Source organism: Labrus bergylta, chromosome 5, assembly GCF_963930695.1.
Source record: "Labrus bergylta chromosome 5, fLabBer1.1, whole genome shotgun sequence".
NCBI lineage: Eukaryota > Metazoa > Chordata > Actinopteri > Labriformes > Labridae > Labrus > Labrus bergylta.
This window is the reverse complement of record NC_089199.1, coordinates 24,552,854-24,624,942: the sequence shown is the minus strand read 5'-3', so window position 1 is coordinate 24,624,942 and position 72,089 is coordinate 24,552,854. Positions and strand designations below refer to the sequence as shown.

At 42.7% G+C, this 72,089-nt stretch overlaps 2 protein-coding genes across 10 annotated transcripts in view; one reads left to right on the top strand and one right to left on the bottom strand.

Annotated features, from left to right (window-relative positions):
* The first annotated feature begins 24,677 nt into the window (after positions 1 to 24,677).
* LOC109998342 (sodium- and chloride-dependent taurine transporter) lies at positions 24,678 to 61,525 on the top strand. The gene is made up of 15 exons (XM_020653137.3): positions 24,678 to 24,897; positions 36,421 to 36,650; positions 37,197 to 37,331; positions 42,455 to 42,543; positions 43,193 to 43,338; positions 44,146 to 44,278; positions 45,994 to 46,128; positions 46,885 to 46,988; positions 47,084 to 47,208; positions 50,204 to 50,316; positions 51,484 to 51,621; positions 53,312 to 53,414; positions 54,232 to 54,332; positions 54,432 to 54,602; positions 55,112 to 61,525. The coding sequence occupies exons 2-15, from the start codon at positions 36,422 to 36,424 to the stop codon at positions 55,268 to 55,270; spliced, it is 1,881 nt and encodes a 626-aa protein (XP_020508793.2). The 5' UTR covers positions 24,678 to 24,897; position 36,421; the 3' UTR covers positions 55,271 to 61,525.
* An 8,848-nt stretch (positions 61,526 to 70,373) lies between these two features.
* The window catches only part of grip2b (glutamate receptor interacting protein 2b), a 158,341-nt gene continuing 156,625 nt past the window's right edge, over positions 70,374 to 72,089 (bottom strand). For all 9 annotated transcript variants that reach the window (XM_065955250.1, XM_065955251.1, XM_065955252.1 and 6 more), the window contains exon 25: positions 70,374 to 72,089. This exon is cut by the window's right edge and continues 4,209 nt beyond it. The gene's annotated coding sequence lies outside the window, so the exon portion shown is untranslated.

Sequence of the window (72,089 nt, the reverse complement as noted above, 5' to 3'; positions counted from 1 at the left end):
ACCCTGAAGAATTTCCCTCTCTCCTTCCTCCCTTCTTTCCTTTCCTTCCTGTCTCCTCCCTCATCATCGATCGCCCTCCACGTCTTTACATTTTCACTTTCTTTTCTCCTCCCATTGCCCTCCGTTGCGATTCCTTTTTTGTATTGAAACAATGAGCAATAACAAAATGTGATTCTGTGTCAGCTGCATTTTGGGAAAAACATCACATGATGCGGGAGTGGTCATTGCAAAATAATGTGATGTTTGACGTGGTGTTCATCCTTTTTGTTTTTCAGTAAGTCAGCGATTATGTAAATGTCCTCCTGAATCACTGAGTATGAACGTTTGATCCGGATGAGCACGAGCCTGCACAGATCGAAAAATAAGAATCAAATAAAGCCGTCACAGATGATCATAAAACTCTGAAATAATAGTCCCTTTTATCTGAGTCCAACCAGTAAGACACGACATTGCTTTTTGTACCATTATCACACAAAATAATCAGCAATATGCTTTGATTTGAAAACAATTGGATCTTTTTGATGCATTTTTGGAGAGGCAACAGAGGAGCAGAATGACCTGCAGGAAATGTTGGATTCCAACCTTGGCCGCCCATTTTTGAAGACTTTAACCGTCTCTATGTGGGGCGCGAGCGCTAACGTCAAGGCTACTGGCGCCCCTTAACAAGTGGATCTTAGCACAGATATAAACGGCGTGCTTGTATCATAAAGAAGTGCCCGTAATGACCTGGTTTTCCTTCTTGAGTTTCTCCTTTATTCCAACATGTTGAAATACAGCCAAGTTGGTACAGTAGCTGGACATAAGTAGCTGTTTGTAAGGTTAGGATGTGTGAAAGAATATCCGTGTGTGTGTGTGCTATGTGGGTGTGTGTGTGTGTTTTTGTGTGTGTGTTTTTGTGGGTGTGTGGTCTGCAAAACAATAAAGGCAGAGATTAAACACTGTCTCTTATATCCTATTGCTAATACAAGGTATGCACTTAGGCTATAAGTCAAATAACACACTATGATAAGCAATCATATTGACAACAGAATAAGTAAATGTACACACATATTGTTAGCTAAACATATAGCATAACAGTTACTAATAATTAGCCATGTGACAGCCAGCAACCTAATCGCTAAGCTAATCGTTAGCGCACTAATTGCTAACACGCTAATATCACTTCTACTTCTGAACATAAAACATCAACTAAATCATATACTTCCAGTATTTACTAGGTTCTCATGGACGCACACAATAAAGCACTCAACACAACTGGTGATTCAGGCAGAGCAGTTAACAAGGAACAGTTAACGCTCACACTCTAACTGCTTAACTGAACGACATGAAGTGAGTAGAGCTGCACATCGTTGAAGGGGCGGGGCGATGACGTCATCACCCAGAGAGCCTTTCGAACAGCCTTCTTTCCAATTATTAGGGACCAATATATTCTAGTGATGCGCGTGATTAGTCAACTTAACAATTAACTGTCTTACTCCTTGCAAGTCAGCAGCAGAGTTACAACAGAAAAAACTATTCGGTTGAACTAATAACAAATATCTTTATCAAGGCCAAAAATATTGTTTACATGTTGTGTCTAAGCTGTAATGCAGCCACCCACCACTAGGCGGGGCTGTAGCTTTCCTCGTTTTCCTCCCCAGCACGGTGGCAGGACGGCATCCCAACCGGAGCCGTTTGTAACCAGCACAGGTACGTCAGGATGTTGTTAACCTGCAGGGAGGACAGAATGCTGGCAGTGCTAGCTCTGCTAACGTTAGCCACACTCAGCTAACCAATTTGACATGGATTATGGATCCTGTAAAGGTTCCTTGGGATTGTTGGTGAGGATGACCTGCTGCTATGGAGACCCCCTGTTCCTGGGTTAAATAAATTGTGAGCTTTTGTCTTTCCTACAGGCTTTAATTTGGCGTTTAATCGACTCTGCAAATAGTCATTAGGACCATCTCTAAATAGCTTTGAAATTTGGTCAACTTGATAATGTTGTTTTGCTTTTCAGGGTTTGCAAATGTGAGGTTCATTAACCTGTACGGAGATCTGAGTTCTTGATTTTCCATCCATTACCTATCCAGCTTTTTACCGTTTGGGGTCGCAGGGGGCTGGAGCCAATCCCAGCTGTCTATTGGGCGGGAGGCGGGGTTACACCCTGGACTGTTCACCAGCCAATCACAGCGCTGACATATAGAGACAGACAACCAGCCACACTCACATTCACACCTACGGGTAATGTAGAGTAGAATTATTCAATGTGAGATGCATAATGCATATCAGAAGTGCTGGTGGACAAGAAACAGTCATGATGTATGAAAGAGTGAAATGCAGAAGTGCCTCGACTGACTCCGCTCCATCGAGGGTCCACAGAGCTGAGACTGCAGGACGATGCTGAGCCATATATTGGATTTTTTCCCCCCCTTTGGTTGGGACCAAACATGTGTGAATGCACCGTCACATTCCTGCAGTATAACAAACCTTCTGTTATGTAAAATACATCACATTTGAATAATTTATGTTGTAACAACAAACATCACCGTGCAAGACGACTCAAATATAAAACATTTATCCTTACTGATAGCTGCTGAGTGGAGCGTTAATAGAGCATCCCGCCCCCCCAGAGCCCCAGATCATGGCCCGGACCCCAGGTAGGGAACCATTGGGTTATTGAGTGTGTGTGTTTGTGTGTGTGGCATGTCTCAATAACAGAGTTTAGTAATTTCCCCTCAAAGTAAAACGGGACATGCAGCAACTTCTTCCTTTTTCATGCACTGAAGTCCAACTAGAAACCTGAGAAGTGAGAATGGAGTTGGAGTTGTGAGAAGAGAATAGCAGAAGACCAAAACAAGCTAAAACGCTAGCAGATGATATTACTCTGTGTACACAAGTACTTATGGCAGGGTATGAAAATGACAGGTCGAATGGATGGAAGGATTTGTTTTTTCCCACACTGAGGATCACAGACACAAAGCAGAGCGCTCTAATGAGAGCAGGGCGATCATCATCATTGTCATCTACATCTGCATCTCGTTCAGCGTGTCAGCGGTAACCAGGCAGTCGGCCCAGAGACCAGGTCTGTCAGGAGGAGGATGCTCAGGCCCCCGGGCCCTGAAGATGCCTTGTTGCCATGCCAACCATCTGTTAACTCACATCCTTCAGCTCGCCATCACACTCATCCTCTCTGGAAAAAAAAAAAATCACATCTGATCCGATGGAGACTCCCGATGGCCTGTCGTGACGTTAGCTGAATTCAGTTTCTCGTCTTTGTGTTATTGGACGACATGCAAACTCTGTCCGACGGTAATTTTGAACCAGGAACCTTCTCGCTGTGAGGCAACAGCACTAACCACCGCGCTAAACACCTCTATTTCAGCCCTGCTCAGAACAGGCTGTTTCTTTGTCTGTACCTTTAAATATGTAAATGAGCTGTGTCTGACCACGCCCCCTCTCTGGAAGGGCTTGGGTGTCTCGGACTTTCTTGCTCCATGTCCTATTGTTTACGGTGAGAAGGCAGACTCAGAGGGCAGAAAAAACATGTAGCTGTGGGAGTGTCACCCACCTGGGGGAGGGGTTACTGCCCTTTGTGATATCATGAAGATAAAATCTCCAAACAGCCTGTTTGAGCACACATTTTCTGAAAAGTGGAGCAGGCAGGAGACGGAGAGGATCGACTTTTCTCATCTTTGGGGGGTTTGTAGACCAGCTGGAGTATTTTGCACACCATGTGACACTAACAAAACATTTCTACTTAACGCTGTAAGGGTTAAGGTCTCCTCTTACCAAACGCACACTGATGCAGTTCCGGATAAAAGCATCCATCAAATAGCTCTGAGAGTGATATAAATGGTTCTGTGAAAGAGAGTGAGGAGAAAAAGCTTCCAGGAACTCAGACAACATTACCAGTTAAGTCCCTCCATCAATACCATGACGTCGCTCTCTGGTTCAATACAGCAACAACAGAATCCCTCTCACTTTTTACCATCCATCAAGGTCAGCGTGGTTCTCTATACGTGCGTTCGTTTGGTTAATGAGATTAAACACGACGGCGTTATAATGCGGTTGATTTGTAGTTCAAAGCGCCAAACAAACATTGAACCTTGATGCCTTTAGAGCCCCGCATCAGCTGCCTGCTTCACTTAGACGGGCAAAGGGCGTTAATGTAAGCTGAGGTTTAAAGACAAAACTGGTAAAAAGGTCGAGAGGCAGAGACGGACGGGTTTAATTAGAAATGAAGCCGAGGCCCAAAGAAGAGAATAAAAGAATGACAAGACAAAACACATAGTTGTTTGTTTTTGTAGTTCTCCTGTGATCTTGTAGTTCTCCTGTGATCTTGTAGTTCTCCTGTGATCTTGTAGTTCTCCTCTGATCTTGTGGTTCTTCTATGATCTTATAGTTAATGTCAGTGTGAACAGCCTCATTTGTGTGTGTGTGAGAGAGAGAGAGAGAGAGAGAGAGAGAGAGAGAGAGAGCAAAAGAGAGAGAGAGAGCGAGACAGAGAGAGACAGAGAGAGAGAGAGACAGAGAGAGAGAGTGAGTATGTGTTAGGAATCGTCTGTAGAAGTTAGAGAATGTGTTTATCCCTCAAACGAAGCCAAGAGCAGATTTGACGTCACTTTCTGTAAGGAGGAAAGAATACGTGACTTAAAGCGTTTAATGAGCGAATAGCAGAACAGCAACTCAGTCAGCCAGATAATGCTTTGTTAAGCCGGCTCAATCCCCCCGTCAAGATGCACGACAATAATGAGGCCTTTTGTGAAGTAACGAGGAAACACAAGACTGGAGGAGAGGACACTTCAGAGGATATGATGTGAAATATAAATAATCTGTGGACGATAAAAAAACCTCATCTCTGATTTTTAGAGTTTATGAGAGTAAACAATCTAAATAAAGTGTAAAAAAAACGATTTCTCACAATAACAAGACTGTTCTGATTGGACAGCTTGTTAAATTATCTGATTGTCTAATAGGCAGCAGCAGAGTCATGGAATATGTAGCTAAGGTGTAACCACGTGTCTAACCATGTGTTACCATGACAACCAAGTTTTAATCATTCAAACTATCTCAGGCCTCGCAGGCGGTTGTGTATGCGATGTCACACCTGTGCGGTTGCCGTGGCGACCTTCCTCCCTGCGGGTTTTGAAACATGTCCATGAACATGGGCTTAAACCTTTCGGAAAATGACGGTGTGGAAACCTCAAAGTTTCTCTCAAGCCACTCAAACACTGAAGTACTGAGAGAGGACATGTCGGACCACTTCCTCATTTTCAAGACTTTTTTTATACACTCGCACAGTTACTCTCCCACTGTGTTGACAAGCAGAGACGCCTGATTGGATGAGGTCACTGCTGCTTCATACAACATTCCCACCATACAAACCCAGGTCAGACTTTGGCTTGGTGGGACAACTTTATAAAGTAAATAGTCGTTGCAGAGAAAAGCCGATAAAAAGTTCACATGTCATAGACATAGATGTTGACTTGGCCTCAAGATGTCTCGATTATTCCTAAACAGATTTGGAAAAAGGGGGAACTGCATCCATCTCTACAAATATCTTCTTGAGAAAAACTTAATAACAACTTGATAACAATAAAAGTTAAAAGGGAGAGAGAGAGAGAGGGAGGGAGAGAGAGAGGGAGGAAGAGAGAGTGAGGGAGAGAGAGAGAGAGGGAGAGAGACAGAGAGAGAGGGAAAGAGAGAGAGGGAGAGAGAGTGAGGGAGAGAGAGAAAGAGGGAGAGAGAGAGGGAGAGAGAGTGGGAGAGAGAGGGAAAGAGAGAGAGAGAGGAAGAGAGAAAGAGAGAGAGAGGTGAAGAGAGAGGGAGAGGGAGGAAGATAGAGAGAGAGAGAAGGCTAGAGAGAGAGAGAAGGCTAGAGAGAGAGAGGGGAGGAGAGAGAGGGAGGGAGAGATAGAGAGAGAGCGTCACACGACACACACCCGACGGTAATGTGACGGTAAAATGTCAAAGAAAATGAGAGAGGAGAAAAAAACAACTCTTTTCCACGATGCTCTGCAAAAACAGCCTCTGCCATGGCAACCAGGTCGACTCTCTGTCACACACTCGGCAGCGATGATTATTACCATGGCAACATTATCAAAAGCTGCATGGCAACAATCAGAAGCTTTCCAAACAGATCGGAACAGTAATGTCTTTCCTGTCCTCCTTTTTTTTTATTACATTTATATGTCCATGCAAAGAGAATGAAAAGGCCATGTGTTGGATCTTTTTCTCTTATTGTTTCTTTATTGTTAAGGGGGGAGGGGCTTAATATCGGCAGCCTGTTATGTAATATTAAAGCTGGATCGTTTCACTTGTTTGCATGGGAAAGTGAACAGCAGCACAGAAACAGAAGATCCTCCAAAACGAAACTTCAGCGATTATGTATCTCCAGGATCAAGGGTCATATCAATATCAATGCGTTAAACATGCAACTTGTTTTTATCTCGATCATAAAACACAGAACAGCTTCCTTATCGTGATGGGTCATCCTGCCCCGGTTTTGTTTGATCACCATAAAAGAGAGGAAGCGGTGCCAGCTGCTCTTCACTCCAGACTTTGAGTTACAGTTCAGTGTCCTGGTTTCCACTCCACATGGCTGTGAAGGTTTGTTTATGAGACCTTTGTTTAGGAAGCCCGGCCGTATCTACAAACTGTGTCATCACATACATGAGGGTTGCCCCCCCCCCCCCCCCCCCCCTGCATTTAAAGAGACACACACACCAAAACGGAGCGTTCTGAGAGAGCTGGTTGATACAGGGTCACAAACCTCCTCTGGTGCTTGATTCATGTTTTGACCAAAGCACAGCACAGATGTTTCATTCTGGATTTTTTAGAATCCCTGTCCGTCTGTGAACTTTCTGATCAGTCGGGAAGTTTTGAAATTATGACAGTCGCCCAGATTTGCTAAATTAGCATGACTCAGGGCGCACTCACACTTGGCCCATGTCCCATAACATGCTGAAGCATGATTGCCACCGATTGTGTACGTAGCACTCACATTAGTCAAACGACCTGGACTTTGAGGGGGGAAGTGTGTGAGGCCACCCTTAAACCTGGAGCCTAACAATAAGACACAACAAGAACATTTGGGCTTCCCACCCTCAGTTTGACATCATGGCAACATGGCCGCCGTCGATTACAATCAGGAGCAGGACTCTCTTCTTTGTTAGAGTAACAGTTTAAACCAATCTGTATACATCCTGTTTATAGTTCGAGAGACACAACATGCATCACACTGTGGAGTGGGCCTTTAAATAATCCTGATGTTATGATCAGAGGAAGCTTTCTGACCGCTCAGAGCTGAAGCCATGCATGAATGGAGATGCAGAAACAGGCTGACTAATGAGATTGTGTGCTAAGTTGTGGGGTGAGAGATGGGTTTAACTCCGGGGGGATAAAAGCTCCAACCTTTAAACAATGGGTGGGAGTTGTACTGAGCCGAGTGCAGCTACTGTTTCGACTGGAGACTTTCTATATTTGTATTAATCTATGATTTTAAAAGGCATCGAAAGGAAGCGACAAACAACAGCAGGGTCGGATCGAACGTTGCATCATTTGTCATTAAAGACGTCTTCACCTGTCTCGATCAATCGTGTCATCATTACAATCTCTACTTTGATTCCTCTCTCTGTCAGACTCTGTCATATAGAAATTATATTAAGGTGTCTACACTCAACATTTGTCTAATTGAAAAGCACTTTTCCCACTCAGAAATGACCCCCTTCCCCTTGTGCATGTACTGCTGGTGTTTACGAGGAAGCAGTGCATTTATTTCAGTTAAATCCCCCTTCCTGGCCGGCCGGGGCGGTCAGATGACAGGCGCTAATCTCCGGACTGCTTGCCTGACTGACTGCCTGCCTGCTTACTAATATGGGATTAAAACCGAGCACGCCTCCATCACGTAGCGGCTCTCAAGCTAAGAAGTGGGGTGAAGAGGAGAAGATGACCCCAACGACCCGAGGCCGGCAGAGGATGAGCTCTGTTACCTCTCTTATGTCTTTCTTTCTCTCTTTTCTCTGCAGGATACGTGCATGTTGTCCCCCTCCAATCACTATTTCAAGCACTTTTAGATTACCAAAAGGTGGAAAAAATTTTGAACCCCCTCCTGCAGGTCATGTCTTTTCTCACTGCAGTGATCATGTCCTAACATTTCCCAAGAAGTTTTTTACCCGCACAACCATTCCTTTGCAATGAAAACTCTGCTGCTTGCTTACAAAACAGCGACAAAAACGTCTCCTCCTTACTTTAACTCTCTCATCCAGGTCTACACTCCCTCCCGCCCACTACGCTCGTCCAATGAAAGGCGTCTGATCCAACCTTCACAACAGGGTCCTAAGACGCTGACTAGACTCTTTTCTGTTGCCCCCCGGTGGTGGAATGAACTTCCAAACTCCATTCGATCTGCAGAGTCCCTCTGCACCTTTAAGAAAAAGCTAAAGACCCAGCTCTTTCATGAATACCTACTAACTTAATGATGATGGTCTCCATATCATTGATGATGATGATGGTAATGACGATGGTTTTTGTTTGATAACGACGACTTATAAGATGGTTTCTATACTGATTAGAGCTCTCAAGAACTGCCGTCAATGTTGTGCTTTGCCTCTGGTCACTTCCTGTCAGCACCTGTGTGTCCAATCGGACTCAAAGCTGATCGTTTGCTCTTACTGACATTGTTCCCTTTTTTCTAGATCCTTGCTTGTGTTGTACTTACTCTCTGATGTACGTCGCTTCGGATAAAAGCGTCTGCTAAGTGAATTGTAGACAGAGCCATCCCTCCATCCCGGCTCCCCGACTCTCTGTTTTGACTGGAAGTATTTGATATTTAGAAAACGAAATGTACGTGACAGCTTTGGTCTGTCTTCCTCTTTCTAACTCTGTCACTCTCTGAATCTTCAGTCTGTCGTCATAGGCCTCTTTCCATGTGTAAACAAAACAGGATAAAGTTGGGTTGAAACATCCAAACCCACAGAGTGCATAGAAACACGTCTAAAGAAAGACAATCAGATGAGAGGGTTTGACATGAAACATGGCCTTGCTTTTATTCTCTTTCTCTCTCTGCCCCTGTCAGGAAGTTAACCATATAGATGTTTGTCACTTTTCCTGTCATGTGACCTCCGCTCCAATGAAACTACTAGCAGCCGTGCAAACACAACATCCTTCAAAATGTAAGAGAACAGCTCTGCAGAGAGATGTTGCTGTTGGCTGCAGAATCCTAAGGGCACTAAATGGAAGAGTGAATTTTGGCATTTCATTCTTTGTATTAATATCTGTACATCACAAGCGTTCAAAGATGACTGTTTCGGGGCAGGCCCAGTTGTCTTGTACTGTTCTGACGCACGATCAGTGGAAGCACATTGATTTCATTTGATTGGAAGATATACTTCGAACTTCAATTTCACACATTTCCCACCCGCCAACTGATGAGATTCACAGGTTCATGCAGAGGTGGCTGACGGGTTGATGACTGTATCATTATCCTCCAGACATGATGATGTAAATGCAAAATGAAAATGTGACTTATCTGATTGTTGCTAATGCTTGTGATCTGCCACACACCAACGGTATCTTTTCAGCATAACACAATTTATTTAAAGGAGCATTATGTAACTCTGACACGTAGGGCCAGATTTACTAAGCTCCCAATTAAAGAGTACTAAATTGCGTGTTCACTCCAGAAGTTTGCACGTTTGGTTGCTGGGCGTTTTGCGGGTGAGCTACTAAGAAAATTTGCGTGAATGACAACAGGCGCAAACCTTGTGGAGGCGGTACTATTTAAGTTACGTTTTTGCATGTTCTACTGGGTTACATCACAGAGAGTTTGGACAAAAAGCAGGATGACTGCAAGCGCAAAATATGTGTTAGTGGGAGAGGCAAATAAACGCACAATACATTCTAGTTACAGGAGATAAATCTGAATATTACGAGAAATTTTGGTTGTAAGAAAATATTAAATTTGCCATTAAACAGGGCCTCTCTTTTCTTCCCTTAATCTTAAGAATGAAATGTCATACATTGCGCAGAAGGTGTGAGCTGTGTCCTCTGTGGTGGGGGCGCTCTACACTCGGGTCATTGTTGCACACCAGACAGCTGGCCAGCGATATGTCTGATCGGACATAAATGCCGTGGAAAGAGGTATCGAAGACGGGGGTACAAACAGTGGTGAGGTCCCCCAATCCAAGCATCCTACAGAGTAGCAGCAGCGGGCTTTAGAGGGAGGAGATGCGCGCACTATGGAGAGGAGCGCACCAGAGGGGACGAGCTGGGGGAGAGACGCGCAACCCGAGAAAAAGGAAATCCCCAGTTTAAAATATAATGTTGGCGAAAAGAGGGAAATAGGAAGACATAAATGTTAATGTTGAAATTCTATAGAATGCAGAGGCTGTGAATGTTCAGTTTTCTTTGGATATATGGCAACAATAGCCTGTAGTTTAATCAAGGTGTTCCTCTTCCTTAACGATTAGAATATTGAATCAAATTAAAGAATAAATGCATGCCATTTATTTTTCTGTCATTTGAGACATGTAAACACTTGTGGGGAAAAACGTGATCTTTATTCCTTCTTTTGTTGTTCCTATGTCTCCTCCTACAATAACAGCAGCCTGTTGTGCGTAACGCTGGTCTCCTGGATTAGCACGTTCCTTTCAAAGGTGTTAAATACAGACACCTTCACAATCACCGCAATTTTTTTCAGGCTTGGTAAATCGCAATGCGTGTACTAACTTATCTTGTTTGCATTTTCTCTTCCCAGTATTTTGCACGTTAGGGCAAAATACCCATATTGCATATTCATTAAGGCAAACGGACTAAATGGTCAATGTGTGTTGATTTGCTCATTTGAAAGACGCAATCTTCATTGCGCGCCGTTAGTAGATCAGATAGCACTTTTTTTGCTGGTGGTATCAAGTTTGCACATGTTTTAAGACACACAAACTTTTAGTAAATCTGGCCCTTAGTGTTTAAAATGGGTACTGCAGTCTAAATTCTAAATCTTGTAGAGAGCTGTTTCCCCCCGCCCCCTCCTCTCTAGAGTCGATGCTTACGCAGGTTGCCATGTGGTGGACTCTGAAGCTTCAGTGTTTAGCCAGCTTTGCATCGGTCTGTAAACCTTTCTGCGTTCTAACCTCTCCATTTTTCTAAAGCATCTCCAATATTGATCCTAGTTTGAGCACGTTTCTGCTCGTGGAGCTTATTAGAAACATGCAGAGGCTTTTTAGGTCGGGTACAATCACTTCTATCTGAACCAGTTCTCTTGCCCGCTTCCATCGCTGCAACACCTGCTGGTTTGACCTGATAACTGCTCTCATATCTGGCAAACCGAAACGGCTGTGTGGGGGTGCCTTAAAACTGCCTACCTTCTCTGGTCCAAACAAATCCAGATCATTCAGGAGCAGAATCTAAAGTTAGAAGGAGGACATACTGGCTGCTGCATTGTTGTCAGAGAAGCCAGCACTTCAACATAGCATGTTTCCTTAATGTCTGATCATATATTAAGGTCACTTTATCATTTCACTCACTACACATCTCACTGATTGGACCTTTAATGCCTATTTTTAACAGCCCAAATTAACATCCCACTGTATATCGCAGTTGGTGTAAAATGCTAATGCACCTTGTGAGCTGAAGTACAGCTATATCTTTATATACAAGCTCCATCCAACTCCATCCTTAATGGAGGAGTTGTAAGGGGTATCCTTCCCTGTAATACAAATTTGGTCACTTGTGATTCCAGAAAACAAAGATGGTGACTGCCAATGGGTTCAATCAGCCAGAAAAAAACCAATGGGTGATGTTGCTGTGTTGTTCCTCCCACATCTTACTGTATTCAGTCTGTGGCAACAAAGCTAAACCTATAAAAGGAAAGACAGTACAGGTTGCATAATACTTTTCATTTATTTTCATTTATTTTCTTTTTTTTTTTTTATTTCGAACATGTTCGAACAGTAGTTGTTATTGAGAGGAACTTGTCATATATGACAAGTTCCTTATCTTCCACATAGACTTTGCTCCAGTCCTGGCTTGTGAGATCCTTTTTAAATAAGTCCATTGCCCGTTCGTTTTTTTTTTTCTTATTCTTTTGTAAGTCTTAATCTCTCTTTTGGTCTCTGTGTAACTCTGTGTGGTTGTGAACACTGGCAGGTGGTAACTTATGTCACTTATAATTATTCCACTGTTTACCTTCTCATCTATTATATTTGTAAAAATGTTATCGATTAATGTGGCACTGTGTATTGTTATTCGAGTTGGTCTTGTGATTGTGGGGTATAAGCTTATACTGTACATTGAATTTATGAAATCAGTAGAGCTTTTATGCTGCTGTGGGTTTAAAAAGTCTATATTAAAGTCTCCACAAACAAAAAGCTGTTTCTTATTATTCACTTTTTCATACATTCCCACCAACCGATCTCTAAATACATCGACACATGACCCAAGAGTTCTGTATACACAGCTTATTATTATGTTTTGGGATTTTTGTTTGTATTTCCACTGTGACACATTCCATGATTTTATCAACTGCTAAAGACATACTTTCAATATTTTTACTTCTATAGTTTTTTATCAATGTAGAGAGCTACTCCTCCACCCTTTTTTTGTTTCCTATTTATGCAATATGTTTCATATCCTTCTAACTCCATCATGTCAGTTTGCTCCTGATTGAGCCAGGTCTCAGAGATAGCTATTGCAGTGAACTGCTTGTTTAATTGTTTTAACATTTCTGAAAAGTTTGAGATCAGGCTCCTGCTGTTAAAGTGTATAATTGATATTATCCCTGCTGTTTGTAAGTTTTTGTTGCACTGATCTTCAGTATAGTATGCACAGTGCTTCTGTGTGTTGATGTGAAAATTGTTGTCAGGGTCAACTTCATTTTCAATATCATAATCTTTATGATCAGTGAATTCAAAGGTTTTTAGTCCAAGCGTTTCAAATTCTGGCATCAGATCTTGTTGATCAAAACCTCCAGTTAGAGGGAAATTACAGCTGTTTTGTTTAGTCATTTGATTTGTAAGTCAGGTTTTTCCGTTTTTTTGTTACCTTTACTGATCTCCCATGGGATGATTCCTCTGGTACCTCTCCAACTCTGTGATGTCCTTGATGACCAATACTTTGGCCTCCTCTGGTGATCCATTCAGTTTTATGAATGGATCATAAAACATCTTGCAGTTGTATGACCATGTTGATCAGCGTTTTTCTTTGTCAGGTTATCATTTAGATACACATTTGTTCCTCTCAGCTTTTTCCCCTGTTTAAGAAATGCTATCTTCTGTTTCCTGCTCACAAAGCGAACTATGATGGCTGATTTCATGCTTTTGTTTTATTGGGGGCAGAGGATGACATGCCTCAATATCAAAAGTCAAAGTCAAAGTCAACTTTATTGTCAATTTCAAAATATGCCAGACATACAGTGGAATCGAAATTGCGTTTGTCTCCGTCCCGCGGTGCAATACAACCAAAATAAGGTAAAATAAAATGAGGTAAAAATAAGATAAATAATATTTACAGTAATAAATTCTAAATTGTGCAAAAGGTACAAAATGGTAAATAAAATAAATAAAATAAAATAAAATTTAAAGAAAAAGTAAACTTGTGCAATATGTGCAATGTGCAGTAAACTGAGTGTACTTTTACTTGACAGCAAGTAATAAAATTTGGATTGGAAAAAGCTCAGGATTAGGCAGATTTCTGACAGATTCTGCTGCTCACTTCTTCTGCTGCTGTATGTGTCCTGCTGCTGCATGTGTACATAAAACCAATATGTAGCTGGAATAATCTCTTCAGGGTTAAACTAAATGACCCCTGTGTTGTCAGGAATAATCCCTCATTGTGACTGGTTTAAACTGTTGCAGATGTTAACAAATGTTGTAATTTTTAACCTGCCACTTCAGATTACAACTTTACGACTGTCAGACTGTTCGTTCTTTCCCTGTATGACCTTATTTAACATGGGGGGGAGGGGGGGGCGTGGTCCAAGATCCAAACACTTACTGATAGAAGTAAATGTCTGAGGCATGATAAAAAATAATAATAAACCCTGCCCACTCTATAAACTTTAAGAGACTGTTGACTAGCATGTTCCTTGGCCCCAGAAACACTGTGTTTTCTTTGGATTTTGATAGCGTGCTTCTTAATGTTCATAATTTGTTTGTTTACGCTCCGCAATGCGCTGAATTACATTTATTAGCCCTGCTGATAATCTGTCACAGGAAGCACAGGGTGAGGACTGACTTTGACCGACTTTGTTTGGTTAATTGATTGATTGCTTGAGTCAGGGCTTGGATATGAAGCGACAATGTGCACATGTATAAATAAAACAACTTAATACTAGCAACTCACGGCTAACAAAGTCAACAGACTAATTGCTGAAACTTTCAAAATAAAAGGAGTTATAAGGAGAAGTTGTCATCCTTCTTCCTAAATCCCTCATCAAATCTCCCTCTCCATCGATGGCTCCACGTGCTCCCTTCCCCCCACCTCTGTAACCTTGGTGTCACCTTCGATCAAACCCTCTCCTTTGACCACCTTATCAAACACATCACCAAAACAGTCTTTTTCCATCTCAGAAACATCGTCGGCCTCCATCCATCCGCATTCATAATTCCCATCATGGACTACGCCAGCAGTCTCTCCAGAACTCTGCTGCTCGCCTTCTCACACACTCCCGCAACCCGCAATCCGTGACCACATCAAACCTGTCCTACATGAACTACACTGGCTCCCCATCCCCCAGCAACTCCTTATTATCTCCTACAAAGCCCTCCATAACCTGCCCCCCCCCCCCCCACCCCTCACCTATCTAAGTTCCTGACACCCACACTCTCAGGTCTGCTGACTCAAACCTCCTGCCACCGCCCCCTTCAGGACTAACCACTGATCCTTGGGAGTCAGGGCCTTCTACCATTGCCGCTCCCACCCTGTGGAACTCACTCCCAAAAAGACCATCAGAGACCCCCAACAAACAAACAACAAAGAAATAAAGTCAGGGAAGGAGGATGAGATTGTTAGTGGTTGTAGTCGATATTGAAGAGGTGAGTCTTTAGGGATTTTTTGAAGGTGGAGGGTTAGGGGGGCCCCGCCTTCTGTGACATTATTTCTTTGTTGTTTTGTTGTTCTTTGTTAAGCGCCTTTGAGAATTCAGAAAAGTGCTATAAAAGTCTAACATATAATTATTATTATTTTTAGTGGATCCAGTCATCTTTTGGGGTCGCATAATGAATCCTTTTCAAGTGGGGAATCTGCACAACAATTAGACAGCTTGTCAGTTGTAGTAAACTGTACTTTTTTTTGACAATCATTATTTCTGATTTAAAAAATGGAACCGATGCCAGAAGTACAGGTCATCTTAAAACAGGTGACCTTTAGATTAGATCAGGGGTTCTCAACTGATGGGCTGGGACCCAAAACTGGGTCGCGGAGCCCTTTTCAGTGGTCCCTAAAACATGGTCAAAAAGCCCATGAGGGTCTTTTTAACATGTTTGTTTTGCTCCATTTTGTACCGTATGTGGTCAAAACTGCACCACCTGCAAATATCAGAAATGGGGGCGTGATTTATCCTGGAGGAGTTGGTGGTGGGTGCTGAGGCTGGATCAGTTGAGAAACACTGAGAGCATCAGTTATGGTCAATTGGAACATGTTAGCTGTCGTAGCATCAGAAACTCGTCAATTAATGGATCGTTTAATATAATTAGTGGCCAATTTGTGGTTCAAAGAATACAACAAATGGGGCGCTGGTGGCGCAGTGGTTAGTGCGCGCGCCCCATGTATGGAGGCTGTAGTCCTCAACACGGGTGGCCCAGGCTCGAGTTCGGCCTGTGGCTCCTTTCCCGCATGTCATTCCCCACTTTCTCTCTCCCTGATTTTCCGACTCTGTCCACTGTCCTATCTCTCTATTAAAGGCACAAAAGCCCAAAAACAAATCTTTAAAAAAAAAAAAAAAAAGAATACAACAAAAACCTCAAACCGTCCAGCACACATCAGATCTATATGGTCGATTACAGCTTCATGTGTCCATCACGTTGCCTGAACTTGAAATTGTTTTGCATGAAAGCAAGGGGTAAACAAAGCACACCCAGATCTGTTTGCATCCAAGCCGGTGATTGGACAATACACCTCTGTAATTTGCAAGCTGTAACATGCTTGGAAAAACCCCAGCTGTTCATGTGCAACCAGTATAAAACTAACAAACATACCCAGCTATACACTAAAATAAAAATTAGCCATTTATGAGAACACAGATAATTTACTCAACTGTTTCTGCCTATTTCCCATATTATTTATAGACACATAAGGACTTTGATTCTTAAAAAGTTTTACATATAAAGATTACCAAATTAAGCATTTTAACACAACTTGTACACTACAAACAAAATTCCATTATCTTTACTGGCAGAGCTGATCCCAGCTGTCATTGGGCTAGAGTTGGGGTTACACTATGTGGTGTTAAAACAAAACTTCAAAACTTCAAAAATACTGATCTATCCCTTCAAGGTTTGAAGTCTGTTAAGGTGATTCAAGTCTATCAACTGCATGTTCTAGTTGCAGCTATAAATCCAGGGTGACTATAAACAAGTTGCTGTTATAAAGTGTTGAAATCCCCTACTTCTCTGTGCCAACAGGATCAGATTTTACACTCTACATATGGGTTTGTCCTGCAAGTCAAATACGCCAATAAAAGCAGGTTTACAGCTGTGTTTACAGTTGAGGACATGAGTTAAACTAGGTCGGAGATTGTAGTTGAGAGTTACAGCAATAAAACACAGAATGTATCAGTGGAAAAGTTCCAAAAGGTAGTCACTAATATATCGTGGGCACAGTACAAGGTCTTTCTTGTACTGTGCCCACTTCCCATGGTTCTACCAAAACATCCCTCACACTGAATGTCTTTGTCTTCCATTATGACAAGATGTGTGTCGTGCTAAACTAGCTCCATGAGTTTAATGCTAAGTTAGGTTTTTAAATTCCCACTAGAGACCAGGTCAGCAGTCATGCTAAGGTAAACAAAGGTGTCATCAGCATAAAGATGTACAGAAGCTTTCATATTAGAGGACCAAGATCCGTCACATTCCCACCGAAAACAAGGGGTCCCAAAACTAAACCCTGAAGCACACCAGCTAAATCATAAATCCCCTTTCAACTAGAGGTCTGCCGATATTTCTGCCATAGTTTTTTTGCAATTCATTTATCAGACGCTTTTGTGTTCATAAAGAGCTGGGTCTTTAGCTTTTTCTTAAAGGTGCAAAGGGACTCTGCAGATGGAATGGAGTATTTAAGTTTGTTCCACCACCAGGCGGCAACAGAGGAGAAGAGTCTAGTTAGCGTCTTAGGACCCTGTAGTGAAGGTTGGATCAGACGCCTTTCATTTGCAGACCGTAGTGGTCAGAAGGGAGTGTAGACCCGACATGATTGGAGGGGGAGACAGATAAAAATGGCAGGCCTGCTGTTGCCATGGTGAGTTCAGATGCTGTCTGTTTGTTTATGCAGGTAAAATCGGAGGGAAAAAGACTGAAATTCTGCCAAAACTACAAAATGAGATATACGACCCAAAAATCTGCCTGAAATCGTACAGTGTACGTCAGGGTAGCCATCTCAAAAAAACGTTGACATAGTGCCACCACTGCTTGAATTGTCATGGGTGTTCAAGAGTGCATAGCATTGGCTCAGTGCTGAACATATTAAACAAACAAGCTTGCTTTTGCCTCGCCTAATCAACATTTTGACATTTGTGGATATCCTTCATGTCCTCTAAATGGCATGTTTATCAAGTTGCCTTTCTGTCCTGTAAATATGCTGATAGAGCAAACAAAACCACTTCAGCAGGACTGTGTCTTTGAGTCCAGGAGGAGAGGTCAGCTGAATCACGGCACACACAAATCCTTCAGTGCGACTTTATAATCATCCAGAGCAGACCACTTCATTTGATAGGAAAGTGAGCAGGATGTTTGGCTCCTCGCAGGATGTTCCAGCAGCTGCACAGAGTCATTTGGGTGATGCAAAGTTGCCCATAGGAATGAATAAGTTTGTGTTTGTGACATTTATTTGATTGGATCAGTGTGTGAAGGCTGTGTGGATTTGTTTCTTTGGTCTTATGTGTCCAATTGTTTGCAATTGTGTGTGTGCACATGTGCATGTGTGTGTTTGTGTATTTGTAGATCTAAGCAAATCTGGTCTTTAGTACTTATATAATGCCAAATGCTGCACATCAACCTGCCAGTCTCTCTTTATCCCTGTGTATGAGTGTGCATGTGTGAGTGTGCATTCTGTGCACAGAACATCATGTACATGTTTGTTTGCATGAATGATTTGTCATTTCTGTGCAGGTTTGTGCGGTAATAACTGGGGGAAAAAAGCAAAGTTACTTTAATCAAATGCAAATACAGAGTTAACACAAGTGAAGCCTAATTGTGGCAACAATAAAAGAACAGCTACCATCCAGATTTAACAGTTTCAAACATGGTTAGAAGGTCCTGCGTCAGACTTTAAAGAGCCAAAGTTGATATCTGGGGCCATGATGAACTTGAACAAGGTTTCCCTGCATGGTGAAAGTTCTGCCTGTACCCTCTATTTAATTCACTTTATTTGGTAAGTGATCAATTATTAAACTGGTACAATGGACATCGCTCAACCTTCCTGCCAGACTCTCTCTTTCTCATTCCAATAGATACAAATTCAAAGATACTGAAACAAACATGTAGAATGATTCCAGGAACACTCTTTGTTAAATTAAGAGAAATGCACCATGCAAACAATGAATGCTATACTAATTTAGAATATTTGTTCAGTTTCAAAGACTATTTCTGTCTACCTGAGTTAGTAATAAAGGGTGCAAAATGCAAGCAGTTGGTGCAAATGTTTTCCATGTCTGCAGCCTAGATGGATGGATGGATGGATAGATAGAAGGTTGGTTGGATGGATGGATGGATAGATGAATGGATGATGGATGGATGGATGATGGATGGATGGATAGATTAATGGATGGATGGATGGATGGATAGATGAATGGTTGGATGGATGGATGGATAGATAGCATGACTGGTCTTTAACCTTCCTAAAAGAGCACATGTCACTCCGTTGTTCATCTCCTTACACTGGCTCCCAGTTACTGCTCGCATCAAATTTAAAACTCTGCTGCTCGCTTACAAAACAGCGACAAAAACGTCTCCTCCTTACTGTAACTCTCTCATCCAGGTCTACACTCCCTCCCGCCCACTACGCTCTGCCAATGAAAGGCGTCTTATCCAACCTTCATAACAGGGTCCTAAGTCTCTGACTAGACTCTCCTCTGTTGCCCCCCGGTGGTGGAATGAACTTCCAAACTCCATTCGATCTGCAGAGTCCCTCTGCACCTTTAAGAAAAAGCTAAAGACCCAGCTCTTTCATGAATACCTACTAACTTAATGATGATGGTTTCGATATCATTGATGATGACGATGGTTGTGGTGATGGTTTTTGTTTGATAACGACGACTTATAAGATGGTTTCTATACTGATTAGAGCTCTCAAGAACTGCCGTCAATGTTGTGCTTTGCCTCTGTGCAATGCCTGTCAGCACCTGTGTGTCCAATCGGACTCAAAGCTGATCGTTTGCTCTTACTGACATTGTTCCCTTTTTTCTAGATCCTTGCTTGTGTTGTACTTACCGGTACTCTCTGATGTACGTCGCTTTGGATAAAAGCGTCTGCTAAGTGAATTGTGGAATTGTAGTAGATTAATGGATGGATGGATGGATGGATGGATAGATTGATGGATGGAGGGAAAGATGGATGGATAGAAATTCAAAGACTCAAGTAGCAGCTCACAAAAACACACAACCTAAAACATTTGCTACAACTAACAACACCCCCTGCCCCCCCGTAAATATGTATATATATATATATATATATCAACCCAAAGAAAGATTTAAAGAAACCAGTCAAATTAAAAATGAGACCTATACCAAGAAAACATACATAACCAGTGCAGGAATAAGAATAGAAACATCTGTACAATTTAAAACACAGTTAAAATGAGACCTGTACTGATCAGAGTAAACTACAGTGTTTATGTTGCAGGTACAGAAGTGTCTGAAAAGAGGTCGTGCATTTTCTGCAAGAATGCAGATGGAAAATGAAAACCGCTTTTAGTCCGAGAGTCACTGTGTGTGCATGCTTTCCTCCTGCTATAACAGAGAGGTGTTGAACAATTGTACGGCCAGAGGGACCAAAGAGTTCTTAAGTCTGTCCGTGGAGCAGGATCGTGACAGCACTCTGAACACACTCCTCTGCCTGGAGAAGGTGCTGTGCAGAGGGTGGTGGGTGTTGTCTAGGATGGGGAGCGCTTTGTCCAGAGTCCTTCACTCTGCCGCCGTCGTCGGAGAGTCCAGCTCTGCGCCCACCACCGAGCTAGCCTTCCTCACCAGTCAGTCCAGCCGCGCTGCTTCCCTTTTCTTGCTGCTTCTTCCCCAGCAACACAACTTAGAAGAGGACACTGGACACCTCTGACTGGTAAAACATCTGCAGTAGCTACTAGAGGCTATTTCAGCATGGAATCCCTTATTCTCACCTTTGCTTGTGCTGCAAACAATCTGCAGAAATAGGAAATGATTAAAGATGTAAACTTTATGAGTCTCACTTTGAGACATTCAGAGGAACAGCTTGTAGAGACATAATAAAAAGATCAATAAAGCCTGGTTAGTGTGGTGAAAATGTTCCTTTATGCGAATAGTGCAAGCAGAAGGCTCAAAGGTCAGCAGAGAGGAAACAGGTAAAATTAAGAGGACGACAATCTGACAAACACAGACAGAGAAGCATCAGATGGGAAGAGAGGAGGCATGCATGCAGTGAGCAGATACGACCGAAGCTCTGGTTACTATTTAACCAACGTAAAGGGATATGTAAAGCAGCTGCTGGAGTACCAGATGTAATATTTAATAGGAGAATATTCAGCAAATGGGAAGTTGTCACTGTGAAACCACTAAGTTCATCCCAAACATTTGATCTGAAGAATGAATGGAAAACAACAAACCAACTATTTCATTTTCACCTTCAGGGTCCCAAAAATATCTTCAAAGAACATCAGTTAATCAACTTCATTAGTTTTAAAAAAAACCCAACATCTAACAGAGAGTGAGGTCAATGAGTTCATTACCATGTAGTGGAATATCACTGGCCCCGCCCACTGACGACATCGGCCAATCACAGAGCGTGATGCAGGAAGTTGCAGAAACGAAAGAACTCACCACGAGATTTCCTTTAACATGATTTGAAAAGTTTTTATTTTGGCACATAGCAGTTCTGGAGAGACCGTCCTCCTTATCTCAACGGAGCGGCTGCTCTCCCCGAGAACATGGTGGTTAACCTTGGCAGCACATGGACGCTGCATGTTTGCTCTGAGCAGATTAAAACTGAAGTGTGGGTTCAAAAATGAAAAAAAAAATTGAATTGAGACAGTTGGACAAAGGGATGAATCAAACTTCACAGAAACTTAAACTCTGATGTTAACTGGAAGTGGAAGAAATGGTTGAGAGCGGTAAAAAACATTTTATTTTGTTTGCGTTCAGTCTCACAGTTGCACCTCAGACTCCTGAGCTGCTCTTCGTCTGAACAATGTCAGGTCTGTTCACATGAAATTAAGGTTTTTTGTCATGAGTCTGCTTTTATTCCTCTGCCCACAAGCAAGATTCTTTGGGTGAGGATAGAGCTGCACCGACCCGACAGCAGATCTTCCCTCCTTTTTCCTTTTGCTTTTCAGGAGGTTTCTTCTGGTTCATGGATCCCTCGAGAACTACATATCCTCTGGACTGACAAAAAAACAAAAACCCAAGAGCTATGTCTGAGATTGTGACATTTCAACTGGGGATTACAAAGACTGAACAAAAACAGGAAATTAAGGAGATTAAATTAAGAATGTGCGACTTTTTGATCCAGTAGATCTGCAATCACCAGTGTCCTGCATTGTTGTGTTAGCATGCTAATGTTAGCGCTCTTTAGTTAGCTCGTAGCTTCACATTGCATGTAAACTGACACAGAATGAGCGTGCTCTAAAAACTCTTACTAACATCCAAATAATCAGTGAGTATGTTCTTCTTCTCTCTAGTTCTTGACTAAAACAGCTTTTATACACAAGGGGAGGAGCCGGCCGTCACGTCCATGTAAACACGGCTCTGACAACAACACAGCCAGCGGGACTCGAGCTTCTCACTCATTGTAGACAGTCATGACTCAGAGAGACATTTACACAGGACAGACTGGATTTATGATTTATTTATGTGGAACATGTTGCACATTCTGCCTTTAATAGAAATGTAAAAGGAGATGCAGAAACATAACACAGAACATTTTCACTTCAGCATGTTCCCTTCATGTCTGATGATATAATAACTTTATATAATAACCTTTTTTTTTTAACATATGCCTTTTTGATCTGTTCCGATTGATTTGGGTGCATCGGCTTCTTTTTACTCATTGCCTTCTGAAAGTCGAAGGTCACTGTAGTTCATTAAATAAAGTCTGTGTACACAGCAGTCAGAGAGTGTTTAAAAAACACTGAAGGGGTGACTTTCATTCAAGGGCACGAGATAAGTCGTGGCTCTGAAGAGTTTATTTAGGACAAAGGTTCACACAAACACACTCGGATGTGAATGGAAAAGAACGTTTTTGATCAATAAAATGAGACACTTTTGATCCTAGCGCTTCAAAAAGTGCCTTGAAGTGACCAAACAAAGACTAAGGAGACGCAACATGACACAAAGTAGATCAGCAAAGCAACATGGATGTATGTGCTACTCACTGTTTGGGTATTAACTTTTATCTGCCTCCCCGTTATTTGAATGTTCTATCAGATATGCAAACACTTCTTATTGCTCTCCTCTTTTAAACATTACCCTAAGTAGTAAAAACAATGATCGGCCTTTTCTCACGGTTATATTTCCTGCTCAACGCCCTCTTTATATGCAGCAAACACAGAGAAGACTTGGCAAGGAAGGCCTTGTGGGCCATTCGCAATATCCCAGGTAAAAAAATGTAAATATTACATTTTGAAGCCTGAGTGACGTCCCCCGTCTGTTCATGCAGGGGGTGCTGGAGTCCCATCGACGGCGGTCCCCATGCTGGAAATGCTGTCTCATCCTATCAATCATCAATCAATCGCCTGTCAATCATGTCAGCTACACGCCTTATTGTGAATAACGCTTCATCAAATCAAAACTGATGAGTCATCAAAACTTTCACCCCCTGTACAGTGTGTGCCGATGGAGACATGAGCTGATCAGAACTGTTCGTTCTTTTTGAACCAGGCTGTAAACATGTTAATCTCTGCTGTAAAAACAGGCTATTTAGAATGGGTGTGTGTGTGACTTCTTGTGCTTCTGCAGCCAGCAAGACCAGCAAGTTTGGAATTTCCGACTCTCAAGAACTAATGGTAACACTATGCAGGCTAGCACAAGGGACTGGCATCTGTCGCTCAGTGGTACAGTCGGTCGTCTCTCAACTGTAAGGTTAGAGGTTTGACTCCCAGCTCCTGCAGCAACATGCCAGATGTGACCTTACTGGGCCCAGACCCAGGTGATGGTTTGAAGTTTTACGGTATACTGTTTCTTTGTCTCGATTAAGTTGGCTTCACTCTGCATTTCAGAAGGCTGAATTTAAGCTGCTAAAGGCTTCATATTTCTACGAGGCATGAAAGCAATCTGCAGTCATGTTGTCTGTTAAATCTAAATATTCTCCTCAATACATTTTTTTAAGAGTAAAATATAGTTAACACGTGTTTATGTTATTCAATGACAGTATTCAAAAATCATCCTGAAACCAAGTGGAAACTTGAGATGCTGCTGTTACCACACGTGCAGAATCAGCTGCACAGACTCCTCACACTGTAGTCCTTTATTCCCACCGCCTCGTGCACTTTAGCGCCTGCTCGTTGACACGCACGAGAGAGAGGCGCCCGTGGTGTGCGTGTGTGTGTGTGTGTGTGTGTGTGTGTGTGTGTGTGTGAAGGGGAGAGCGAGAGGTGGGTGGTGGTGGTGGTAACTTGCCGGGAGCGCGCCTGAGAATCGGCGAAGATACCAACCAACCAACCAACTCGTGAAATGGGGTGGGGGGAACTGCCACTTTAATGCTCCTTAACGCTGCGTTCAAGGGCAGCTCGTAAATCCCCCAATTTGTTGGTCAGGAGAGTGAAAACGTTCACTTTGTCGTTAAGTGTTCATGTTTGGTATTTAAATAAAAAAAGTAGTCTTTTTTGTGGCAGAGGACAGGAAGGAGAAGATTCAGATTAGGGTTTTATGTTTGGAGGTTTACCCTGACATGTTGATTTTGGAGATTTTAATCATGAATCTTCTTTAAAGAAAATGTTTTTGCTAGCTTTATGCAATTTTCTGCAAATCCTTTCAGAGAAGTCAAGACTAGTTTTTTTGCCTTTTGAACAGTTTGAGAAACAGCACTTACTCCATGCGATATCTGCTTTTTTTTTTTTTTTTTTTTTTAAAGGCCTGAATACCCTTTAAACATGAACAGGCAGTATCTGAATGCAAAGCAAATAAGACCAGCAGTGTGTATGTTGGAGATTAATGTTGACAGATGCGCTGATTCCCCAATTTGCATCCCCTTCGTTCCAACTCTCGCGCAGAGAGGCGCTCTGTGTAAAAAAAAAAAAACTCCGAGCTTTTCTGCAGGCCCTGAACGCATCCAGACACACAGCTCTCCTGTTGCTCAGAGGGGAGGCAGGCCGGTGATTTTCCGCTGCCGCTGATGTCTCCCCGTTTTAAGAGACAAAGGTCAGAACGAGAAGCTTATAGGCAGGATAAAATATAGGCTACCGACGCGTCCAGCCCTCAGTCGCTCTCACGGACACCACAGGACACGGACAAGACGGAACGGACACGGGAGCGCGCGATAAGGACATTAAAAGGACAAAATAAAACACAAAATCGCATCAACAGAACAGGTAACGGAAAACAAATCGACATATTCGTGCACACCTTGAAAGCATGGCAGAGAAGGATGGCTTCGCTTCTCCTGAGCGTTTTTCTCCCGATTCTTAATTTTAATTTTTGTCTCTTTCTTTCTTTCTGTCGCTCTCTCTCTTTCTCTCTTTGTCTGAATGGCAGGAATTCGTTTATTTAAGCTGTCTCTTTTTATTATATATATATATATATATATATATTACAAAGCACAAAGGCCTTTGCTTAAAAAAAAAAAAAAAAAAAAAAGTGTAGGCTGTTTATGGATGGAGGAAATGAATGCGTGTTAAGTTGTAGTTGTGGCTGGTGTTACTGGAGGTGTGGATGCAGGGATGGTGTTTGCTGGTGAACACTGAGTGGAAGCTGCGAGGATAAGGCTCGAGGCGGTGATAACGTGCGCTCAGGAGGGATCTTTGATGGATGTGCAATTTCTTAACAACGTTCAAATGCATCACGGCTCGTGTGCATCCATGAAATGTGTCTGCTGTCTGTCAGGTTCAAGTTATTTAGAAAAGGCGTGCGTGTGTTTCATTCTCAGAGGTGTTTCACTTTAATTCCTTTCGTTTTTTTTTTTTTTTTTAAGGTGTCGAGCAGTTAATTCTCAGAATTCAGTGGGTTTTTTTTGTGGTTGTTTTCTTTTCTTTGTGCAGGTTTACAAATAAATGTAGGCCTGCTTTATCTTTTTCATACTGAAGAAAGAGTCGCGTTGTGGCTTTACATTTTCGCTTCCTTTTTTATTTAATTCCGTTAACGGGCTCTTCAGTAGAAAGGGGAAGTGGAGCGCTCGAGAAGGTCGTGAAGTCGCACGTTGCACATGGTGCGCCGTTTCCTCTCACCACGAGCCCCCTCTCTCTCTCTCTCTCTCTCTCTCTCTCTCTCTCTCTCTCCCCCCCTGTTTCCTGCCTCTCTCTACCTCCAGTGTCACGGCTCTTCTCCCTCGCGCTCAGTCTATCTGCTGAGCAGCCTCAGTGATGAAACTCTGACACTCACCATAGATGTGTTTAAATGTGGAGACTAACTGCAGTGTCCTACATTTTGCGCACGTGTTGTGGACACTACACCTCCAACATGAAATGCATGTGGAGGTGCATCACTCCTGGAGACAGACCTCTGGGTGCTTTTCATGCATGTGTCTTGTCATGTGTCTTGTGATGGCTGTGAGAGAAAAACAAGAGGCACACAGAGAAAGAGAGAGAGAGATAGAGAGAGGAGGGTTGGGTTTGATGGCTGTCAGCTGGTCCTTTTTGGATCGCAGTCAATCCTGGAAAATTACCCAGACTTGTTATCGCTCAGAGCCAAGCCTCTCATGGATTTGCAATCTACATGGAAACGTTGCATTCAGTTCTGAAACCATCACTTCTTACAATAACGCCTATCCAGTGAGTGTTGGCGCTCTAGTTGTTGAGTTAGACACCTTTTTGGTGTTACCGTTCACTAATCGAAGCGAAGGTCGGCTGGAAACGGGCTGAAGTTTGATGGTGAAGAAATCTGGTGACAAACCACACTTAGTCAGCGGTTGAGGGACAGACGGTTCTCACGGCCAAGTTCTCACAGGTTGGTTTGTGGCCCGATTTTGCAACATGTACTGCTGTTGATTCACCTCTCAGGTCTCCACAACCGTCCTCTTCTTTGTTTGGATTTTGGTGGTAAAATCTTCTAAAGAGTGTAAGAGGTGGCGGTTTGAGCCGCTGAAATGACAGCTTTAGTTAAGAAGTCTAACCTGACGTTGTTGCATATTCGGTGGCTTACTTGACTAAAGAGTCTTGAACGGGTCAAGACGGCGGGGCCTCCTCATACGGCAGCCTCTCCTCTCCGCTCGCCATGTTTAAGTAATGTGTGCTATAGGACACCGGTGTTGTCAGCTTCCCCCGACTTAAGCGCATGGTGATGGGATATTTACTTGGGGGAAAGAGGGGTTTCTTTATCCCAGTGCATGGACTCACAGGCGCACACAAACAGAGCCAATACGGAGAGAAACAATGCATGGAAGATCGTTGTATGCAAATGCAATTCACAAGCGCGTATTGAACCGCGGATTTCGTATTTCAAATTGAGAATTGTTGCATCCCTATTATCCACTCAGACCAATCTGCCAAATGTGGTGTTCTAGGAGTGAGAGTGTGCGTCCAAAACCTGAAGGTAAAAACAGCACAACGTGTGTCACAATAACACATGACTTCTATCCAGGAGATCTGAGCTCAGTTCTGTTGGGGAAAGTCAATGTTTACTTCATCCAGGGAGCTGATTTCTTTGATAAGATTTATAACAAGCTATGTCTTTTAGAAAGTCAGTTCCAAAAAAAAAGACACCTTTTAACCAAACTGCAACCATCTCAAATGTTAAGCCTGAGTTTATGATTGTTATTGCACGTCCAAAAGTCATAGTTGTGAACTTTTTTTTTTAATTGTGGCAAATAGTCTTGTTCACACATGCACAGAACTCCTGATATTCTCATGCCGAGTGTCATGTGTGAACACAAACAGCTGAATGTTTCTCTCTTCACCCGGAGTTTCTCCTCCAGCCTCCTCGTATTTGTTCTGCAGAAAGTCAGAGTGAGCTGATGTGAGAATGCAGCAGGATATAATCAGGAGAATTCACCTGGAGTGAGTGGGAGGGGGGGTGACGTTTATCCCCTGTGATCGCTGCACGATCATAGACTGTCTGCACGCCACCTCTACCATCTCCGTGTTCTAATGAACCTGCTGCATTATGTTTCCTGTTCTCCAGTTTATGTTCTTCTCCACTCTTTAGTTCAGATTGAGATTCTGTTCAACTACACGTAGCGTTGATAGAAAGACAAATATTCTCATTATAGCGTCGTGTAGAGGAGTCTGTCCTCCCCCCCCCGTCAGTCAGGGATAGTCTCCCGCTGTGACATGCATGTGTGAACAACCAGATCAGGAGGATTTCAGAGGCAGTCTGGAAACAGCTACTGTTGTATTTTTGCCTTCACTGAAATGACAGCTTTAGTTAAGAAGTCTAACCTGACGTTGTTGCATATTCGGTGGCTTACTTGACTAAAGAGTCTTGAACGGGTCAAGACGGCGGGGCCTCCTCATACGGCAGCCTCTCCTCTCCGCTCGCCATGTTTAAGTAATGTGTGCTATAGGACACCGGTGTTGTCAGCTTCCCCCGACTTAAGCGCATGGTGATGGGATATTTACTTGGGGGAAAGAGGGGTTTCTTTATCCCAGTGCATGGACTCACAGGCGCACACAAACAGAGCCAATACGGAGAGAAACAATGCATGGAAGATCGTTGTATGCAAAACGCAATTCACAAGCGCGTATTGAACCGTGGATTTCGTATTTCAAATTGAGAATTGTTGCATCCCTATTATCCACTCAGACCAATCTGCCAAATGTGGTGTTCTAGGAGTGAGAGTGTGCGTCCAAAACCTGAAGGTAAAAACAGCACAACGTGTGTCATCACAGTTTGGGGGCTTATTGCATGTAGTTGATTTGTAGTTGAAGTGGACACTAAACGTTTTCAAGCTGGATGATAAAAGTGTGGGATTAAACTGCTCTACAGGTCCTAACACGGCTAGAAGTAGGGTGTGTTTTTATGTGTTTGACCCTGAGTCTCGTCTTATCTTATCTTTGCTGCCTTAAAGTCTGATGTGTGACACTCGTTTGAATCATCAAGGCCATCACGTCCACACGCACACACACACACACAAACACACACACACACACACACACACACACACACACACCTCACTTAGATGTGTGTCAGTTGGTGATAATCTGATCTGGTTTAGTTCCTGGACTAAACACGCACACCCCTAGGAATGTCTAACAGTCACTTGCCATATTCATCTAAATTCTTGAGACCAGCAGAATAAGGAAAAATTAGTAGGGAGCATCGGTATCGAGAATTTTGGCTCAGCAAACACCAGCATATCATTGACAGGCTAATTTCAGCCAGCGCGGCACCAACAGATATTTTGGCCGCGCTCCATGAATAATGTAAAAAATGCAAATCTGGAGTGTCTGCTCTCGGGTTAAAGTTGGCGTCAATGGGGGTTTCCATTTTTGTGACTGTCGAGGTGTAGCTCTCTGGCACGCACTAAAAGATTTGAAAGAGCCCACACATGGCGGCAAATCACAACCAGTTTAACAGTTTTGTTCTCATAGTGTTTGGACCAACCCAGCATGTCGTACACTAACAGAGTCTCCACTCTCAGAACATGTCATCTGATGCGACTTAAAAGTAGACAAACATGAAGATCGTGGCTAGCTGGTACATCATGACAGTAAACATTTTGGGTTCGGCTCCTTTCCTCGTCTGTTTGATTGTGGTTTGTTTTACAGACATGTCGTAGAAACACTCGGGTTGTTGCCACAAATCAACAAGTTGGTCCTCCCATTTCTGACCTCCATCTAACTTTATGCTTCCCGTTTGCTGAAGTTATCTACATGACAAAGTTTGTTGTGCTTCCTGCTTGAGTCAGCTTGCTTCCCAGAGTCCATGCTCGGGACATGTTTAATATTTACGATTTCAAATCAGTACGGCCCCGATCGTCGTCCATGCAGGTCGAGGAGGTGAAAATAGCTCTTAATACAGCTCACACCGCCATATTGCTTGGAAGCTATGCTAACAGGCTCTATGGAGAAAGCTGATAATGGCGAAAAAATATAAATATAGTGGCGAGACGGCTGCTGCGTCAGGCCGGTCTTGTGCTTTGGCTGTTTCGGGTCGCCGCAGCCGAGAAACAAAACCGGCCTGTCGGCAGCAACCGTCGCGGGGTCCCAGCAGCCGGCGGGGTCCCAGCTCAGGGTCAGGTTTCATGTCATTGAGGAGAATGTGATTTATTTCTGGAGCAGGATGCCAAGTGCACGTCGTATCGTCATGCACTGTCAGGAAGAAGGAAGCCAATCACTCTGATGGAAGGTGAACGACGGACTGCAATGACAGACCAGCATCCCCTTGTGGCCACTGGACCCGTTTACCAAATGATGATGGATTTGTTGGATGACCTTCAGTCAAATTCATCAAACATAAATCATCAGAACAACTGAAGGAGCAGCTTTTGAATGAACAAAACAATCAAGAAAACTCAACTGCTGCTTAAGACGAAGGGAGTTTTATGGATCTCTGATTGAGACGAAGGTTACGTTGGCTTTCACCTGGATTGTCAGTTATAGAAGCTGGATGTGATATTTCTGTACATTTTCAGGTCGAGTTTGAATAATCTTGTTCTTCCTCAATTGTAGATGTTTTAATCTGTTGATGAGGAATACTTGTTATAGTCTGAAAACTTCACAACAAGCAATTGGACAAAATTGTCCTTAGCTCGAGCTGCAAGCTAATGTTAACGCTCTTCAGTTAGCTCGTAGCTTTACATTGCCTATAAATTGACACAGAATGAGCGTTTCTGATAAATGTATGAGTAAAATGTCGCACATTCTTCCATTAAGAAGAAGGTAAAAATTAATAAGGCTCAAGTCCAAATCAATGGCGGTATGACAATAAATTCAAATATTCTCTTGATGTGTATAAACGGTTAGAGTGATGAGTCATGCTTACAGGAAGCTGAGTATTTTTTTTTTTTTGTGTGCTTCCCACGTATCGGATACGACATGGCTACTTTGTTAAAACAATACAAGCTTGCATTTTCTTGCAGCAAGCAAGTCATTCATGATAAGCCCCGGCAGCTTAGTGCTAAACACACTCACTCAGGATGAGAGCAGAGACCGCCGTCGGGTCAAACCTCCCCTTATCAACCAATGAAACGCTTGGGAGTGGTACTGATTTAACACCTGCTGATCTGTCAGTTATGGATACTTCTACAAAAACAGGCCAAGTCATAGTCAGACCTGTTCTGCGTACAAATGTTGGATTAAGTCGAGCGTCAGGAGAGTGTGAGTGATGGGACAGTCGATGGTGTTTTAACAGAAACTGGGGCCTGGTGATCTGCTGTGACTTGAGCTCGATAAGAGTGAAAACCTACGCACTGCGTGGTTTCACTTTGACTCCTGTTACACTCTGACATTGACACTTTTTTTGGGTTGTGATATTCTCGAGCTTGTTTTTACAAGTTTTATTTTTATCTAATCTTTTTTAAGTCTTTATCTGCATGTGACTCGCTGTCTCTGCAACACATCACACCACTCTCTGCTACGTGTTTAATTTGAACAAACCTCTGTGTTCCTCTCGCTTTCTTTTTTTTGTCACTTGACATTTATTTGCTCCTTCTCTCTCCCCCCCCCCCCCCCCTTGTTTTTTATTTCAACCTTTCCTTCTGTTTCCTCTCGTTGCGCTCCCCTTCTCTCGGTGCCTTCCTTGTCATCTCTTCTCTCCACACAATTATACGCCCTTTAACTTCTGTCTCTTTCCATTTCACTAAAAATTAAAGTGAGAGGCGCAGGGAGTGATGTCAAAGTGATGCAGAGCGTACGACGAGGGGCGAGGAAGCTGGTCGTAGGAAAAGGACGGGGCAGGAGGGAGCGGTAAAAAATGAAAGTATATAGAAAAGATGGAGGTCGACAGCAGGGCAAAGAGAAGGGGAGTCGAGAGGGAGTAAAATAAAGGATGCAGTGGATGAAAAAGAAGAGAGAGTGGAGGAGGGGGAGGGACTGAGATGATGAGTTAAAAGAAGAGATAAGGGACACAGATGTGACACAGGAGGACTAAAGCAAGTGAGACAGAAAGAGGAAGAAGAAGAATCACAAATAGCGATGAGATGCGGAGGCAGAGAAGGTGTAGGAGGAGGCACGAGATTAGAAACCTCGATGAAAGGACAATTAGGAAATTTACGGAAAAACAGGATGGATGTGTTGAAATGTGATGAAGTGAGAATGCGAGTGAAGAGGAATGTGAGGGCATGAGAATACGCCGGGAGGAAGACGGGACAAAAAAAGGGGGGAAGGTAAAAAGAGGAGAATGGAAAAATGGAGGAGTGGGAGTGAAGGAAATATGGAGCAGCGAGAGGAGGAGCAGCGAGAGGAGGAGCAGCGAGAGGAGGAGCAGCGAGAGGAGGAGGAGAGAGGACGAGGAGGAGGAGGAGGAGGAGGGGATCACTTTTTAAGTTACTGAACGTTGATACGAGTACTCCAACGTTACAGTCCTTAAAATGTCTATGTAGTGGGTTTACCTTTCATCGGATGCTCCTTGCTTTCTGACGACAACAAATATAATACCATGATTAGGTTTGCATCCTAAAGGAAAGTTAAAGGATAAGATGTGAATAAACTCAAACTTGCATCGCTTGTATATCGGCCTTAGTTGATTTGTTTCAACTAAGGGGGGGAGAATTTCTCTCGACAGTGTCTGCGTTAAGATTCAGCCTCAGATTGCATGATTGGACTCCTTTTTTAATAAAGTTGCATTCTAGAAGTTGTTATCTTCTCTTGTCTGACCTTAAGAAGCTGATTCATGTTGTAGCTGTTTTTGCAGTCTTTCGACCTTCGAAAAATCTGTTTGTGTTGGCTTTATTTCTTCTCGGTCCAAGTGTTTCTGGTACCAGGCAGTGCTTGACTTAGCCAACAGGTCATCAGAGCGAGCATTAATCATCCTCCGGTGACTGGTAGTGTCATCAGATAAATCGATGTAGTGAAATCTACAGACCTGTGCACGTTTGGGATGGTGTTATGAACTCAGTTTCCTGATGCATAAACACAGATGATTGCACACTGCATTATCAAACCTGCCAACCCCTGTGAAGCCCAACTCTTGATGTAATTCTCTTTTCATTTCTGTAAGGTCCATGTCCATATTTGTTCACCCCAGTGTTTACCTCTAAGTTAGGATATGACCTCATGGCTCAAAGTCCACTTTTTAACAACAGCCTTTGAATGTGGCGATCGCAGTCATTTGACAGAGTTGTAAATATTGAAAACATGACTTCCTTTAGAGCTTTGGATTTAAATATTGTAATGCCTTTCCTCAGGGTGAAGGTGTTACGCAATTAGAAAAGCTTTTATTGAAACATGAGATTTGCAAAACCTACTCTACATAAATATTAACAAAGAGTTCTGCTTCCATTATTAATATACATGTGCATCAGAAGCTTATTGATTGTAGTTCTTAATAATCCTTCCTTTCTCCTTCCTTCCTCTTGTTCAGCAGCATCTGTTGAAATATCTGCAGTATCTGCACTTTTTGTGAAATTCACTTTTTTGTACAAATTGTAAGTGCAGCATCTGCTCCTCAATCTCTGAGAGTTTCGTAGTTCTACTGCTTTATTTCCCCGACATATTGGGTTTTTTAGTTACGCAGTATCTGTAAAATACACTGTGAAACCAAGGCAAACTGCAGTAAGTGACACTTACTGCATGTGTCTCGTAGAACGCATTCATGTGTTGCATTCAGTGTTAATTAATTAATTGATTTTAATAAATTGTTCAGTTCATATGAATTGTTGCTCACATACCCAAACATACAGGCCTGTAACTGTAAGATTGTGTTTGTAACATGTATATATATTTTAGTCTGATCTATAAAATAAAATAGGAAACAAAACAAATGAGTGGAAAAGAATATACGGTACATCTCGTTTGTCTACTCAATTACATTAAAACCCATTAACAATTGTTTGTTACTGCAGTCCATCAGTGTTTGGCCATATAATTATTCAGCAGTAAAACCAAGGCAAAGTGCCGTAAAACTGAAATGGTTAACCTGAATTTCAAATTACAATATGTTTCAAATTCACTTCACTTTCATCTAAGCAATCATACAATTGGTTTTTAAATATAATTTTATACTTGCACTTGGCAAACAAAAAACACAAAAAGCTGGTTTTCTCAGTTTGGCATTTTTGCAGATACTGCACTTTGGCTTTGTAGGGCAGCACACACTGGCACAGAGGGGAGTGTATTCAGTTTCCTTTAATGTTATTAATTAACCGTAGAGGATGTTGGTCATGAAGTAAAAACGTCCCTGTGTTTGTGTAATCATTAACTTGCCTGAGGGATCATTACACCCGTATCGTGCAATATGGGTTCTTTTCTGTTGACACCCGATAATGGGGACATATTCTGTACATGCGCGCCATCGTCAACGCAAACGGAGCGAGGAAACGCCATCATTATGTCGACTGGTTTTGTACAAGAATCCTCTCTGTCCCTCTCTCTCTCCCTCTCTCTCTCGCTCTCTTTCTCTCTCTCTCTGTCTCTCTGTCTCTGTGTCGCTCTCTCTCTCTCTCTCCCTCTCTCTCTCGCTCTCTCTGTCCCTCTCTCTCTCCCTCTCTCTCTCGCTCTCTTTCTCTCTCTCTCTGTCTCTCTGTCTCTGTGTCGCTCTCTCTCTCTCTCTCGCTCAGCCATTGTTGGGTGGAAATTTACAGCTCTAGATGTGTCATTGTGGCTCTGATAACGCCTGAACGTGTGACTGATTACAGAGCTGCATTTAAATCATTTCAAGGAGGAAGCGAGAGGAAAGAGTTCCGCTGCGTTCTGTTTAACCTCAGAACTCGGATTTACTCTGTATAAAGTTGTGTGAAGTTGGAGAAAATTAGACACACGCTAAAAGGGTCTCTAAACAAATTCAACGCAATGTGGTCCCCCTTCTTTTCTTATGTTAGGCGTCTACATTTCCCTGCAGTTCCAGAGTGATGTTTATGCACAGGCATTCGTGTATTAGACTATGCTGTATGTGGATCTATATTTGTACGCTTATTTATTATTTCTCGCCCCTACCAGTGCAGGAGGCAGGATTTGGGGGTACGTGTGTGGCAATTAAAGTCTTATAGACTGCAGTACAGTTGTTTTTTTCTAAATCGGGTTGACCTGTAATTGATCATCTATATAAATTATCAGTTTTTTTTGTAATACCCTTTTGTATTTTTCATTTTTATTATATATACTTATACTTTTTTTTTAAATGCATTTATTCATTACCTTTATTTTCTTAAGATGTTTTTCCCCGGTCCAGACGGGGGATCACTTCGTCCCCTTCACGACATTCAGATTGAAGGTGAAACGTCACAGCAGTGCAAGTAGTGTGGCTTGAAACGACGGTCTGAAGAGGTCTTTTGGCCTCGACAATTTTACAAATCCTTTCAGAAAACCAAAAAAAAAGGGCCCAAGTGTAGGTGAGGGCTGCAGCATGTTTTGTACCTCACTAAATACACTCTTTGATAAGAGAGGCTTCAAAAAGTCTGACATAAAGCCAGCTCTGAATAATCCTCAGACTGGATCAGTCCATCAGCACCGAGCTCTCATCTGATGCCACGTTTTGAAACTGGGAAGTTGAATCACTACTCTGTGGCCCTTCTGTAGTAAAGTACCCGATCAGATGAAGCCAGTCTGATCTTTGCTGGTGTTCAATATCCACAGAACAAACAAGCTGCAAAATTCAACCGAGGAAGCTTTTTCTAATTCAGTATGCAGGGGCGCTGTAAAGGCTTCCTGAAAGGGCTTTTTTTTTGTTCCTTCGTCCAACCCCCCCCCCCCCCCCCCCCTGTGAGGTGCATGTGTGAACAGCCAGGTCAGGAGAATACCCGGAGCAGTCCTGAAGTTTTCTAGATATTTTCAGGAGTGCAGATGTTAAAACGGCATTACTGACTGACCTCTGGTCATGCATTGTGTTTTTGAACTGACAATGTCGACACGGTTGGATTCATTACGAGCGTGGCTTTGTGGTTGGGTGAGGATATCGTTGAATGCTTGTGAGAACAGTTCACATGATCGGAGACGGCCTAATTCATTCTTGCGAGTGTTGACACATGCACAATAAAACCTCGCAGTTACAAATCTGAAAACGAGCCAAGACTCGGCTTCAGAGTCCAGACTACTCAGGTTATGAACTATGGACACGATTAAACATCATAGTTATTGATGGAACATGTGAAAGTGAAGTGAAATGGTTTATCAGGGACTAACGTTACCCCATGGATTAATTAATGAGTCTCCTGACGACAGCTGGGAAGCTTTGGAAAGGAATAAAAAATCATGATACACATCGTCATGGCTGTAAGGGGACACATTCTGTCTTTGTGCTTTTTTACCTTTTTAAATGAAGTCGGAGTGATCCGCCTCATCCACAGATATTACTCCTGTATCTGTGACATCACAAGATTGAATCCCAGTCGCGATCAGCGTCGTTTTTTATTTCCACCGGAGCACAGCTGACATCAGCGTGAGCATGACCCTGACCTCTGCAGGGCTAGTTGGCTGTGGACAAAATCACAAACATTGCCCCTCCTCTGACTGAGTGATGCCAGAGTATGTGAAGTAGGGTTGGGTGATATCTGCAGAACTGGCCTATGATGTGGTTCAGATTGAAACTTTGTAACGGGAAATGTTATTGTTGGTCTTAGTGTTTGCGGTTTGTTTTGGTGGGTAAAAGCAAGAAAAGCAAAAGCAGCCAGACGGGACACAAAAACCCTCCAAACCACAAAAATCCTGGGGTTTTTTTGGAAGCAAAGGAGGCAGCACGAGTCGGGTCAATAATTGGTAATCAGCAGTAATAGCATTGAACAACTGAACACAAACACCACGCTGTCTGATAATCTGTTAATATGAACAAGTCTCTGAAAAGTCTCTCTCTCTTTCCTGTTTCTGCAGAATGGCTCAGAAAGAGAAACTTCAGTGCCTGAAGGACTTCCATAAGGACACCCTGAAGCCATCTCCTGGAAAGAGCCCCGGCACGAGGCCTGAAGACGAGGCAGAGGGCAAACACCCGCAGAGGGAGAAGTGGGCCAGCAAGCTGGACTTTGTTCTGTCCGTCGCTGGCGGCTTTGTGGGTTTAGGGAACGTCTGGCGTTTCCCGTACCTCTGCTATAAGAATGGTGGAGGTAAGACGTTAAAATATCACAACCAAAAAAAAAGCTGTTTTCACAGTGTTGCCTCTTGTTACTCCATGGCGTCTTCAAATGTCTCTGAATCTTCTCTGTCTGCTCGTCACTTGTTTCTATTTCTTTTACTGCTCTTACCTTCTTATTGCTGTTATCTTTTTATTTGCTTTTAGCTCTTTTAATTTCTTACATCTTTTTAAATCTTTGGTCCTCTTGGTCTCAGCTCGTGTTGTTGGGTTCTTGTGTTTCCTGGGTTCTTATCATGGTTCCTTGTAATGGTTGGGATATATATGTCTGTTGGGTATCGTGCACTATGGGTTCTTTTCTGCTGAATTGTATTTAAGTATTGTATTTTAGTATTTTGCATTTGTTCTGTTCTTGCTGTTGTTTATGTTCTTCTGTGTTTGGTTTAGTTAGCTTTGTTCTTGTTTTTGCTGTTTGTCAAAGCACTTTGTAAACCTGTGTTTTTAAAGAGGTGCTATATAAATAAAGTTATTATTATTATCCTTCTTACTTTGGTCATCATCTCTCCTCTCTTCCACCCAGGTGCATTTCTCATCCCCTACTTCATCTTCCTGTTTGGCGGAGGTCTGCCGGTCTTCTTCCTGGAGGTCTCCCTTGGTCAGTTCACCTCTGAGGGCGGCATCACCTGCTGGGAGAAGCTGTGCCCCATCTTTACTGGTATGTAAACTCGTCATATCTTTTGTCTTTGTATGCTCATATTGATTCCTGGTCGGCGTAATACTGATATCCTAGTCTATGAATTCACATTGAGCTCCACATGCACATACACACACACACACACACACACACACACACACACACAGCGCTGCACTCTTCCTGCTGGCTCTGCTGAAACCGTCTCCCCTGACCTTTCTTCTTCTGCTGAGGAGGAGGAGGAGGAGGAGGAGACAAGGGTGTTTGTTCATGAAATCACCAGGGCACACTTCCTCCCCGCTGAGGTGGAGGTCGGAGCAGGCCGTGCATGAACGAGGACGGCGGTGGTTGTGGGTCCGATGGTGGTGGTTGGGCGTCAGGGACGTTGGGTGGTAGTAGTGCCAGATCACCTCGCTGAAGGTCGGGGGAGCTCCGTCTACCCCGATGTCCCGATCGGTCTTTAAACTAGAGCTCAGGGATGTGGGACACCGTTTGCTGTGATCTAATCTTCCCTCCTATTGGACGCGCGCCGAGATGTGGCCACAGAATGCCGCCTTACTTACTGTCTCGCCTCCATTATGACATTCAGATTGAAGGTGAAACGTCACAGGGGCGTGCATATGATGGCATGAAACAGAGTCACAGACGAGGACGACACATAAGCGTTTACATTTGAGTTTCGTTTAGTCAGAAAAATAAATTTACAACATACTGTTCAGCTTTTCATCCAACACCAGCAAAGGTACTCTGATTCAGCTTTAGGCCCCTCCCACTACAGCGTGCTCTTCTCAGTTCTCAGCCTGATGAGCACCTCGCTGGGGCGTGTGTGTCCCTGCTACCAGGTTGAACATTTTCTTTCAGACCTCTTGTTGTTTTTCACAGAGGAATGGCTGTGCAACATAAGGCTGAGTCACACCAGACTCTCCTCCAATCAGATGGCCCAGACTTTACCCTGCAACTGTTACCAGGCAACCAGGCCCGCTCTGGTTCACCAACACACTGAGGCCTCTATTCTGCCTCCTCAACCTTCAGTAGCTCCCATCTCGTCTCCCCGTTGGAAAACCTTCTCTGCCGCTGAGGAGGAGCGTTTAGATTCTTAGACGTCTAACCTCGTTAAGGAGACGCGGCTCATTCGTTTCCTCTCACCTCCCCCTCTCCTCCTGCTCGACAACCACCTGAATAAGGTTAATGTGTTCATCTACGGCCATCCTTCCCTCACTTGGCACATATTCTGTTTTCTCATTTAAAAAAAAAAAAATGTAGACATATTATTCTCCATGTTTGAAGATTTAGACACGTTCTTTCTTTCTTTCAGACACCACCTCCCCCCCCCCCCCCCCCCCGGTCCTGTCTCGCCCACACATACGCACACAAACACGCACACCCAAGACGGTGTACAGAGTGTCCCAAATCACGTTGCTACGGCAACAGCGCGGCAAAACATCAGAGAGAGAGAGAGCGAGACGGAGATGGAGAGAGATCACAGGCTGATAAAAAAAATGAGAGAAACTGGAGGAAATGAAGACAGAGATGAGGGGGGGAGGAAGGAGAGAGGAAAGGAAACAAAGCAAAGTAAAAGGAAGAGATGACAACACAGAGGAGGGGGAGGGGGGTGAGGAAGAGAGGGAGACAAAGAGAGGAGGACAGGTGAGGCAGAGAGGGAGGAAACAAGGAGGATGAAATTAAAATATGGAAACAGTAGACTCCTCTTTTTGTATATGGACAATGTGTCATTTGTTGTGCAAATATACTGAACGCACTTTATAGTAAAATACGGGCGGGTGGCGAGCAGGTGTGTTTCCTCCAGCCAATGACAGCGCAGCAGGTGAGTTTAGGAGTGGATACATTTAAGCGATTGGACGCCATTCAAACCGGTGAATATGACGGACGTGGACGTAGCAGCAAAGAAGAGAAAATATAATCAGAGTGAGGAGAAACACCAAGCGGATAAAGCTCGTTCTAAAACGAGGGTGAACCTTGTGTTGACTTTTACTCGTGGACGTGGAGTTGGTCTGCTTCCTGTTGGAGAGGCAGGTGACAAACACCAGGCGGTTAGCTTGTGCTAGCGTACGTTAGCTTGCAGTGTAGCTACAAGCAGTAAACGTACACACTAAGTCCTGCAGGGGGCGGAGCTTCTGGGGGCAGATGAGCCCAGGAGGAGGGGCCACGCTTGAATGTTGTGTTTATAAGCTGCAGTGAAAATGCTGCATCAGTGTGCAGTTATTTTTTGCGTCTTTCTAACCCGTGTACTTTCATTAAATCAGAGTAGATTCTGCTGCTCATACTGCCGTGTTACAAACCGTGAAACTGCCACTTAAATGTCTGGCATGTTCAGCAGCTGAAGGTCAGATATAAACACAAATCATGCCGTGGTCAGAGACTCACGAGGACTGCAGGAAAACAGCTTTCGATCTTACTTCTTCTTTTACGAAAACAGAAACTTAAAACACGTTAACGCTGCAGAGCATCCGGAGGAGAGCTGCAAACGTCAGACGCTGGACGAGGAGCCAATGATGAAGTGGATTAGAGAACAAATGCTTTCCTCTCTGAAAATGACATTGCGGTTTAGCGCTGACTTTTTGTTTTCAGACTGTTTTTGGTTCTCTATTTCATTCTCTCTGCTGCACTTGTTATGTCACCAACAAACCGGCTTCATCCTTGCAGTGGGAGTCTTCTCACGTGCCAGTGTGAAAATAAATATTTCTACGTTTTTTTTTGTTTTTTTTTTGTTGTGAGACGATCGATTGTGAATGAAAACAGACGGAGCGAGGTCAGCTGAGGTCAGCAGATGAGAACAAGAAATGACATCATGGAGGAGGTTGCATCTGTTTGTTTGATCAGCACTGTACCATGTCATCTGAGCAGCAGAGTGTGTGTGTGTGTGTGTGTGTGAGAAAGATGGAGACGCTCAGCAGCTGCGGGTTTAGACGAGCGTCGGAGGGACTAAAATGAAAATGGTTAAATAGCTCTCACAATTTTACACACGTGCGAAAACACACTCTGAAATTCACACACAGACACGTATATACAGATGGCTGATGACGGTGAAGGGCATTCATTTGGATGAGTGGTCTCTGCCGCTGTGTGTGTGTCTCCTGACAGTACACACACACACACACACACACACACACACACATACACACACACACACACACACACACACACATACAAGTCAGGCTAATACACTTATGAGGACGTTTAGCGCGCACAAGCATTACTAAACCTTCCACCTGAAACCACATTCACGACCTAATCTCTGCCCGAATGTGGACTCATACACCCGCTCCTGTTTTATGAGATGAGCCTCATCTTTATATCCTCGTGTAGGAGGATACACGCGCTCTCTCACACACACACACACACACACACACACACACACACACACACACACACACACACACACACACACACACACGCTCACATGTTATTGAGCCTGTGTATAGCAGCAGCTCATTCTTAAGGCCAAGAGTGACGCAGTGAAAATCAGCCCATCGCTCTCCTAACATGCCGAACAAGATTCAAGTGCAGGGCAACAACAGCGAAGGTTAGAAAAGCGGAAACCTGACGGCTGCAGACCTTGACGGGGAGCTAAACATACAGCAGTTTGTTTACGATCTCAAGCCGATGGATCAACCTCGATTCAACGTACTCTTCTATCTGCCAACTTTTAAGTCATAGGAATTTTGGATTTGGAGCGTGGTTGCAGTAAATCCTGTGAGGAACGAGCAGCGTTATGTAGGGCAAACAATGAAAACAGTGTTTTCCACAGCAGTAAAGTAAACACAAGAAATCCAGTGACATTGTCAGTTTTATCTGTAACACTGAAGGATAAGCGTGCAGAGTCAAGATGTGAATCTTTAACTTCCTTTCAAAGTCACAATTTCACCCTCTTTTGGTTGAGGAGATCTTTTCTGGCTGCACATGTGCTTCACAGTTTGGGAGCTACATGCACAGAGAGCTTCATGTGAAAACAGACAGAAGGCAAATACTAACGAGGACAGAGAGCACCTTAAAGGAGATCTATTATCCTCACTTCAACCATTAATGAAGTCAGTTTGGGACACCTGTTTAGCAGCATTATGTGCAGCTCAAAAACTTCCTTATTTATCTGACACTGGTGTCAGTAAAATCCCTCATTTCAGCCTCTGCTTGAAACGCTTCATTTTAGCTACTGTCTCTTTAAGGGCCCGCCTCACCATGTGCCCACTCTCCCCTGATTGGCCAGCACTGTTTGCACATGCAGCAACATTTGAGTACATTTACATAGCTTATTACTTATACTACTTTATTATTGCTTTCACATGGTACTTATGCTTATTATATTGTTATTACTATTTTTATTTTATGAACTTATCTGTACTTCCTTCTGATTTTTGGTGTTATGAGCAACTGTAGCAAACAAATTTCCCCCTGGGATTAATAAAGTATTTCTGATTCTGAGTGAGCTTCAGGGTGGGCGTGTCCTACAACTTTCCTCCATGCTTTGCTCTGATAGGTCGCCAGAACCTGACGTCAGGTTCTACTACGTTCGGGGATTTGGCTAACAACTGTGTATGTTGTGTTTAAAGAAACATTGTCAAGGTTTAGTTTGGACATCCAACATCTTCACGTGATATGTTTATATTAAAAAATATGGAACAGATCTCCTTGTTCTGTAGGTTTGAACACATTAAGTCTAACAGCGTGAGACAAAAGCATCAGTTCAGGTTTTATTCTGTTAAATTCAGGAGGTAGATCTCATAGAGGTTTGGTCACATTTTATGATACACAATCTGCACAACACCTCCACCCACCAGCATCTGTTCCACTTCCTGTTTCATTCACTGTGTCGCTTCTTTGTGCATCCTCTTTGCAGACCAATCGAGTTTATCGCATTACACACCTTCCTCCTGCACAAACTATGTGGACATTTGAGGAACTTATACGGTTAAAAGTGTCGGCCTTTGAAAGGAAGTTGAAGATTTGAGAAGAGGAAATGTTCTCTTTAGAGTGTTGTTTACTTATATCACATGTTGCTGACATATCTGCTGCTTTGAGAGAGAGCGACCTTTCTCCATAAAGATTGATGATGCTGGTTTCCCTCTGCTCCACTTTATTGTTCTGTTGATGTTTTCTCTATCATCACCTCCACCTCCTTTCTCCTCCAGGTATCGGTTATGCCTCCATTGTGATCGTGTCCTTGCTGAATATCTACTACATCGTCATCCTGGCCTGGGGTCTCTACTATCTGTTCCAGGTAGGTTTGAGAAAAAAGACACTGATGGAAACATCTTTTTTTTTTTGTAGCCTGAATCATAGATGACTGACGTTGATTGTTGCATGTAAAAGTTACATTTGCGGTTTTTCACACATGCACTCCTGAAGATATCTAGATAATTTCAGGAGGACTGCCCCTTTTAAATCCTCCTGATCTGCTTGTTCACACATGTACCTCACAGCTGGAGACTATCCCTGTCGGACTTTCTGTGGCAATACATGACATAAAAAGAACGACGTAGAAGTGACCGGCTCTATTATAAGAATATTGATATTTATTTTTACGTTTTTAACTTGTCATGTCTCATGAGACCCCTCGCCCCCCCTCCAGTGACGTGCATGTGTGAACAGGCAGGTCAGGAAGATTTCAGGGGTAGTCCTCCTGAAATCCTCCAGACAGAGGACAGAGGGACTCTGCTGACACAGTCCCCACAACACATGTATAGAGGCCCAGAGGGGATGATGGAGCAGCCTTACTTTAGTATAAGTCTGTATTTTATTTTGTAGGTAAAATAGTCTGACTCTATCTTCAACTGGACTGAAAGGACACCTGCCAGCGAATCAGGAGTAATCACATCCTAACCCAAATTTGTGTCCTGACATAACTCTAATCTTTCTATGGATTTCAGTGTTTTCAGCCGGAGCTGCCCTGGGCCAAGTGCAATCAGCCCTGGAACACCTATCGCTGCATCGAGGACACCTACCGCAAGAACAAATCCTTCTGGGTGGCCGCCAACGCCTCCAACTTCACCTCCCCCGTCACCGAGTTCTGGGAGTGAGTTACATAAGAGGACACATGCATGCACAGCTGTAGAAACCACACTTTGTTTTTGTTTTTTTTAGGTGGAACGTTTGGTTAAGGTACAACGTCTACGTTAATGATCTTTAAAAATAGATTTGCTGCAGCCAATCAGGACCTGCATTTAAGGGAAAAAAACATTCAAACACAGGACACTTCAGGGTTATTATCTTAACTCCTCTGGGAACTTGGAAGATTACAAAACCGTATGTGACATTAAACTTGAATATATCATTGAGCATACAAATCTGAGTGTCAATAATTTATTCATAACTATTAGAAAGCCAAGATGAAAAAGGCGAATCTTGCTAGTTTAGAACATTTCTCAGGACTGTGTGGGCCTGGCAGCTCTTGTTTTACCTCCATTCAATGTGAATTGTGCAATCGCATGGCTGGCTGCTCAAAGCATCTTGGAAAATGAGTATGGAGCCAAACTAGCGTCTCACTTGTCAATTATTTTACATCTAAACCAAGCAGAAGACTTTGGTGTTGAAAAATGAAGCCAATGCTGAAGTGCAATAAACCTGCAGTTTACTGATTGTCCACTAGAGGCTGGATGTAGAAGCACAGGAAGTCACATACACACCCATTCAAAAAAGCCTGTTTTTACAGCAGAAATTAACATGTTTACATCCTGATTCAAACATTCAAAGGTACAGTCTATGATAAAAACGCACACATGTAGAACATTGATTGTCATGGAATGTTTTTGCCATATTCAGCTACGATCGAGTTGCCGAGATGAACGCGCACACTGACGGCGCTTTTCCTTCTCTGTTGCAGACATAATGTGCTGGGGATCACCAATGGTATAGAGAACATTGGGACTATTAAATGGGACCTGGCTCTGTGTCTACTGCTTGTTTGGGTCATCTGCTTCTTCTGCATCTGGAAGGGAGTAAAGTCCACCGGCAAGGTAAATATATGTGTGTCTGTTTACCCATAATGCCCTCTGTTTACAGCTGTTTACACTCTGCAAAGTTGATCCCATCTCTTGTTTTTTTGTGTGTTTGTTTGCTTGCTAAAAAACTTGCTGAACCCTGTCTTATCTGTTTATCATTTTATGATTGCTAAATGTTAACGCCTGCCAGAAGTCATGACGGGCTGATGGTCATATGATGTTTTCACTGCGGTCTGACCAAGAGAACAATGAGAGCAATGTTTCCAACAGGGAGGCCTGAGGAAGCAGCAAGTGCATGCGCTCGCAGTGTTACGGTTCTAAATCCATGAAGAAAAATCATGTTCACAGCATTACATCTGAATAATTGAAATAAGATGCAAACCAAATCTGTGCACTAGTTCATCATGTGCAAAAGCCTGCTTGTTTTACGGGGTCTGATATTTAAATTAAGGCGAGGTGGGACTTAATGTGTTTGGATTCTGTAGCAGGGAACAATACAATACTGTCAAGGAAACATCTGGTTTCACTTGGTTGTACTTCCTCCCAAAGACACTGAGCTCTGCAGCAGTATTTCCTGACTGAAATAAAGTTTGATTTAATGTACATTTAAGACTTCTAGACTTTTTAAAAAGATTTATTTTTTGGGCTTTTGATGCCTTTATTTCAGAGAGGACAGTGGATAGAGTCAGAGAGAGAGGGGAATGACATGGGGAAAGGAGCCACAGGTCGGACTCAGACTCCAACCCTGGTCGAGGACTTAAGACTGCACATGGACTAACTGCTAGGCCAGCACCCCTAGACCTCTAGACTTCAAGGGTTTAACAAACTCAGTAGATGACACAATAAAGAATACTTCGTTTTTCCTGGGCGCCAGAGTCTTTTTACAACTGTTTTCAATGAGTAGAGAGTGTTTGCAGCAGCAGGCGACCGCCCAGAGAAATAGCGTAGCGCCCAGCATCCTCTCCGAGCGCTCAAGTTGAAAATCTTGCCAACTTTTTTATAAAGTCCACCAGTATTAACTCATCCTTTAACACACATGCATACACTGACAACAAGGCAGCGGGAGCAACTTGGGGTCTAAGTGTTTTGCTCAAGGACACATCAGACATGTGACTGCAGGAGCTGGGGATCGAACCCCCGACCTTCTGGTTGAGAGACAACTGACTCTACCAACTGAGCCACAGCCGCCCGTAAATTTTTAATTTTAAGAACCAGTGGATGAAATTCCTGCACTGCTGCCTCGTTTACAGGACGACGCCTTTGACAAATATAGAGAGAGAATATTTAAGACCATGTTCAGTTTCTGGTCCAACAACAACAACAACAACAACAACAACCACTCGGACGCAGACCTCAGGCGGCTCAATCAATCCCAGACAGCTCTTTTTATAGCCTCAACACTTCTTATTGATTGGCCTGCCATGAGTTATGCTCTCGGGTTGCACCAAGCTGTAACTCTTGTAATGAAGTCGCTCCTCCAAGGCCAAGTCCTGTCACCGCTTGCCAGATAACACAGACTGATATACCGCCATTGATTTAAGGCGCAGGCTGTGGTCTCTTCAGCTCATAATCTGAAAAATAACTCTGGAGAGTCAACACATCAAACATGATTCCTGTTTATGATGAAGAACGTTATCAAGCAGGCGTAATCTTTGTCATGATTGAAACTTGCCGTCTTGATCCTTTGAGGGTCCTCCTTTGGATTAAAACAATACCGTGATCTCTTTCAGGTGGTCTACATCACCGCCACGTTCCCATTCATCATGCTCATCGTGCTGTTGATCCGTGGCGTGACACTGCCAGGTGCTTCAGAGGGCATCAAGTTCTACCTGTACCCTGATCTGGCCCGCCTGAGGGACCCAGAGGTAGGTACCCCTGCACCGTCTCAGATCCCACCCCAACAAACATGGCCGACAACAGGCAGATAGAACAGGCGTTCTTAACGTTTTTGGACCCGGGAATAGCAAATCAAACTCTGCATGAAGTGGTCGGATGGTGTGAACATGATCTGATTTGATGCGGATGTTGTGCTTCCGTCTTCAGTCAGTTCGCTTCCCAATTGGCTTTAGTTTTGTTCCATGCCATTGACCACAGAGTGCTGGCTCGCCTATCCTCCAGGTTCCCCTCTCACAACAGAATATCAAATCATAAATATTAAACATGTTCATTATTTATGACTTGAAATCGGTCTGGTCACTTGGATCGCTCTGATCATACTTGACGACACAGGAAAGTCTGGCTACATGATCTTTTAGGACCATCAAGAAATTTGGCCTTTGTTAGCCTGCTTAAGCAAACAGTGGCATCCATTGGTAACGCCAATTAAACGGTTAAAAAAATGGTAAAAAAAATTAAAAGCGTCCATTTTTTCTTGATGATGGACGCCTCTCTTTGGGCATTGTAACTGGACTACCAAAATAAGTCCATAAAATCTGAACGACAAATCTGGTACCAACATATTTAAATTAGTCTTCTGCAGACCCCGACACCCCATAGTCCAGAAGTCGTTATCCATGACTTGAACCCCCTCCTAGCTTCTCTACACATTCCAATGTAATTCACGTCATCAGCAGGCCTCAGCCTTTCTGTCCCCATTTCCCCCCCCCCCCCCCACTTGGCAGGTCTGGATTGATGCCGGCACCCAGATCTTTTTCTCCTACGCCATCTGTTTGGGCGCCATGACGTCCTTGGGGAGCTACAACAAGTACAAATACAACTGCTACAGGTAAGGCGCCAGTTTTCAGTGAGGGGGTTAGCTATAGTGAAGGGATCCTTGTGTGTTCATTAACAAATCCTCCTCATGACATATGTGTGACATAGGGACTGTTTGCTGCTGGGAGCCCTCAACAGTGGTACCAGTTTTGTGTCTGGCTTCGCAATATTTTCCGTCCTGGGCTTCATGGCACAAGAGCAAGGGGTGGACATTGCTGATGTGGCAGAGTCAGGTACGAGGGTCCTGTAAGGGCGGCAGTGATGGTGGGCGCTGCTTCCTGGTTAAAAACTTAAACAACAGTATTTACAGAGAAAAAAAAAACAGCAACGAAAACGGACAAAGCGAATTCACCCAATGCATTTGACTGAATCACACGAAATGGATTCCCTGATTTATAAAACATGACGGCATCGCAAATATGGAAGTTTCCGCAATCAAACACACATTGACAAAAGCAAAATGGGATACATTTTATGACCATATTTGGTGAGCTTGTTGGGAGTAAAGGTTAAGAGCGAGGTCGCTTACAAAAGAGTTTAAACACAAGTGAATATACAAACTCTTCGAGCTAGCCAATGAGAGCAGAGTGCATCTTGTGCCAGTGGTCTAGTCTGTTATAAGAGTTGAATATGAGAGGCTCCTTCTACCTTAATGTGGCGACTTGCCGCCGCTATTGTTGTGTGACATATCGGCACATCAGCATTGGCATTATTAGTCGTTCCTTCATTTATTTTCTCTCAACGATGTAAGAAAAACCTCTTTTTGTTGAAGCTGTCATGATGCTGCAGTCTTACCCACGGACCAACAGAATCCCTCTCATGGTTCTGCTTCCTCACAGCATATGATAACTCTTAACGTGCAGAAACAGAGGAGGCAAAGTTAGGGAGGAAGTTTGAGGAGGAAGTTTAGGCCTGATCCCCTTGAAAGAACAACTCAGGAGTTTAGTCGATGCTTCTTTAAATCTCCAAGATGACAAAGTACCGCTCACTTTCCAAAAAAAAAGCATCACCAGCAGCTTTTCAGGGCTTTTATTTTGAAAGTTTAAATCTCCTCTTTTCTTGTCACTTTTTTTTTTACGGTAAAAACCTGTAATTCAACCTGACACTTGTAGTTTTTCCTCTTTAAAGTACAATGACATGTTTAGCATCTGGTTCTATTGTAAACCTTAATCTGTTACTTAAACATGATGCTGTGTTGTAAGAGTGAAATGTGTCTTAGCTCCGTCTGCTAACTGGAAACCTGCTGCCAGCCCAGTTTACATCCAGCTGACGGTTTGCCCGTATACTGCCCGTATATTAGTGTTTAGTCAGGGATGTAGGTTAAGAGCGAATGGCGGCTTGGGGCTGTGCATGGCACACGGATAACCAGTTAAAATAATGTTAATGTGCCCTGAGCCTGCAGGTGGAGATGGAGGTTGTTAATCATAGAGCGTGATAGTAGATAGAGTGTTTAAACTCTGTCTTTAGTCCGTCTACAAGGTGAGGAAGCTATCAAGAGTGTAGAAAGATCTCAACAGAGTCGGTCTTAACTCTGACCGCTCGGTCCTGATGTAGCAGACAGATGACTTCTCGTCGTGTTTGTTTAAGATGAGCTCGAATGACTGCACAAAGATCACAGTTTGGTTTTCATGGTGCACAGTAAGCAGTAACGGCTTCTGCTGACGCCAGAGTGTGCTGAAAGAAGTGTTTGACGTGTGAACTTGTTTTCTAAGAAGCAGTTTCCATTTAAAAAAAAAAAAAGACGTCTCACTGTTTGATGTGGATCTTATCTTTAACTGAGGTACTCCAGGTGTGGAATAAAAAAGATGTTTTGGACAAAGAGAGTTCTGTTATTCTTAAACCTGGGTCGTATTGTGACCTGTTTTTGGATGTAAATGATGAATTGGTTTAATTGTTTTTGGAATTGCTCTAGAAGGTTGCTTCAGCCAGCAGACAGGAAGCAACAACCTCAACTGAAATTATCCAGATATTTTCAGGAGTGCATTTGTAAAAACGGCTTTAGAGTAAAGATCTGGATCTATTTCTTGCAATAACTAAAAAGCACTACCTCTAATGTTCTCGATCAGATGCTTACCGCCTGTTTCACAGCTGACGGCTGACGTTATCTACTTGAGCAATTCCAAAAACATGAATGCACTAATTAGTTATTTAGAGCCAGAAATAAGTGACACGAGCACAGGTTTAAAAATAACATAGTACAACTCTACTAATCTCCTGCCAGTGTTTGAGCTCTGAGGGAGTTGTTATGGAGTCAACGCAGTGTTTGGTTGGATGCCTCGTCATAATTTGCAACAAAACTTGAACTTATGTCCAGATTCCTTGATATCAGCTGTGATGCTTCCTTGTATCTTGACCTCCTTTTTCACAGTTCCCAATGTCAAATAAGACCTTTAAAAAAAAAAAAAAAAAACACTTTTATTTGACATGTCAGATTCCATCTGCTGCTGTTTTGTATCGGCCATTTTGCATTCCTCATCGACCGGATCGGGCTTTATTTAGGCAGGGATGCAAAATGGCTGTTGGAATGATGTAGCTGTTTTATCTCTGCTAGCTAGCTTAGCAAGCGAAATATGACACATGATTGCTCTGATGTTTACACTGACACATATTCTGGGGTTATTGACCTCCACACGTCACACACACTACATCCACTGCACGCTGTTGATGCTTCCTTTTTAGAGTTTGCTGAACACTTTCTCTAGTGGTTTCTTCTCCAGAGATGCAGTGACACTCAGAGTAATTAGCATGTCACATTCAGGCCTACACCTCTGCAGCGCTGTGTTAGTTTGGATCTTTGTTCTTCAGTATAAAGTTTCCCGCCAACACGCCGCTGTAAGGCGGCATGTGTTAGAAATATGTCTCAGATGTTGACAGAGTCGCAGTAAGTGAAGACGTGTTGTAGAGATATTTAAAATCTTTAACTTGACCGCTTTATAGGATTACATAACACACACACACACACACCACACACACACACACACACACCACACACACACTATTTACATACACACGCCTATTTTCAGCGCTGTAGCTCAGGTTTTTATCACGCAAGCACATCTGGTTCTGTACCCCACTGTTTGGGACTGTTTCCTCCCACAGGGATGCAGGTCAGATGAGGCTTATCATGATACTAATGTTGCCTCCCCCCCACCCCTCTCTCTCTCTCTCTGCTCTCACCCCCTTGCCCCCCCCCCCCCCCCCCCCTCCTCCCACATCCCTCCTCTGCAGGTCCAGGCCTGGCGTTCATTGCCTACCCCCAAGGCTGTAACCATGATGCCTTTTCCTACAGCCTGGGCAATTCTCTTCTTCATTATGCTGCTGCTGCTTGCCTCGACAGTCAGGTTAGCGTTTCACCACTTTCATTGAGGTGTCCAATAGCTGCACACTTGAATGCATATTGCTCATAGAGGAAAAAAAACCTCATATGTATTTCTCTGTGTTTGAATTTTTAAGACAAACAAAATGTAGAATATCCAAAAGCCAAACGCTCACTTGCATATGGTGCACACTCGGAGACAAAAAGGGACTTCCTGGCATGCATGGGTTTTACAGAAACACAAACACATCAGCTCAGTGTGGCTGCAAACTGCCTGACATCTAGATGTCTGTTTGCACTGTGCGATGATGATATTCAGCTCGGGGGGGGGGGGGGGGGGGGGGGGGGGGGGGGGGATTTGATGAAGGATAAAAGTTATTCACAACAAGGCGTGTAGCTGGTGGGCGCGGTGTAACGGTTTGGGAGGTGCACGTCAGGCTATGTAGGCTTCTGTGCAGATTCAACACAGGAGGCTTTTATAAATCAGGCCTTTTCTCATTTTAACCACAAATATAAACCTCAAATATGAAAGGTGCTTTAGTCCTTAACTTGCTGCAAACTCATTCTTTCAAACACATGAAGGAATGAGGTTTACGCAAATGTTGTGTGAGCGTACGAGAAAAACAGCTTTTTTCGTCATCAAGTAAAATGACTGAAAGCCAACTAATGTTTGGTTTAATCGTCAGAGGGCACAGCTGTTCTGAACTCACTGGTGGTGTTTTTTTAGCTCCAGATGAACAGAAGTTTTGAAGTGCCATAGTGTGTTTAAAACAAGTAGGACAGTGTTCCACCCTTCAGAGGCTTTACTGTCTGGCTCAGACGTGGGGGAGAAAAAAAGGGTTTTAGTATTTCTCACCTCCGAGTCTGCACATAATCCTCTGCTTCAGCCGCACGTGCGATCATTAACATGAGCGCTGACCCTCACGTGCGTGTGCGTGTGTGTGTGTGTGTGGTCAAAACACACACATGTTGAAAACAAACGTGTGCTCCCTCACTCTGAGCATCATACTTTAGAGAATCCAAAGTTCTACAGCTCTTAGAAACAGAGAGAGAAGTTAGACTTCCAGAAGTCTGTGACATCAGTCGTTTACTACAGAAACAAAAGGGTTGGGACCAACAGAAGTGAAGTCAAACGTAGATTTTTTATTTTTTTTTGATAACCCTTTTGTGTGTTTGTGTTTCCCCTTTGCAGTTTGTGGAGGTGGAAGGGCAGATCACATCACTGGTGGATCTGTATCCGTCCTTCCTAAGGAAGGGTTACCGCAGAGAGATCTTCATCGCTATCATCTGCTGCATCAGCTACCTGCTTGGACTCACAATGGTTACCAAGGTAACGGCACCAAACAGAAGTACTCATGAAATCTGAAATAATTTTAAAAAAGGTGACCAGAACCCGCTGACCTGCTTTTTGAGCTCTGGCTCAGAGCTCAGTGCAGTGCGGCAGGAACAACAGACAGCTATTAGTGTCGGCCCCCGGGGAGAAGACAAGAGGTTATTTATACAATCAAGTCATGAGAACTTCCTCTCCCTCCTCTGATATTAATAGACGCTGTAGAACTGACTTAGCGTTTCCAAATCTTCCTCCTCCGCCTCCTCCTCCTCCTCTGTGCTTATTTCTGTCTCTTGTCTGTTTTCCCTCGTCCCTCATCAGTTCTGACTCCTCCCCGTCATGTCCTCCTCTGTCTTTTCTGACGTCTCTTTGTTTCTCATATCATCTTAATAACTCAAAGATCCTGTCCCCTTGATTTGTACAAACCAAGACACTTAAAAAGTATCTATCAGGGGCCGCCGTTTTAGCCTTCCCACCCTCGGTCATTTACATCATATCGTCCCCCACTCTCTCAACCCCGCCTCAAACTCAATCCACTGTCCTGTGTTCTCAAGGAGGATATGAAAAGCCCCCCCAAAAAAAGAAGACATAACATCAGGCACTGTGACGCTGGTTCATAGCTCTCTGATAACTTTATGAAAGAGTCAAAATGATCCCTCGGACGATTGACCGTAGGTGATTTAGTAAACTTTGGGTGTGCGTGTTTAGTCGACTAAGCGCTTAAACATCACACTCGCTAGTCGGTACCAGATATACTCATATATTGCCGTTGATTCCGGTCACATTAATGCACATTCTGCAATGTAACCACCCTCCACTAGATGGTGCTGTAGACGTGCGCTGGCTGCAGCCTATGTTAGCGGTCCTGCTCTCCCCGCTCTACTACCTGGATGTTAACACGCTCAGTTAACCGACAGCTTTCTCAGAAGCAGCATGGTTTTGCACGGTGTGACTTGAAGCATGAAGAAAATCTTCTTGAAAAGTCTACTGATGCCTGAGTAACCGCCGTCATCACTTATTTACAGTTATTTTGCTGTGTAGAGTGGAAGGGGGTTTTGTTGATTTTCCCCTCCCAGATCCAACTCCAACCCCCCTCCCCCCTCTGATTCAGTCTCCACAATCATCGATCAGCCCTCATTACTTCCTCCATCCTCATCCTTCCTTACACACCACCAGCCCCCCTCCCCTCCCTCCCTCCTTCCTGTTCTCACAAAACTTTCAACCTTCTCACTGTCTTTCTATTTTCTGCACTGCCTGCCTTCCTCACCCTCTGCGGTTCCCATGGCAACATCTTTTTATGGCCATGATGGCCTGGTTTGAGTTTAGGATTCCCATGATTGTTAAACGGTTTTGACACTGGACGCCCACACACACACACACACACACACACACACACACACACACACACACACACACACACACACACACACACACACACACACATAGCAGTATTGTCATCTGAGGTCATGTCAGCTGTTCATCTTCTTGGTTATTTCAGGCGACATTTGTCGACCGACTTGGTCTCTTAAGAACTAAAGATGTTTATCTACAAGCTTTTCTCCTCCAGTGGGTCTTCCTGTAGGCCAAACCGTCCCTCTGGACTTAAAGGCACACGTTTAAAGACTGCTTGGGTTTTTTCCTTTTGAAATTGAGATTTCTCTAACCCTTTTGTTTGTCTGTGTGTCTGCAGGGTGGCATGTATGTTTTCCAGCTGTTTGATTACTATGCAGCTAGCGGTGTGTGCCTTCTGTGGGTGGCATTCTTTGAATGTATAGCTGTTGCCTGGGTTTATGGTGAGTACCATCTTTAAAGGATCAATGTGTAAGATATGTTTGCTGTTTTGGACGCCGGTTGGTCAGATATGAGAACAGTTATCAGGTCAAACCAACAGGTGTTGCAGCGATGGAAGCGGGCAAGAGTACTGGTTCAGATAGATGTGATTGTAATCGACCTAAAAAGCCTCTGCATGTTTCTAATAAGCTCCACGAGCAGAAACGTGCTCAAACTAGGATCAATATTGGAGATGATTTTGAAAAATGGAGAAAGGTTTACTGACCGATGCAGAGCTGGCTAAACACTGAAGCTTCAGTGTCCACCACATGGCAACCTGTGTGAGCATCGACTCTAGAGAGGAGGGGGCGGGGGGAGACAGCTCTCTACAATGTTTAGAATTTAGACGGCAGTACCCATTTTAAACACTAGGGGTCAGAGCTCCATATCGCTCCTTAAACATTCCTTTCTGTTTTAAAAATGAAGCATACAAAGCAGTTCAAAGCAGACCTCATGGGTCACAGAGAGGAGCGGTATGCAACTCAATTTTGTAACCTAGAAACAGTAACTGCGGTGAGTAGCGCCCTGAAAACAAAGTTGCGTGCTCCGCTCTCGTTGTAAATGGTCACAGGATCTTAAACAATATCTTCTCTGAGGGAAATAGATTTTTCAATCCATTTGTCCCGTTTCTTTATCAATGCCCTATTCCGTAACGTTGAATGACCTCATGTCTGTTGCGAGACTTTTGATGCTTTGCCAATTATTTTCACTGGTAAAATATATCACGATTGCATTCTGTTGTTTTTTAACTAATCCAGAGTTATTGTGCTGTCTTCTCAGGCGTTGATAATTTCTATGATGCTCTTGAGGACATGATGGGCTACAGACCAAATGCTTGGATGAAATGGAGCTGGACTGTTATCACTCCTTTACTGTGCATGGTGAGAAACACGCTTTGGAAACATGTTTTAACTAGCCATGTGATACTTAGTTATTACGATTCGATGAATCCGACCATGCATGTCCTTGTCTCTCTGCAGAGCTGCTTCATCTTCTCCTTGGTCAAATACAAGCCGTTGACGTACAACAAGGTCTACGAGTATCCTGACTGGGCTGTCGGAATAGGTTGGACTCTGGCCTTGGCCTCCATGATCTGCATCCCCATGGTGGTTGTCATCAAGATCATCCGATCTGACGGGCCGCTCATCGAGGTGGGCCATCGATGTTGGGCCATTCACTGAGTGGCCACATTTAATCGGATTAAGAACGAACGATTGTTTAAATCACCTTTTTAAATGTCACTTTTGTAGATAATGTTGTGAGTAGGGATTCACTGATGCAACATCAGTATCGGCACATCTGCAAATAATGTCAATTTAATGCTGACATCTGGTACAGCTAACGGCTGAAACAGAGAAGAGGTTTTTCATTGGGCGGGTTGAGAGGCTGAGAGGGTCAGCTGTTGGACAAACTCTGAGATTGAGAGTCATGTCATGGTACATTAGTATTTGAATCAGTTGTTATTTTCCTAATTGGTGTATCTCTAGTTGTGAGTCCAAATTTCAAGGCTAACGTGTTTTTTTGTATTTTCTTTCTCCCATCTGTCCTCTCGATCTCTCCTCACTCCATTCCTTCTTGTCCTTTCTCTCCACTGTCTCTCTTTCTTTTTCTTGATTACTATTATCCATCTCTTCCTCTTTCCATTCCTGTATTCTTGCAGAGGATTAAGGCGGTGGCAGCCCCTGTTCGTGGCGGGGCCAGCTCTCGTCCCGCAAATCATCGCGGCCTCAAGGAGCTTTCCTGCCCTCTGGACCCCAACGGGAACAAGGGCCTGCTGATGAAGGCGCCCACCCACACCATCGTAGAAACCATGATGTAAAGGAGTGAGGCTGAGGCTCTCCATGAGACCGCTCTCCTCTCCTCTCCTCTCCTCTGAAATGCTTCTAAAAGCTAGCTAGCTTTCTGTCTCTTTGTCTGTCTGGTGGACTGAAAAGGGTTTTAAGGAAAAAAAATGTTCCCGTTCAAATCTCTTAGGAATACTTTGGAAGTAGTTTGCATTTGATGGTCTTCTTGTAAGGGTAGCATCCCATTTCAAATCTGTTTCTGATAAACTCACAGGTTGTTTGCCTTTCCCCTTTTGTTGAGACACTTGTCGTTGAGTCCTTGAATCAAACGGCCTCCACAGATCACCAAAAGTACTTTATCTGGCTGCTCTATGAATACTTATTTTCTCTTTGGACTGGGTGTACTTATCTGAGGGTATTTGCCTTCAGGTTCAACTTGGATTCATCCGTTCCTTTTTGTAAAACAGACGCCCAGAAAAACATAAGTAAACATTTTCTTTTACCAAAATGAAGGAACTTCAGACCAAAAGTTTAGTAAATACTTCCTCAAGCCGTCATAGTTTGACGGCAGAATCATTGATGGATACTTGAAAAGGTTCAACACAACCTGTGATGGTTCATTTCCACCACCACTTGTATAGCGCCAGCTCACGAGAAGTTTCATCCCAAGGCGCCCCTCAAAAAAGCAGGCAAAAGACCGACCCCTCTAGATTTTTAAGCACTTTCAGGATTGATAAAATTAAGGTGAAGAGATCAGTGAGCAGCATTTAACTCCAAGTAGTAAGGCAGACTGTCACTGCTCTCTGGCGCTCTAAAGCAGCATAAACACATTCATTTGACTTCACTTTTTAATTATTGTAAATGATGCTATAATAACAATATCATGCTGCAGATCTGTAGGATAGTCTTCGATTAGTCCATCCACAAGAAGACAAGATCCGAATTTTTAAAATGCTAATCCAAAACACAAATTTGCCGTTCACTTTGTCTTTAAACTCGGCTAGTGAGAAGTTAGCTTCGCTTTTGGTCTGAACTCGCCTTTGGAGAGATAAAGCGGCATGTCGTCGGTAAAAAGGAACTCTGAGAAATCATCTTTGTCTTCTTTTAGATCCAATTGGCAAAAATGTCCACGAGCAAACTCGTTTTAATTCACCAATCTCCAAGGTCACTGTTGGGTTCAAGTGTGTTCCAAATCCCAGACAAAGAAATCCTTCTGAATTTAACTACTCAACCAACCAAACTTAACAAATCACCCAACGTGAAATTGCTATCCCTCATCTGCAGTCTTCTCCTTTCCAATCATTAAAAACAAGCTGTGAAGGGCAGATAAAAGTCTACCTGACACAGACACGATAGCCGACGACCTTTACCAAGCCAGAATCCAGAACCACCTTAGCATGAGTATCCCTATCGTCCGAGGCCGGAAGCTATGGGCCAACGAGAAAACTTAGCACTGAGACTGTGTCCAAAGGAAACCGGTTCCTGCACAAAGACGGAGGTATCTGAAAGGATTTGAATTGTGGAGGTTGAACCCTTGAGTGTGTTGTCTGTGGCGTACTGTACAGTAGTAGCTAACCAGTCTATCTATATCTATCTCTCTATCTATCTTTCTCTGTCCTAGACCAGTTTACAGTACATTAGTGCTGCACTAGGCACTCTTGGCTTACATTTTTCGGATTGGATTTGTTTTTTTTTTCTACAGAGGAAGTTACATTATTACTAGTTTTTCCTCTGTCAATGTTTAGATTTTTTTTATTAAGACTATAATGTTATTGGTATTCACTATTGGTGATAATTGCTGTAGTTTTACATAGAGGAAGGAACACGTCTTTCATCTGGTGAAAATACGAAGCTATTATACAAATCATACATCTACAGTGGCAGCCATTGTAGTAATAGACCTTTCATGCATCTGTCCTGCCAACGATTCTGTCTTTAGCGTCGGGGAAACAAACAATGCAACAGATTTCTACAATACTTTCTCTCGTGGGGGGTTTGGGTCGGACATTCAACAAGCAGTTCAATGTACAGAAAAAAATGGGAATTCTACAATGGCTCCATCTGTAAGTTTGTAGGCGTTGGGGGTTTATAGCTTTTTTTCTCTTTTGTAAATACCAGGGGACAGTATTTAATTTGGTTTAAAGTAGCCTGGCAGGGCACTGTCAATGGTTAAACAATATTTCACCAACTCAGTGACTCAAAGAAACCAATCGTTGGGTTGCACTTCCAACAGATCAGCCAGTGTCAAACTGTCCGCTCGTCCGTGTTTCCAATTGCTCTTCAGTCACTGTGAACTGTGGCAGCTGGCTGCAGACAAACCAGAGCCAATGAGTGACAGAGTTTGGGCTTGTTTTTTCCAAGACACTGTGGTTACTTTAGCTAACTGAAATGAAAGCTAAAGAGGTTTGTTTTACATCAGGAATCCAAAAACAAGTAGAGCTTCATCGATGAATCCATCACTGATGAATGCAGCGCAGAGCCGTGCAGCTTTTTACATGTTCTAAATGAAGATCTTTTGACAATTTAGAAATTGGGTGCTCTAACTTCCTGTTTGAGTTTTCCTTTTTGGGTAAGAACTCTCAAATTTGACGCAGAAGACTGTAAAACGCTGTGTCACAAAGTACGACAAGATTAGTACTTTAAGAAAAGCTTGGTCCAAACTCTGTACATCGTTGGTACTCTGAGTAAATCCACTTTATGATACATTAACAGACGCTGTATCTTCAACTCTGGCTGTTTTTTTTTTTTTAAAGAAACATGAAAACAAAACTACATTTCATTCCTCATGATGATTAAAGGGCCATAGTACAGATCGTGTGATCCAATCACAACCGAGCAAAGCAGACGTTTCCAAGAAGTACGACAAACACAACCGTTAGCTTCATTTGGATCGGTCTGTGTAACAAGGGGTTTCCCATGTGTATGTGTCACCAGCGACCATCCACTCAGGACCTTCTCTGGAGTGCTTTTATCGGCTGTGAAGCTGCATCAACCCAGCGTCCAAAAAGTTTCGACTGCTAACTGTGGGTGACAAAGAGCTGACGCTAAACGGTAGCAATCAAAATTGATGTTTTTTGTGCTAAAAAAAAAAAAGCCACTAGATTGGTTCTTTGTCACACTGAATGCAAAAATCGCACCTTAACTGCCTGATTTCTCCACAATCTGAGGCAAAAATCCAGAGAGAGTGAGTTAGCATGAGTTTTTATCGCACCTTATTTGTATAATTTGGACTTCATATCAAACGATGAGGCCACAAAGAAACGAGAAGAAACAAAATAACACTGCCATCTTTTTATTCAGGGTCCTCAACGGTGAAAAAAAAAAAAAGAAATCTGAATGTCGTTTAAACACTTGGTTTTGGCGAAGCTTTTGGTGCTTCGGTTCTCCCAAAAGAAGACATGATATAAATAGATCAAAAAAACCTCAATAAACATGAACCCACATCGAATACACGCGTTTCAGGAAGTGACCAACAACATCCCGTGAGAAGTACTTGTGAGTCCAGGGCCTCACTGTGGGGGTCCTAGAAGCTTTTTCGTCTGTTTCTTTCTTCACGTCGAATAATCTAGTTCATATCATTCAAAGGGATTTGTGAAACCAAATCCACAGGAGACATCTATTTTCATATGGTGACAAACTTTTCCTATATGAGTCGTCTTTGTACAGTTAACGCTTCCCATTGCAGACCTCCCATTTTAATACGAATACGAAGCTTTGTTTTAATCGTGAACTTTTTGTACAGATCTGGTTCTCGCGTCCTCTGAAGGATCTTTGCACCGAGGGTTAAAAACTAAATGTGTTAATGCTGAAAGGAAAAATGTGTCGGCCTCCCTTTGGCGACAAAATTACACTTAAGGAAAGTTTTATGGTGCGTTCCATTTACCGTCACACCTGATTTAACCACTTTCCAATCGTGAACATGCAACAAGTTGGACGAGCAACATGGATGCCTCCAGGAGAACCTTTGTTTGTTAGCTTATTTCAGGCGATAACAACACAATATGTGATAACTATGGCGCAAAAATAAAATCACAACACGTCCATTGATACTGCATTTCCGACTTCTGAGATCAAATGGAACGCACCATAAGAATCTGTCTTGGCGTCGATTAGTCCACAGGGTTTTGAATTTGGTGCATTCATGAAACTGCAAGAAAAATAAACGTTAATAATCTTTGACTTGTGCATCGTCTTCAACTAAAAGAAGGTGATGTTAGAAATGTAAAATTCTGAAAAGACAAACTCAGAAATATCTAATTAAGCCATTTCAACGACGCATACAACTCTTTGACTGGATAAAAACCTTCCCCCTGCCCGGTGCAGAGATCCTTATTTTTGTGTGGAAACGTGGACCAGAATGAACTAATGCAGTCATTTATCCGATTATTCTGCCTATCTCTGTGTGTGTGTGTGTGTGTGTGTGTGCACGTGTGTGTGTGTGTGTGTGTGTGTTCCCAGTATGTACCAGTCCCTCTGCCTTCTTACACTCCCCGTCAGTTAGCATACGTTACCCGAAGCTAACCCATGTTTTTGTTGTTGTTGTTGTTGTTGTCTCAGATTTAAAGAGTTTGCAAGAGAATCGAAGCATTAGCCATGCACACGTTTTTACCGCCGAATGTTGAAATGTGAAAGTCACCCGCGGGTGGATGTAAAAGTTTCTGAAGATTTTATTTTTTAGACCGAAAAAAATATGATTTCTTTGATCTTGTTTTATTGAATTCAGACGTTTTTTCTTATTCTGTTTGATCTGTGTTGTCTGTCACGTTGCCTTTTGTATTCCAAACATAGTGTATCTGAACCTCTGTCATTGGAGTAACATGTACGACTATCAATCAAAAAGCAAACACTCAAAAAAGCTACAATTTGTTACGTGCAATACTTTGTAGAAGAATTTTTATTTTTCATGCTGTTTTTGGTTTTTTTCACCTTTTTCAAGTAAGACGATCGCCTGTGAAATCTTGAAGAAAAAAAGAAAAATTTGAATCTTCAGGGTCCAGTTGAATTCAAAGCCGCCACAAAATGCTCTGCAGTATGGGACGAAACCAAATGAGACCACTATCCCATCCAAGATCGTGTCGTTTGAAATGCACTGAGAATCAAATCATTTGTAAACTTTGTGACATTAAACTAAATTTCTTTGCGAATTGCAGTTTTTTATTTTGGTGACAGACGTCTGAGTTTGTGGAGGGGTGGGGGAGGGTGGGGGGAGGGGTGAAACACAGTAACACTGCCAAGACGCATGCCGTCTTTCTACTTTCAATTCTGCTGTTTGCTTTAAAAAAATCAGGCAGCTTCCCAACAGCACGCCGCCACCAAAGCTCACCATCTTTACTCAAGTAACAGGCAATTGTTCTGAGGAATCAAAGTCTGATTTTCCTGTGATGGGAAAAATATGCAGCTGCTTTTGGGAAGCTTGGCCCATTGCGATGGGAGCAGAAAATCCAATAAAAACCAGATTACACAACATCAAATGTGGGCTTTGCTTTAAATTATTGTACACAACTTCTACATCCAGCTCGACTCCGCCAAAGCCCTGCAAACCTTTCTGCTTTATCAAAGAAAAAGAAACCAAACTTGCATGTAAACAGAGACAAACAGCCGGGGTTTCAATCTCATGTTCATATCTGCAGGCTTCAGAGTCTGTCATGTTTCTGTGACACCACACAGGTTTGACCTTTGGGCTTCAAAAATGGTGACTCAAAATCTCTTCTATCACCGTCGTCACTCTGCTTCTTATTGGCTGCTGAGGAAGGTAAATGTGTGGGCTCCATTTCCTGGCAAGCGTCATGAACGCAAATATTCTCGATGTTCTTCGGTTTGAAGCTTGAAAAAAAGATGTCCTCACATAGATATCCAGATTTATAATGTAAGCTCAAGTTTCAGAGGACAATATTTAACATCAAAAGCTTTCCCTCCTTTTAATGATCTCTGCGCTGACGCTTCTGGGAAATGGAGTCCCGCCCTGCTCTTCCTCCCCGTCCCTCTCTCATGTCCGACTCATCCTGGTCATGGTCTCCAATGACATTGCCTCTGTCTTTCCTGCATCATACTGTAAACTGTATACCAGCCTTTCCTTTTTGAGAATGTACACGGGGGAAAATGTTTTTTTTTAATTCTTGTTGAAGAAAAAAAAAACATTTTTTAAATGAATTTGAAAGCTTTTATTTTTTATTTCTATTGCCAACCTGTAAGCTAGAAAAGAAAAAGAGAAAAAAATATGTGTTTGAACAGGTTTTACAAAGTGTAAAACTTTTTTTATTTCTTAATAAAAAATTGTCTTCAGAAAAGTGTTCTGGCTCATTGTTTAACGTTTTATTATATGATTATATTGACTTTACTGTCATTTTCAAGGGGGCGGCTGTGGCTCAGTGGTAGAGTCAGTCGTCTTTCAACTAGAAGGTTATTAATTTCATGATCTCTGGTCTCTGGTTTCCCCATGATAGCGAGTCTTTTCCTTGAGCTCTCACAAAATGAGGTTCAAGAATCAAGGTTTCTTTATTGGTAGAAAGGTAAATGTGTTGTGAGATTCAGTGTTCCAAAGAGACATACAACACACAACGATACACATTCAAGGTTAAAAAGAGCAGAGAGATTACATTAAAACAAACATCATCGCTTTCATCATGTCAGGGCAAAGTCCTTCCACAGACACCATCTCAAAAGTTTAAGATATCCTGACTTGGTTAAAGTGCATCATCTTGTGCTAGCTTTGTTTCATAGTGCTCTAGCTGCAGGTACAAAAGTGTTTCTGTAGTGTTTTGATCTCCCCTTGGGCAGCAGCTGAAACTCTTTTAAACTCTTTTCTCATTTAAAGGACGAGAACAGTCGTGGAGAATAGAGCTCAAAAATCATCAACAACAAGGCGATCAAAAAGGGCAATACGAGTCAATGAAAACACCTACAATCAGATATGCCCGCCTCCAGATCATTAAAAAGACCTTTAAAAACATTCAAGGAAACCAGCTCCTAAAGATTTAAAGTATCTTAAAACCGATTCCAAGAAGAGCATACTTGACACCCTTTTTCCTAATTCTGTACAGGCTTTAGGGATGGTTAAAAGGTATAAATCCTGCGAGCGAAGATGGTATCTTCCAGTACTTTTTTGAAGTACCTTATGAATAAAAGTATGCCAGTGGTTTAGTCTGGCATATTTTTGGTTGGATTGAGACTCACCTATTGGCCAATTTACCGAGCATTGATTGGATCAAAAGTTATTGGACTAACCACTGAGTCCTTCAGGAGGACCCCTGCCTGGTTTAAGTCTCTGATTTAAGTTAAAACCGCAATGGAGTGTAGCCGATATTAGCAGCCACAATTCACAACCTCTCTTTCTGCAGGACTCAGGAATGTGGATTAACATCTTGGTTACTATTTTTTTTTTTTTTTAAGACTTATTTTGGGCTTTTTCGTGCCTTTAATTCAGAGGGAGGACAGTGGATAGAGTTGGAAACCAGGGAGAGAGAGTGGGGAATGGCATGCAGAGGTGGGCCACAGGTGGAGGTGAACCCAGGCCTACTGCTTGAGATGAGTCTCAACACATGGGACGCGCGCCCTGCCACTGCGCCACCAGCGCGCCCCAACATCTTGGTTACTTTTTACCAAAAAAAAAAGGAACAGATCAATGATTTAAGTCTCCCTCTCAGACAGGCTCTGGAGGACAGGATATTTTAAACTTTTACAACGCCTTGAGTTAACAACCAAGCGGAAACAGAACACTCTGCTATCTAGGAATTCACCCCAAAGACATGAACTGTGACCGAAACCAGTCTCTGCAAAGTCGTAAAAACTGACCATCTGTTTTAAGGACTGCTGGAAAGCTGATTAAACCACAGCGTTCAATTCTGCATCAAATGAACATTTATGTCTTTCTTCATCAATATATTTGTAATTGTTACTTTGAATGTATTATAATCATCTTTTTCAACTCAAAATCTGATGTTCAGAATACAAATGAGAGTTATAATAGTTTTAATAGGAATTTGACATGGAGCGCTATTGCCATCTAGTGTTAGAATTTCCATGAATACGTAACCTTCATAATTATACATTTAGATGTGTTATAAAGCATACTCTTTGATATTAGCTATAGAAGGTGTTATTTAAAGACACCAATTTATTTTCCTACTTTATTAATATGCCTTACTAAGAATGCTGACTGTATAACATGGTTTTGTTCACCTACAGGCTGGGATTAACTGAGGATGTTCCCAGGTGGTGTGATATTCATCTCAACATGGATCTGATAGAAATGCATGTCTAAATATATGACGTGACTCTACATCAACGTGGCTCTGATAGAAGTAATATCTAAATGAATGTATGGTGACGTATATATGTTTAAATTCTTATTCTTAATCTTATTGAGTAAACTCGGTTTAATTTAAACAATTGTCCTCCGGTCAGAGTGGGAGTCACCCCCGCTCTCTTGCAGCTGATAAAAGTTCAGACTCCGCTCAGATCTTTGGTTTTTCCAGGTTCTTGCTTCTTGCTCTTGCTTGCTTCTCTTCGGACGTTAGTTCGAATCACCTTGAGAAGTTTGCGCCATAGAGAGACGAATCTCTGCTGAACTTATATTTTCAACGCACATTTTTGAAACATCAATTATTTTTGCTCAAACAAGGCTTTTGAACTTTCTTCTCCAAAGTCTTTGCTCTTCAATTTTGAACGCCAATTCCTTCATTTGGATTCATCGAGATGGCCATCAGGTTAATCTGAGTTGGAAATCGACGTATCAAAAGACTCTTTAATATTTTTCCTGTTGGATCCTCTTGGAAGTGATGAAGACACAACCATGACGGCTGAACTGCCATTCCACCTCCATTCCAGCTGCATACTCCGACCAAGGTGCTAAGGCATCTAATCTGGCCCGTGGACCTCTCTGGGCCTGAAAAGAACCACTTGCCGTAGACTGAATCGCAGGACCAGCAGGCGGAGTTCAATTGAACACAACTCACAGTAAGAGTGTTGGTTCTGCAGTGGGTGTTAAGTCGTGAGTTGTGTCTATTCAGAGCCCCCTTTAAATCCAAATAGAATCCCAAAATTCGTTTATCAACTTTTTCCCTTTCAATCATTTGCTGATTAAGTCATTAAAACAATACCGCGTCTTATCTCGATACTAAATATATAATGTCACCATACGTTATAATTGCATTATCCCGATCATAAGAATCATATTCTTTATCTGTTTCATCTATACCTTATTGTTCACCATTTCTATATTAAATTTTACACATAAAATTCTGAACTTTGTCTGTGTTTTCTGGTTTAACATTTCTAGAACTTCTTTCAAGATATGAAACTGACTGATTAATTAATTACTACAAGTAATATTAATTTCCTTACTTTGTGAGGTGGTGCTCCGAGGTAAAATAAAGATATAATATCTTAATAAATAAATTATGCTACAGGAGCCTAGTTGCCAACTAGCGAACTAGTTGCTAGGACAACGGCTGATGATTCTACCAGCTGATGGTGCTAACAGCTGATTGAGCTGAAAGCGTCTGCTTTCATTAATGTATGATTGTGTGTCTGCTTAGGTCCCATATTTTATGCATCAGAAGCAAAAAGTAAAATTGCACAGGAAATGTTACTATAAATAATATAATGAGATGTTCTGCTGTACGAGTATTGTGTATTTTAAATCTTAGAGCGTGTAAATGTATGATGTGCACAGACATCAGCTGTTAGAAACAATATTTCATACAGATCCTTCCATTCAAGTTCAATTTCCCCACTCGCAGGACTCATGTAACTAAATCCCCTCGACAACATAATGAAGTCTAATCCGACAAAGCCTGTAATACAAGATTTAAAGTATTTGAGCCAACACAGGAGGCTGCATTCCTCCACGTTAAAAGCTGCAAGCTTCCCCAAAATATGAGAAAGTAATCAGAAAACTGCTCCACAGGAATCTCAATAATAAGGCAGTTGTGCATCAGAGCACATCCGGATAAATGTCTAAAAAATACCGACAGTATGGGAATATATTTACACATTTGTGTGTTGTGCTAATGTTGGCGTTATTTAGTTAGCTCGTAGATTTACATTGCATGTAAATTGACACAGAATGATCATGATCTAAAAACTCTTACTAACATCCAAATAATCAGTGAGTATGTTCTTCTTCTTCTCTCTTGTTCTTGACTAAAACAGCTTTTATACACAAGGGGAGGAGCTGACCGTCCCGTCCATGTAAACACGGCTCTGACAACAACACAGCCAGCGGGACTCAAGCTTCTCACTCATTGTAGACAGTCATGACCCAGAGAGACATTAAACAGGATAGACTGGATTTATGATGTCCCACATTCTAACTTTAAAAGTACAGAGTTGCTCATACAGATGGATCACACTTTGAGAGTAGGATAACTCGGCTTTATTAGCTATTACAGCTCACACAATGTGTTTTTTCCTTACCCTGGGGCCACATGTGGTTCCAGTCCTCACTCAATATGGCCTGCAAGTCCAGTTTAAAGATCAATACACTGATAACATGAAGAAAATGTTGACAAAATCTGCCTTTAAAGATTTCAAACTAAGAACAGATGCCATCAGAGCAGGATGAATAGAACGTTATCTAAATAATCTCTGATCCCCTGTACATGTTTTGTTCTTGTAAGTAAAATATACTTTAGTAAAATTAAGATTAAGATTAACTTTATTGTCCCAGTGGGAAATTTGTCTTGGACTTCACTGAGCTCTGATGCAGTAGCAAAAAATAACAAAATACATTCATTCGCCGGTAAAACATGTCAGTAAAATAATCATTAAATTCCATACAAATGAATTACTAAAACCATAAATATGTAATAGTTATGAAAAGTGATAACAGTGCAGGTACATCTACACATCTTCACACACACACTCACACAACCTCATACATGCACACATATACACACACATTACAGCTTTGGTACTGTTGAGGGCTTTGATGGACAAGGGAACAAAGGTATGTCTCAAACGGTTGTTCCTCCCTCGGGGTACCCTGTATCGTCGGCCTGAGCTGGTACTCAGGGTGAAGAACCGGTAAATACTTTAATTGGATCGGAAAAGCGCCGTAAATTGGCTGAAATTCTGCCGTCAAAGCTCTCTCCAGTGCAACCCAACCGGCTAGTCTTTGGCTCTGGTTCAAGAGGAGAGAGACTTCCTGGGCCTCAAAACATCAGCTGTAGCATACGGGTGAGTGGAGGGCGGTAAAGCAGAGGGGGGACACCTGGGACGCCAGATGTTGCTGATGAGCCCTCTGGAGGTGTCATCCCCACTCACATCAACTTGGGTATAATGGAGGTTACAAGGGATTGTATCACCTAGTCCTTAAATTGAACTCACTTGTTAAATTAGCATCACTGTTTACATTGTGTTTGTTGGAAACAATCCAATGTGAAAACCCAGCAGCCTTGCTGTTTTGGTGAGTGAGCTTGTTTAGTTGACGACAACCCGCAGAGAGTCCAACCTATGCTTACTTAACAAACCATAAAATAAAACCCAAAGAGAAATCACTGACTTATATACTTCCCTTCTGGGCCTCCATACATGTGTGGTGGTGACTGTGTCTGCAGAGACTCTGTCCTCTGACTGGATTTTACTGTTCTGGTTTGTTCTGGTTGACTCTGGACGTTTCTGGGCGGGGAGCTGGTGTGTTTCCTTCAGCCAATGACAGCGCAGCAGGTGAGTTTAGGAGTGGATACAATTCAGTGATTGGACGCTATACAAACTGGTGAATATGACAGATGTGGACGTAGCGTCAAAGAAGAGAAAATATAATCACAGTGAGGAGAAACACCAAGCGGATAAAGCTGGTTTTAGAACGAGGGAGAACCTTGTGTTGTCTTTTACCCGTGGACGCGGAGTTGGTCTGCTTCCTGTTGGACAGGCAGGTGACAAACACGGGCAGTTAGCTTGTGCCAGCATGTGTTAGCTTGCAGTGTACATGCAGTAACATATTGTCCTGCAGTGAGGGTGAGCTTCTGGGGCAGATGAGCCCAGGAGGAGGATGGGCCCAGTTTGAATAATGTGTTTACAAGCTGAAACTTCACCTTTAAGCTGCTAGCTCTTAAAAACAGGAGAAAAAAAAAAATCAATCAAGACAGTAACCCTCTTAAGTTAAGCTGCATGCTCTGAAATAACAGCAGAGTAAAGAACGACACTTTGTGTAATATTACGACCCAAACATTCGTTTCACTGCAGGGAAATAAAGGGCTCAGATTTTATTGGTAGGTTATTAGAAGCTGGGTACTGAACACGGCTCAGTTTCCCACACTGTTATTTTCCTTAATCGCTGCAGTTATGTGTTGACATGAGAGCTACACATAATACTCATTTCCAGAACCCTGTTTATGCATCAGAGTTCGTAGAGCTGGAAGGCTCTTTAAAGCACATGACAAATCCAGTCAGAACTCTTTGTTCCTTATTTGTTTTGAATTATAAATCTGCACAGTTAAGTCCACAAACACGCCCATGATTATCAACATTATTATGATGATTCTTGCTTCTGTATGAGCAACAAAGGCTCCTCGATTCTGCGGTGACACGGGATCTCGGTGGTCTGAACCTGCTGTTGAATAATAGAAATGTTAATTTCTGGCTGTTTCATCGCCGCAGTCTGAGCTTAAAATATCTCCAGAAGGGAAATAAAACCACACAACCGTGACTTTTAACATTCTCAGATCACCAGCTCCAAGAATAGACTCTGCTGCTGAGAATCTGTTTGAACGTCTTGACAGTTTTTTTGGGCTCACGTAAAAAAACGAGTGTGTGTCTTTAAAATCAGTGCATCATGGGACTTTTGCCTTTTGTTCTACGGTCAAAAATAGAACTGAACAGGAAGTGGTGATGGATGATGTGAAATTCTGATGTTTTGTTCCCAGGATGTTATGGTTTCTCACAACATGCCACAGGGTCTCTTTTTTCCATTTGTTTTTGTGGATTTTTCCCCAATTCAGCAGATCATGTCCTTTAACCCTGTACCCTGATAAGTGCTGAATGTACACGTGAGGTCCCTTCTTTGATATAGACATCACTCAAGCCTTCAGGTCCCCTCTTGGCAAAAACACATTTGAAGTTATATTATGCTTAAAGCCATTACAAGTAGACATGGTCTTACTTTTTTGTATTTTTGAAATGACCAGAAAGAGAGGTCTCCACTTGTATTCTGTAAACTGATAGTCCTCTGTTAGTAAGGTACGCGTGTGTGAGTGCATATATGTATGTATGTAAAAATTGTGTTTTTTGTGTTCAGGCTCTGGGATCTATACGAATGCGCAGACTTCTATATGAAGTCTGGTTCTCTCCGGGTACTCTGGCTTCCTCCCACAGTTCAAAGACATGCTCGTTAGGTTAACTGCTGGCTCTAAATTGTCCGTAGGTGTGAATGTGAGTGTGGCTGGTTGTCTTCTCTCTATATGTCAGCCCTGTGATTGGCTGGAAACCCCGCCTCTCGCCCAATCACAGCTGGGATCGGCTCCACACCCCTGCTACACCGTATGGGAAAAGTGGTCTTGATAATGGAAGGATGGATGGATGGATGTTTGGTTGGTTGTAAGCCGGATTGTGGGGATGTGAAACGTGTCATACACATGAAATATTTTGGTTAAAGTGTTCTTTTTAAGGAAGCCCATTATAATCAGGAAGTTACCGAAATAGGTTAAGGTTTTCAGCCACAGCGGACAAAAACAGAAGTCCTAGATTTTGGTTCCTGGTGCAGTTCAAATTACAGATTTATTATTTCTACCTCTGAATATGAATGACTCCCTCCATTCAGAATCATCCTCCCACTGGTCTGAATGTTCATCGGCTGCTTAACTACTTTTCCATGTGTGCATGTGTGTGTGTGTGTGTGTGTGTGTGCGTGTGTGTGTGTGTGTGTGTATTTAATGTGGTGTGTATGTCGGACCTGTTATGTAACAGTTGTAAACACTTGGGGATAATTAAGTCGGCAGAAGCAGAATGTACAGTACAGTTACACCAACAGTTTACACACACAAAGAGAACTGTGAGTGGGAGAATAAAAATCACGTGTGCTGACAAATTTATTGAAAGAAAAGAGAAAAACATTGAAACACAAGAGAAAATCCCTGAACATGATATAAACATTATAAATCAGTTTATAGAGCATGCCCACACATCTCTATCCGAAACAGTGAGAGGGTAAAAAATCCTAGTTTGATGCAGGTGGAAGAACCATAAAATGATTTGCAGTATCCGTTTCAGCGGTAGAAACATGAAGAGGCCTTTCGTACAATTGGTGCAAAGCGACTTAGTGCGCAGTGTAGGTGTCTTTGCTATATTCCTCCTGACTCATGCTGTCAGCCCAATTGGCTCCCGGTAGCAAAGGTGTTGTGTTTGTTTTAGACCACCCACAACCTTGACTATAGTCAGCGGGGCAATAAGCTCAGACTACGTCGTACACAGTTAATGCTTGTAATAAAGTACAACGATATAAAAATACATAATTTAGATAAAAGTATACAAAGTGATTGTATAGATTATTGGTTACTGCCAGAAGGTCCCTGCAGGGTTTGCATGCAAAATCAGCCTCAAATTAAACCTTGTGTTGACCAAATGATAGATAGGGAAAGATTTTTGTCTTAATTAACTGTAATTTACTTTAACTGCAGTCCAAATTTCTAAACATTGTAGAGATCTCTCTCCCCCCCGCCCCCTCCTCTCTAGATTCAATGCTCATGCAGGTTGCCATGTGGTGGACACTGAAGCTTCAGTGTTTATCCAGCTCTGCATCGGTCTGTAAACCTTTCTGCATTCTAACCTCTCTCCATTTTTCAAAAGCATCTCCAATATTGATCCTAGTTTGAGCACGTTTCTGCTCGTGGAGCTTATTAGAAACATGCAGAGGCTTTTTAGGTCGGGTACAAGGGGGGCGTCCAAAACGGCCGTGCCTTAAAACCGCCTACCTTCTCTGGTCCAAACAAATCCAGAGCATTCAGGACCAGAATCTAAAGCTAGAAGGAGGACATACTGGCTGCTGCATTGTTGTCAGAGAAGCCAGCACACAGTAAGGTCACTTCATCATTTCACTCACTACATATCTCACTGATTGGACCTTTAAGGCACCACTGAGACTTCAAGTTCGAACAATCAGTGTATTTTCTACCAAAAATGAGGACAGAGGTCATAAAACCATAAAATTAGACTTTTTATTTTCCTTTTTTCATCTCTTCTTCTCAAAAAGAGAAGTATAGCAGTACAGTCTTTATTTCATAGAAAATGAATCAAACAAAACAACAACGACATCAAAGATATACATTTTTATTTTCCCCCTTCATCAGTTTGTTTTGTATTTTCTCCCTCGTTTTGGAAGAGTTACGTCGTCATAGAAAAATACTATTTTACATAGAATAGAACTTTACACAATTAAAAAAAAAAAATACTACACAATATCAACGCATACGTTAAAGGCCCAATCCCGAACCGCAACGATGTCTGATGATACTTTTCAGAGCATCTTTTGAAATGGGTTAAAGGTCTGCAAGAATCCAATAAGTCTGTGTGGAAAGTTCTCCTGTGATTCATCAGGAAGGGAGAGAGAAGTCCTGAAACCAAAATGAATAACAGATCATAAGATAGAAGTTTTAAAAGTTGGTATGGTAGTACTCAAAATCGGTCTTTGTCTCAAGACCACTTTTTGAAGGTCTTGGTCTCGTCTCAGACTTGGCGGACTCCAGATTTGAAATCAAAACCGGTCAAGACCACCACTGATTGTCTTTTTTTTTAATCCCCCGGTTACAGCCACTACCTTCCCGGTCTAAGTGAGTGACACGCCGCCTGCTCACAAGATGATGTCAGTGTGGTCTTGACGACAACACTGAATCATGAACCTCTCCCCCCGCAGAGTCGCATCTTTCTTGGGTTCCAGTTCAGACGTAATGGCGACTGGATTGTCAGGTCTGACCAGTTATCTGGCAAGCTTACAGTATAACATGTATGAATGCTTATCAAACTGATCAAGCGCCCGTGTCAATTAACAGCTTTTTTTAAGCTAGCAGCGCCCACCACCTTTAATTTCAGAGTGCTTCCAACCGCTCCAGAATACTAAAGTTGGCTCAGAGCAATTTTACTTTTCCTGGACGCGATCGTAACGTCTGTTTCAAATTCCTCCATCAGCTTAATATTCACTTTAATTCAAGGAAATTGGACCTGAGAATTTTACATGCAAAAATACAAGTCGACTGATTTGTATATTATTGAAAGTCCCTTCTTGGCTTGGATGCATTGACCCATTGATCGCGATATGATTCAAGGTCCGTAATAAATGAATACTTTTTTATTGCATTAATAGCGTTCTATTTTGTACCTTTAGACTGTTTTAAAATGCAAATAATGGAATTAAAATGTCATTAAAAGCTGAGCTGGTAGCCTGGTGGTTTGTGTGCGCGCCCCCATGTGCGGAGGCTGTGGTCCTCCCAAGTGGACGGCCAGGGTTCAAATCCGGCCTGGCGCTGCACTTTTTTATTGCCTTTATTGTAAAGACAGGACCGTGGATAGGGAATTCAATCAGGGAGAGAGTAACTCCTCATTTCCATATACTCTGTGTGCGCTGTGGTCTGTCAGCGCCGCGGTTCACACATCACAGGAGAACTAAAAGACTACAGACCGCTGCGCAAACGGAGTATGTTGAAATTGGCTGTAATGGTTTGTGCGCGTGCCCCCATGTACGGAGGCTGTCGTCCTACAAGCGGATGTCTTGGGGTTTGAATCCCACCTGTGGCTCCTTTCCCCAACTCTCGCTCCCGGATTTCTGACTCCATCCATCGTCCTGTTTCTAACTAAAAAGGCAGGAGGCAAAAAAATGACCTTGAAAAACATGTATTGTTCATCTGTCATTGCGTTTCCGGATTG

Excerpts from the sequence above, each read along its gene's own strand:
- LOC109998342 (XM_020653137.3), top strand. The coding sequence starts at position 36,422 with ATGGCTCAGAAAGAGAAACTTCAGTGCCTGAAGGACTTCCATAAGGAC. Across the intron at positions 36,651-37,196 it reads CTGCTATAAGAATGGTGGAG|GTGCATTTCTCATCCCCTAC; the intron begins GTAAGACGTTAA and ends TCTTCCACCCAG. Across the intron at positions 54,603-55,111 it reads CTGACGGGCCGCTCATCGAG|AGGATTAAGGCGGTGGCAGC; the intron begins GTGGGCCATCGA and ends GTATTCTTGCAG.